General features: G+C 35.4%; 6 protein-coding genes across 8 annotated transcripts; 4 read left to right on the top strand and 2 right to left on the bottom strand.

Annotated features, from left to right (window-relative positions):
* The first annotated feature begins 5,250 nt into the window (after nt 1-5,250).
* On the top strand, nt 5,251-12,336 carry LOC133866120 (serine/threonine-protein kinase STY46-like). The gene is made up of 5 exons (XM_062302677.1): nt 5,251-5,463; nt 10,035-10,328; nt 10,416-10,926; nt 11,840-11,982; nt 12,154-12,336. The coding sequence occupies exons 1-5, from the start codon at nt 5,251-5,253 to the stop codon at nt 12,334-12,336; spliced, it is 1,344 nt and encodes a 447-aa protein (XP_062158661.1).
* A 2,056-nt stretch (nt 12,337-14,392) lies between these two features.
* LOC133866524 (mechanosensitive ion channel protein 10-like) lies at nt 14,393-23,734 on the top strand. The gene is made up of 7 exons (XM_062303080.1): nt 14,393-14,581; nt 14,747-16,327; nt 16,576-16,693; nt 16,789-17,082; nt 17,205-17,407; nt 22,574-23,412; nt 23,514-23,734. Exons 2-7 carry the CDS (start codon nt 14,946-14,948, stop codon nt 23,540-23,542), a joined length of 2,865 nt encoding a protein of 954 aa, XP_062159064.1. The 5' UTR covers nt 14,393-14,581; nt 14,747-14,945; the 3' UTR covers nt 23,543-23,734.
* Nucleotides 23,735-35,123: 11,389 nt separating this feature from the next.
* Nucleotides 35,124-46,835, top strand: LOC133866703 (mechanosensitive ion channel protein 10-like). The gene is made up of 6 exons (XM_062303319.1): nt 35,124-35,355; nt 35,520-37,126; nt 37,224-37,344; nt 37,892-38,185; nt 38,290-38,492; nt 46,134-46,835. Exons 2-6 carry the CDS (start codon nt 35,673-35,675, stop codon nt 46,369-46,371), a joined length of 2,310 nt encoding a protein of 769 aa, XP_062159303.1. The 5' UTR covers nt 35,124-35,355; nt 35,520-35,672; the 3' UTR covers nt 46,372-46,835.
* Nucleotides 46,836-49,853: 3,018 nt separating this feature from the next.
* Nucleotides 49,854-50,467, top strand: LOC133866673 (uncharacterized). The gene has a single exon (XM_062303280.1). The coding sequence runs from the start codon at nt 49,960-49,962 to the stop codon at nt 50,338-50,340; it is 381 nt and encodes a 126-aa protein (XP_062159264.1). The 5' UTR covers nt 49,854-49,959; the 3' UTR covers nt 50,341-50,467.
* Nucleotides 50,468-50,750: 283 nt separating this feature from the next.
* On the bottom strand, nt 50,751-55,669 carry LOC133867334 (thermospermine synthase ACAULIS5). Its single transcript, XM_062304062.1, has 10 exons — nt 55,380-55,669; nt 54,818-54,884; nt 53,770-53,864; nt 53,446-53,548; nt 52,145-52,233; nt 51,896-52,052; nt 51,720-51,795; nt 51,586-51,644; nt 51,277-51,413; nt 50,751-51,152 (listed from the first exon to the last, which is right to left on the bottom strand). Exons 1-10 carry the CDS (start codon nt 55,544-55,546, stop codon nt 51,074-51,076), a joined length of 1,029 nt encoding a protein of 342 aa, XP_062160046.1. The 5' UTR covers nt 55,547-55,669; the 3' UTR covers nt 50,751-51,073.
* An 11,325-nt stretch (nt 55,670-66,994) lies between these two features.
* On the bottom strand, nt 66,995-70,996 carry LOC133867406 (small ribosomal subunit protein uS3x-like). 3 transcript variants are annotated; one of them, XM_062304162.1, is made up of 7 exons: nt 70,840-70,996; nt 70,357-70,504; nt 69,733-69,904; nt 68,284-68,338; nt 68,051-68,182; nt 67,665-67,862; nt 66,995-67,284 (listed from the first exon to the last, which is right to left on the bottom strand). In XM_062304162.1, the coding sequence occupies exons 1-6, from the start codon at nt 70,867-70,869 to the stop codon at nt 67,695-67,697; spliced, it is 705 nt and encodes a 234-aa protein (XP_062160146.1). In that variant the 5' UTR covers nt 70,870-70,996; the 3' UTR covers nt 66,995-67,284; nt 67,665-67,694. The 3 variants fall into 3 exon arrangements, with proteins under 3 accessions (XP_062160146.1, XP_062160145.1, XP_062160144.1); XM_062304161.1 differs by having other exon boundaries at nt 66,995-67,278; XM_062304160.1 differs by lacking the exon at nt 66,995-67,284 and having other exon boundaries at nt 67,341-67,862.
* Between the last annotated feature and the right edge of the window lie 644 nt (nt 70,997-71,640).

The raw sequence follows: 71,640 nt of genomic DNA, 5'->3' as shown, positions 1-71,640 counted from the left end.
TTTATTTAATTTTTTAATTGTATTAAAAATATAATTAAATAATTAAATTTAAATTTGATTTAAATAAAAAACTGAATTTGGGTTTTTTTTTTTTTTAAAAAAACAATTTGACACGTGTATTGGAATACACATGTCAAATTTAACACGTGTATTCCAATACACGTGTCAAATTGTGCAGTTCGTGACATGCACATTTGACACGCGTATTACGCGTGTTAAAATGCACGTGTCTAACTGTTTGACACGTGTACGACACTGTACACGTGTCAAACTGCACGTGGCTATTTGCATGCATTTTTGTAGTGCGTACAACAAATTAATATGTTTGTGTGCATGTCCTCGATCTTACATTAACATGCAGTGAGGTACTTCACTACTAATTTCTAATTCAATCCTTTGGATCATTATTATGTAAGAAAGACCATCCTACCACGATTTATATGCAATGCAATTATCGCAATTTCAAAATAATAATAATAACAATAATAATAAAAACAATTTACTAGCCAACCTTTTCATATAATTATTTCAAGAGTGACAATAACTGCACGTACGTACACCGTTAGAAATTATTTTACTTCTTTAATAATAATTTGGAGTGCTACTATTATCCATTACCAACATGGTTACCTATTTGTACAACTCAATCCAGTAAGATTGAAGGTTCGGCATCTTGTACGCAGGACCTTTAGTACTACAATTCGATGATCACAAGGCATGCATGCTAGCGTTTACCTTAGTTGATCAACCAAGACTTGCCTTGAGTGGCTCATTCAACCTAGGACTAGGAGCGCACACTCGTGGCCAGTAGCCCCACACCATGCATGTGCGGTTGTGCTGGCTACAATATACATGACATTTGCATTCAAATTAAAACAGGTGATTTCAACAAAGCAATTTATAAACATATGCTTTCTATCAAGTATTTAGGGCTCAACTCATAGAGAAAACATAACATTTCATGCTTGCGCGCGTAATATTTACATTTTCTATTTGTAAATGTTCATGCAAATAACAAATTTTTCATTTTTACTTTCACAGGATCAAGTTTAATTACTTAATTATCTTGAGCATTAAACTACTCCTCATCAATAAATCCATCTTCATAAATATTCGTTCCTTCTACAAAATTATTCTGACGTTAGTTGGAGTACTCTTAATTATAAAACCCTAATCTACCCTCTACCTAAGTTGTACTAAAACCTAGCTTTAATTAGTTTATGCCTATGTCCTATCTAGGAGTCTCATTATTTTTGTTCTCATTCAAATTTGGGTTCGATTGGGACAGTGACCGAGGTACATATTTGGATCATTCCGTTCAAACAATTATAGATGGAGTCTTCAAATTGGGCTCTTGGATCCCAATTGCGTTTGAACGGTAGTTGCTCCCATTCGAATGCAGCTACTGTTCATCGTATTTCTTGATTTCTCTCAGCCCAAGTTTCGATTTTTATTCCATTTTTCACCTTCTCCACGCACTCAAACAACCTTGGCTTCGAACATAACAAACCCGGCCATGTTCTAGAAATCAACTTATCTTCAAGAAAGCTAAGAGAAAAGGTTTAGATTCTTACTTTTGAAGCTTGATCCACACCTTGCTTGCTCCAAAAACACTCAAAGCTCTCACATTTTCCTCTGTTTCTCTCTTTTTCCTCTCCTATTAGGTCGTTGGTCAAGTGGAAATGAGGGGAATTAAGGGATAGCTGCATGCTTTAAAACCCTAACTCTCCCCATTTTCATCTTTTGGACTTGAATGTTTCGCATGTCCGGATGCGCGCTCCAGTTCGAACGGGACTAGGCCCATTCGAATGCGCCCTTTTAAATTTATGCACATGTACATGGCGTCATTTATATCCGGCCCGTTCGAACATGCATGAGTACTTCTTAGTGTGAAATTCTTCTGCATGTTTGACACTTCCATTAATTACTCTAATAACCCTTTACCCAAATCTGCCCATTTATTTATTATTGATTTATTTTACTCACATCTTCTAAGTCTCCTATCTGTATCTACTCTATACTTCATATTTTAGTTGGGATTATTATGTTTTTAAAACGCAGTGTTACATCGAAGGTTTAACAAAAATCAGATGAGTTGCTGGAAATATATATCCTCACTTAATTAACCCAAGAATAACCAAAAAAAAAAAACCAGTTTTAAAACCTTCTCATTTTTCCTCCAACTCCCAGGTAGGTAAGTCTCTCAATTTTTTTTTTTTTATTCGATGAATAAGTAATCACTATTATTAACAACTAAGACCACCATACAAAGAAAGTTCCACCACTACAACCAAAACAAACAACAGCAGAAGCTGCTGTAGGTCAAAACCAAACAACTGCAGCAAAACAAACTGTTACAAAACAAAACAAAACAAGCTAACATAACCAGACTGGAATTAGACCAAAACAGAATCAGCTAAATTCTAACATTTTTCCTGGTCTTCTTGAACTTACCTTTACCAGTGATTCGGGTTCTAACTTTTCAAAAAATCAGTTTGAGAATCTGCTCCTCAAATTTTGGATGACCATGAAACCTAATTTCATTTCTAGCTCGCCATATACTATACACAGCAGAGCCAAAAACAAGTCTGTAGAGAACCCCCAACATGGTCTTCTTCTTTCAATTTCTGCAATCCTCATTCAGCACATTCTGCCAGACAAGAGAATAGACCATACTAGGACACCTTTGCATACATGAGTGCCAAATTCGAGAGTTAGAGCTACACTCGAAAAAAAAGGTGATCCCGTCTTTCAACACCGTGTCTACAGAAACCACATTGAGTATCATCTTTGAAACCCCACACCAGAAGGTGATCACCAGTAGTTGACTGATTCTGCACAGCCAGCCAATGAAAAAGGACTTGCTTCGGAATGGCATGAGGGCACCAGATTAAATACCACCAATCAACATCAGGTTTCTTATCCCTAAAGAAATCCCAAATATCTGAACTCACATAGGAGCCTTTTCAACCAATAGTTCATACTGGATTATCAACAGGACCAAGATGAATTTCAGGGAGACAACACTGGATATCAACCAAATCCCCCGACCTGGCAGGCTTCCAACACCAAATTTCATTACTCAAAACAGAAGAAAGTTTAGAATCCATATGACTATTGGCATTGTAGATGATCCGAAAATCATATCTCTCAAACAACACTCTCAAAGGATGCTAATTATCATGCCACATATGGATATTCGTTCCATCCCCAACTTCAAATTTAATAAAACTCTTAGCAAGACCTAGAGCTGTAGAACCTTCCTCCAGCACCAAGAACAATCCGAGGAATGTTCACACTCCAGAAACTCCTTCCTTTCAGCACTTCATTGGTAATTTGTCCTTCTAACAACATACGCGGTACATCTATAGACCAGTACGTATTAGCTAAACGCTCAACTAACCATTATAACATGCAACACTTTTTCACAAATATTATCAAACGCTTTGCATACTTTTCGGGTAGTATTTTTCAAACAGCATGTTTTTAGACGGTCATGCTCATGGACAGGATGAGAATATTTTATTTGGAGGGGTCAAATTTATTTTTAGTAGGAGTTGAACTTAATTTTTAAGCTTCAAAATACATATAATATATTTGTAACGACCTATAAAAAAACGCTAGCCACATCTGCGCTATCACCATAAAATGACTAGTCAATTTGAAGTTTTCCTAGAATTCCTTATAAAGCCCAGTTTCACCTAGTAACTAGGCAATGTAGGACTTAACACTCATTTATATCTTGTAAACTACTCACTCTATATGGGTTATTTATCTCTTCCCAATATAGAATCGGGGTGCTACAATATTTAATTAACTTTAATAAAAAAAAAATTAAAACCATGACTCCCTAGCTTGTCTATACATGGGTCTGCATCTTAACGTCTCTCGTGCCAAACAAAAAATCGTTGTTAATAAAAAGACTGTCGGTTGATACTTAGAACTTACAATGAAATTTGCTAATTAGTTTCTAACCCAAAAAGGGTTCAAAAATAATTTGCTTGAGAATGAACTGCAAAATCATTTACCGCGCGCTGATGTATGAAGTACGTTCTTGCGACTTGCATGCGATACCCCACCCTCCCCCCCCTTTTTTTTTAATATATATATATATATATATATATATATATATATATATATATATATTTTTTTTTTTTTACTGACAAAAAAGATATTAATTATGAAAATGTCATCAAATGAAAAGGAAAATAATATATGTCCAAATATATTTGCGATAAATGAAGTGGCCCGGCAGCTCCAAAGCCCAAGGTTTTCTCAAAAAAAAAATAAAAATAAAAAAAATAAAATAAAATTTACCCCGCATTTTTTTCAGATTTGCCACCCCATTTCCTCCCCCCCCCCCCCCCACCAAAAGTTCCGCCCCTGGATAAATGGATCATGTATTGAAAAGGGACGTGTGTTCATATGCTTCTTACATATTTTTTTAATAATTTAAAAGATATGTCGCTTTTAGATGCTAATTTGAATGGATTTTATTTAAACCAATTTGTAAGAAATTTCTGTCCTACGATGATTGTGCAATTTTTTTACGTGTTAAATTTTGACACGTCAAAAAATATTGACGTATCATCTTGACACATCAATTAATACTTATTAACGTGTCAAAATTTGCCATTAATCAATTTTATTTCAATATATTTTTTAAAATTAAATTGACTTCAAATTTAGCCACGTGACAATTTTGACACGTTGCTAAATTATTAACGTGTTGAATGTGTCACGTCACTAATTAGTAACGTGGTAAAAAGTGAATTATTATAGGCAGTTCAAAAAAGGCCCCATTTTTTTTTGTAGTGAAGCCCAAATGTTGTTTCCATTAGTTGTTCTCAGATAATTAAATGTGAAATGTCATAGAAAGTGTCGCCTGTTATTTAATAATGTACGCAAGGCACCTTCCTGGTTCTATATATAGCTTAACAAAATTACACCTTTGTAACAATCGCTCAAAATTAATTTAATTTTAATTTTCTTGGTTCTATGCTTCCTGCATATTTAATATAAGAACACATATTATATCGACTAACAAAGACGTTTGAGTTTAAAAGAAAAAAGAAAAAGAAAAAAGAAAAAATAACCACCTTCTGTTTGTCATATGAGACTTAAATATTGTAGAAGCTCATCACCATATCCGCCCTAAATGTCGTTTGCAGAAGTAAGCAACAAAATGTGAGATACTATAAGCACCATTAGACTTCATTTAAGATAAACCCTCTGATAAGGATTATAATCATGAACATCGTCGGGGGCACCTCTCAGCAGAAGAAGGGCGCCACCAGCTTATTCGGTCCTCGGCAGACCCCAGCAGCGAATTCCCCTTCAAAGCAAGGATCGGGTAGATTTTGTAGGGGACTTAACAGCTGCATGTGTATGGGCTCTATTGTCTCCACAAACAAATCTCCCCACCACGGCCACCACCAGTTAATTTCCAAATTGGTGCAGCAGGTAATTAATTTGGATCGAAATAGTGGCTAGCTTAGTTAGACGAATGAATCAATACTATAATTATTATTACTATTATGATTACATACAATTATACTCTATAAGATATGCTTCAAATTGCTCCCTCCGTATACCTGTCGTCAAGGTTTTTTACGAAAATTATGGCATGTAAGCGTTAGTAAGATCAAATCAGAAACAATAAAATAGCATATATAACAATATGATCTTTAATTAACACACGAAGAGAGAGAGAGAGAGAGAGAGAGAGGGGTGGGTGGTGGCCTCCCATCACCCCAAAGAGGGGTTGGGTTGGTTGGGCAACCCACCCAACCTACGCACGCTCTGGCCATGCATGTGGGCGTGCATGTGTGGGTTGTGCCACCCGCCAACAGAGGAGAGGGTGAGGCACTCTACTACCTCCTCCCGGCCTACGGGCAGAGAGTGGGTTGTAATTCATCTATGCACGCCGTCAATGAGTATGGGTGGGTTGTAACCCATGCCTTCTGCTAGCGGGCAAAGGGGTAGTGGAGCGAACCCACCTCCTTTATTTCAAATTGAGTCGTGACACGCGCATATTTAATGGGTGGTCACCCTGCTTACCTATGCCCACTAGCAGCATATGCGGGTGGTTTCTACTCACTCAATTAGTGGATGGAGCGGCGATGGGGTGACCCTACCCCCATCTATGGAGGGCGTGAGTGGACGTTCTACCCATGCATGCTGCTGGTGGGCGTAGGTGGTGGGTTGAACAACCCACCCATGCCCTTTGTGGGGTACAGTGGTGGCCACCTTGTCGGTGGGAGAGAGGTGGGTGGTCCTTATCCTCTTTTTGTTTTTTTTTTGGTAATACCTAGTTCAAACTCTAGTGACACATTTATATATGTGGAGCTATTTTATCGGGCCTAACATGATTAAACTAGGAATTTAATTTTAAGGGGGTGGGCCTAACATGATTAAACTAGGAATTTAATTTTAAGGGGGTCGATCGAATTGCATTGATTTTTTTTTTTTTTTTTAGGGGCCAAAGTTAAAAAGAAAAAGAAAAGACCTTAAATATTTTTTTAAAACAAATTTAAAGGCTAAAATAATCATTTTTACTGACATTGTCTTATATGTATGCGTCTTATAATTTTTTGTTAAAAACTCGAGCAACACTCTTCAAAAAAAAAAAAAAAAAAAAAAACTCGAGCAACAGAAATACAGAGGAGGCAAATTAGATAATGGAGCATGGCCTCAGTGATTTCTATTTTTTCTTTTCTTTTATGATAAATGAGCATCATTTCATTAACAACATGAAAAAACTATAACATGTGGTAAGTCTACTTGTGAGGTATTCTATATTATTAAGATATAAGAAGAGTGAGTAGTTTATATATATAGCATAATTGAACCCAAACCTACATGTTTAAGCTTTTGGGTTAAGTGTTAACTAAACATATTATATTATGGGCTTACTAAAAAGAACTTTCCTAAGTATTTCTCTAACAATTGATATTTAAGCCATGGTTAGTTTCTTAGGACGAGTGTCTAGACGCGTCTGTTTCTGCTCAATACGTATGACATTCTTGGAAATGTAAAAAGACTAACAAGCGAGAGGATCGGAAGTTGATTCAATGTGGAAGAGACTCATAAGTGAGAGTAGATTGTTGTGAGTGCACTTGTAAGGTGTCATACATTACTAAGGATGGTTTATATAGCACAGTTGAGCATCAACCCACATGCTTAAGCTTTTGGATTAAGTGATGTCTTAACATGCTATATTAATAATTGCAATATTATTTTTTTGTTTTTTTTTTTTTTAAGCATATCACCATTTTTTTTCCTTACTCAATAGGGTATAGGTAGGGGTGTACATGCGATCGATATATATAGACAATTTATGTTTTTCATGTTATAAGTTTGTACTATTATATTTTTATGTTGGATTTGTAATATCTGTTTGTTTTTTTTTTTTTTTTTAAAAAAAAAAATTTATAGTTTAATTGTTATGCTCGTTGAATCATGGATAAATAAAACATAAGGGTGTTTCTTGTGAGTATTGATTACCATAAATATTTGAAGGTTGTATCCATCTTCCCCTTTTTTCTCGGTTCTACATATTTTTGGTATTGCATTATATTTTCAAAACAAGTCCAAAAGATTAAAAATGGGTCAAAATTATTTTTAAAAGTCTTTAAAATAGGCTCATTAAAAAAATAATACATATATATAAAAATAATATCCACATTTTGCATATAAGATTATCACAAATAATTGCACAGATATCCACTATGTACAGGGAGAGTAGATCACCTAATTACCATTATGTGGAAGGTGGCTAAAACAGAGCGAAATTTACATTACTTTACAGACTTGTGAATTTCCTTGACCTTTATTTATGTCACTGGAATTACAGTCTTTTATAGATTAAACGACAAGAAGTTTCTTATCTTATTAAACTGCAAAAGTTTTATCGCCGTTCACATAGAAACGGTACAAGATTTAAGTGTGTTAGGCACTACAACTTTACACATCTAAAGTAAGATTTTAAATTAAATATTAAAAAAATATATAACATTTTAGAGTGTGTTTTAAAAAATTACGATTTGACAAATGTAGAAAAATCTGTATTTTTATAGAGTAATTCTATTCATTATCCTTCGGCCTCCATCCTCCATTCTCAAAATCTATGTGGCATCTTCCCCAATAAAAAAAAATAAAATAAAATAAAATAAAAAAAAATCAATCTCTTTACATAAAATGTTATGAAGGACCACACCACATAGGCTTTGAAGGATGAAAGTAGGGATATATAAGTGGTTGCAGTTGGCGATTATTGCCTCTAACAGCCAACTACTCTGCTCTAGGCGGTTAACGGTCTTAAAATAATCGACTGTTAGCGATTATTGGAACTCATAACTACACTTCATAACCGCTTTTTTGAAGTTAGCATTTTGGGCTTGTTTTGGGCCTTCATTATGAATAAAGATTAACTTCATTAAACTCAAAATGAAAATCCTAAATTAAACACACCAAAACGATGTCGTTTTGTGTATTAAAACAAAGCTCAAGTGGTTTTTTTTTTTTTTTTTTTTTTTTTTTTTAAGAAATGCTAAAAATTACATTTTTATTCCACTCTCATCATAGTAAAACAACATGACAGTGCGGTCTTTAATTTTTTTACCCTTAAAGAATAGGATCCTCTCCATTTCATTTAAAATAGAAAAAAGCCGATTAATTATATATAAAGAGTAAAATTGTCATTTTAATTTGTTGACAATTTCATTCCTTATTTTATAATTAGCCGCCTCCTCTCCTTTTCATTTGGAAGGGAGAGGATCCATTTCTGTAGTTCAATGAGTTGGGGTGAGAAAAAGAAGTGTGATTTTTTAGCATTAATTTATTATTATTATTATTATTATTATCATCATTGTTATCATTATTATTATTTTATTTTTGATACGTGGGGAGGGTCAGAACTAAGTCCATTATTGCGATTGAGATAGGACTGTCATTTTTTAGCATTATTTTTTTTTTCTATTATTTTTTTTGGTGCGCAGGGAGGGTCAGAACTAAGCCCAAGCTCAATCACAAGAATTAACATCATAGAGATTGGACTTTAGTGCATCTTGGGTTGGTGACTAGTCCCATCTGTGCTTCAGCCTTTAGATGAATAATAATAAAAAAAGGAAACATTAACAAAAACATTCCCAATAAATGGCATACCTTTAACAAAAAAATATTATTATTATTTTTCTATTATATTTTTTGGTGCGCGGGGAGGGTCAGAGCTAAGCCCAAGAATATCATAGAGATTGGACTTTAGTACATCTTACGTTGGTAACTAGTCCCATCTGTGCTTGAGCCATTAGATGAATAAAAAAAGAAGAAGGAAACATTAACAAAAACATACCCAATAAATGGCATACCTTTAAAGGATTCACCTATAGAATTCCATTTACATAGGAAACTAAAGTAACAAACATTACCAATAACAATTTAAAATTTCCTGAAATTTACCTTCCAATGCTTGACTTAATTAGAATACTCCTTAAACTATTCTTGACAATGAAGCCAGAAGAAGCTTTTCTCCTTTAATTTTTAATTTTTTAAATACTTGTGTACTTCATATTAAATAAAAAAAGATAGAGCTTGTTGCTCTAAAAGTACATCATAGATACAATAAAAAATCTCTTTTTTATTCAAATATTATTTATAACTTTTTTAACGGCTGTTCTGGCTAGCTCGCATGCAATTTTTTAGAATAATTGTGTACTTCATACGAAAACAAGAAGATAGGGCTTGTAGCTCTAAAAATACGTCATAGATACAATTATTATTATTATTTTTTATTCAAATATTATCTATGACTTGCTTAACTGTTGCTTTGATTAGACGGTGCGCCGCATGATTAACCTCTCTTTTAGTATGACAAACATGCCAGCATTGCAGCATACTAGTCTCCAGCTTTGTTCTCTGGCATTCACAGCATTCACTATTTGAATGGCATCGCCCTCTAAAATAATTCGCTATAATTCTCTCCTTCTTTTTTCCTCTTTTTACAAATGATGTGCTCTTATTTTTGGCATGAAAAGGTAGCCGATTTGGAAAAGGAGGTCGAAAATCAGAAAGAATATCGGCTCATGTACAGGAAAAGATTGGAAAGAACACAAGACTATCTAAGGTGCTGTCTCCAAATAGCACAAGAAAATGGATTCTTGGACCTCATCATTAACGAGAAAGATGATGGACAGCAAAGTTATCTTCTTCACTCCAACATTGTTAATGCTACCAGCCCTGTAGTGCCAACTCTGCTCCACCAACATTCTGACTTCGCAGCCATCGTTGATCAAGCCAAGCTCAATGGATGGCACATCCATCCACATCAGGTCAGTCGACTCTTCAACGAGTACTTTCCACAAACACCCACAAGACGTGTCAATGAGTACTTTCTTGATTGACCCTGTTTTGAACAGGTTGAATTGCAAGAAAAGCTAGGCCACGGAAGTACCGCAGATATATACAGAGGAACGTGGCGTGGCCTTGAAGTTGCGGTGAAATGCATTTACCCTGATTATTTTCACTCAAATGTGAATGGTGTCTCATTTTTCGCTCAAGAGGTGGATACCTTATCTCGGCAGCGACATCCGTTTGTGCTCCACCTACTGGGCGCGTGCCTTGAGCCGCCAAATAATGGGTGGGTGGTGACAGAGTTGTTGAGCACGACACTCAAGGACTGGCTTCATGGACCAGGAAAGAGACAGAAAGAGAGGACAGTGCCGTTTCCGCCAATCGAAGAGAGGCTAGGTGGGGCGGTGGAGATCGCTCAAGCAATGCAGTATCTGCATGAACAGAAGCCCAAGGTCATTCACCGCGACCTCAAGCCCAGTAACATTTTCTTGGATGATTGCAACCACGTGAGGGTGGCGGATTTTGGTAATGCCCGTTTCTTGCCTGATCAACGGATGGCGCTCACCGGTGAAACAGGCAAGATTTATGTCGCATTCAAACAATATCCGGCATCTTTAACAATATTATAAATGCAATAGTAGCGATCAACGGGCATATCTGATAATTTCTTTTTCATCGTCACATGACTCACATCGTCTTAATTGTATAATAATATATCAGTCTATTAAATAATATTATTCATATAAAATACATAAAACCTAATCACCTCTCATATTTGTTTTAATTTGTATAACAACTAGAATTTGTTAAAATATTAATTAAATGATTAAATCAATCATTTCCTATCAACTCAAGCTTTTGAAAGATGCGATGAATAATGCTTTATGGAAGACTAGAGTTCTCCCAAATGTCATGTGGCTTTTAAAATTACCATAAAATTTGAGATCGATGGTCATTATTGAATTTTGATTCAATGGTGATTTTAAAAGTCACATGACATTTTGGATGACTCCTCCTAAAATTGATGTGGCTACATCTATCACCATTAAATGTGTGATAGATCACTATTGGATTTTGATCCAATAGCGATCGATTTTAAAATACACATAAATTTTGGGAGGACTCAAGGAAGACATGAGTTATCTTTATAGCATTACTCATTGAAATAAGTTGTGATTTAACATGATATCTTGTTCCCCTCCCATTTCAATTAAATATTCTAGAGATGGGCCTCATTTATTAAGGAAAAATTTAAACTCATGTAAAGTAGATAAAACTTATTCACGTCTTATATTTGTTTTAATTTATCTAAAAACTAGAATTTATTTAAATATTAATTAAATGATTAAATCAATTATTTACTATCACCATAAACTTTTGCGTTAAATAATGATTTAACCGGATAAATCTAACCAAAGTTTGATAGTGACAAATTCATCCCTGTTTTTTACTTGACAAAAAACAAAAGTTATTCCCTTTATATTTTCAGGAACACTTGTGTACATGGCACCAGAAGTAATCAGATGTGAGCCCTATGATGAAAAATGCGACGTATACAGTTTTGGTGTTATACTTAATGAGATCATTACTGGGGAATATCCATATATTGAGACAGATTACAGTCCCATACAGGTAAATGTAAATTAAATCAACTTATATATATATCCATCTAAACTTCAAAATTTCTACCATAAATGAAGACAAATAGATAGAATGGCTGAAGTTGATACTATAATTATTATTCTCTTTTCATATATACAACGAGTAAATATTTACACTGTTTCCTGCTTGTTTCTACATTAGATTGCCATGGAAGTTGGAGAGGGTAACCTAAGGCCCAAGCTTCCTGAGGACGATGGTAAACTTGGAGGGCTCATTGACCTCATCTGCCTTTCATGGGATAAGGATGCTAATAATAGACCATCCTTCGCAACAATTACTTGTAATCTGAGGAAAATTCAAAAGAGTTTGGTAGAAACTGATTAGTTTTTTATTTTATTTTTTAAGTTTTCATGTGTTATTTTTAGAGTGCTAGCTAGTTGTTTGACCTAAATTGCAATCTTAGGCCGGGGATTGTGAAAGGAGTACTGGGAAACTCAAAGTACGAGGACTGAGTTGAACAAAGCAATTAAAGAAAAAAAAAAAAAAAAAAAAAAGTAAATAATATCAAATTAACATCCATCGATCTTGTTTTTCCTCAGTTTTATTTGAAGACCATAATTTTCTCTCTTTTTATTTATTTATTTATTTATTATTTAGCTTAATTATGTTGTTTAAATGACCCAAATAGCTTAACGTTTAAATAAGTGCTCTATATAATCCTTATATATATATCTCACTTTTATATTTAAATCTTTGTATTTGATTGTGTATAAATACCATGTCATTATGGTTTAATAAAGCTGATCGAGGGCCCAAAGCAACAAGAGTCTAAGAAATAACTTTTAAAATTGACTAATTAATTCGTTACCACGCGTAAATATGAAGCTAGTAATTATAATTACTTTTGAGACAAGATATATACTACTTACTGAATATGACATATTTACATTTTTATATACTTTTTAATGAGTTTTTATGACAAGAGATAAACTGCTTTACGAATAATATGGATGATTATGAGAACAAGAAGACAAGAATATTGGATATTGTCTTTAATTTGATTATTGTGTCGTTGCTCCAAAACAAATAATAAAAAACGTTAATATATTTGGACTCAAGTCCCCATACCGGTGGTTAAAGTCCCTACTGCTGAAAGGTAATAATAGGCTGGTAATTAAAGTCCCTAGTGTTGAAATGTAATTATAGGTGGGTTAAAAGCCCCCAGACTAGTAGTTAAAGTCTCGTGCTGTTAGTAAAGTGAGAACATTGGGTTGAAGTCTCTTAACAGCCGTAAACATGAGGTTAGAGTCTTCTGAAAGGCTGAGGGGTTTGAGCCATCATGACCCATCTCCCTCCAAGGGTTATTTTGGTTGAGGTTAACGTGTGTGCCATTTTTGTTACAGTCTTACCACGTTTAGCTTATTCCCTTTTGAAATATATATCTATTTCCTTTGATATGTATTTAATTGCTTATTTCCTTTGTAGTTATCTATTTTGAGTTGTATAAATAGTTTTGCTCATATTTAATAATGTGCCGCTTGGCACTTATGTTAATTAATATACCGGCGTGTATTTAATATATAAGAACATAATATTCATATTTATTCAATTGATCGAGGTCTATTCATTGATGTCTGATATAATACAATAAAAAAATATGAAAGTGGTTTTTTTTTTTTGGATGAGCAAGTTATCTATGCTTACATTATTTTTGGTGTCGCGTAGGATTAATTCACGTAAGATTAATAATTTTTGACACAATCTGCGAATTAACAGGTTTGGATTGAGGGATTCGACCCGTTAAAAAAGTTGAATTAGAGTTGACCTATATAATTTTATACACGTATATGTCTCGACACAATCCACGAATTCGATGTGAAATTAATGAATTAGAATTGATGAGTCTTGCTCATTTAATTAAATAGATTAAATTAAAATTAATTTATAAAATTTTATAATATATCTTGACATGATTCAAATTCGATATCAAAACATAAATTTTCACGTGAAATAAAAGCACGCCCATGTAATGATGGGGAAAGGACTGTAAGAGAAATTAGGTACCATAAATTCTGATAAATGATCCTTTGAACATGATTAGGCTGCTTAATGATATTTCAGTGAACTTTTTAGATATTCTATAGCTAGAGATTTTCCCGGAGAAAATCTTAAGGAAGTACAATTTCCATTTCGGTGGATTCGTCGTTGAAAGTATTCAATTCCCCTTTTAAAAGAAAAAAAATATTCCTATTATCTCTATGTAGTAGAAAATTGGATATTTTCATTTAAGATTTTATTATATACAGGCGTCTTCCTAATGATGAACGTAAGTGTCTAGCTCCAAATTAACCGTAAATTATTGTCTCTATTTTTTTATTTCTTCCGCTTTTCTATGTAATTTTTTATTTTATTATGACTATCTTCGTTTTGGCTGACTTAGTATAGTTGTTTTACTGTATTTTATTGAATCAACACTATACCTTCTCCCACTAAGAACAGTCACTACCACTCCCACCATATAAATAAGCTTCCTCTTTGTCCTACTTTCCCGTACTGGGCATCCCTGAGTTCACTTACCGAAAAAAGAGGTTTCTGACAAATATTTTCTGAGGCTCGGAGATATTTTCCGGTAAAGCACCCCATTTACAGATATTTTGTTCTATTTTAAGTAATAAAGTCACCCAGTGTACTCGCAAATTTTTGTTCGTAGCATTTTGGCGCGAAATTAAGTTCTCTTTTTGTTACCGAGGATTTGCTAATCTTCTTCCCTTTTCTTTTTTATTTTTCTGAGCAGCCAATTTGTTGAAGGTGAATCTTGTATGAGGAGTTTTATTCCCTCAAAACTGAAAAGAACAGTGCGTGTAGTTAAGTTTGATTCGGTTTGACTTTAAGTGCTTAAAAAAAACGACAGCCGTTGTTTTTAAACCATCAAGATTTGATTTGAGGCTAAATTACGGAAACTCGTGGTGCTTGATGTGCCACGGCTTTGACCGATGGATGGTAAGCAGAGAGCTCTAAGAGGCGGCGAAGTAAGGACGGTGGAAAACAAGGCCCCAAATGAGGATCAAGTGGTCGTTGAAATCAGAGGCGAAGAGACTTCAAAGAACAGTATAGAGTCTTCTCCCAGAGCCTCCGAATCCTGCAGGCAAAGCAAGGCGTGCTCCGAGTCCACTACTGGGTTCTCAAGACCGGCCAAAATTAGCTGCCCGTCGCCGGAGATCTCGAGGTTCAGTCGCAGCCACAGTAAGCCTCCTAAAATTCAGACCACCAATGAGAACCTTGCACAAAGACAGTCTCTGGCAAGGTCAGTATATTCCAAACCACCGAAATCAAGATTCGGGGAACAACCTCATTCTAGTTACGGCAATGTGTGTGATGAGAATGGTTCAAGTTTGCTTAATAACAAATTGTCAAGGAGCGCTATTAGAAGGGTCTCGTTGATGGCGTCTCCGGGGCGGGATGCGGAAGAAGAGATTTACAAGTTGGTCAAGTTGAGAAAAGAGAAGCATAGGAGAGTGAAGATTAAGGTTTTGGTAGAGCTAATTACGTTTGTGAGCATTTTGGCGTGCTTGGTGGCTAGCTTAACTGCCGAGAGATTGAAGATTTTGATGGTGTGGGGTTTGGAGTTTTGGAAATGGTGTGTGCTTGTGATGGTTATCTTCTCGGGAATGTTGGTTACCAATTGGTTTATGCATGTGGTTGTGTTCTTGATTGAAAGGAACTTTTTGCTAAGGAAGAAGGTGCTGTATTTTGTTCATGGGTTGAAGAAGAGTGTTCAGGTCTATATTTGGTTGAGTTTGGTTCTTCTTACATGTGTATTGCTTGTCAATCACGGGGTTAAGCGATCGAAGACCGCCACCAAGCTTTTGGGTTATGTTACCCGGACTCTTGTTTCGCTTCTAGTTGGAGCATTTTTGTGGTTAATGAAGACTTTGTTGCTAAAGATCTTGGCATCGAATTTCCATGTGAACACCTTCTTTGATAGAATTCAGGAATCAATCTTCCATCAGTATGTACTTCAGACCCTTTCGGGGCATCCCCTTATAGAGGAGGCAGAGAGCGTTGGGAAATCAGTGGGCACTGGTCGGTTGACCTTCACGAGTACGAAGAAGAAGATCAGTAAAGGAAACAAGGAGGTACAGGTAATTGATATTGGGAAACTTCATAAGATGAAACACGGCAAGGTTTCTGCTTGGACCATGAAGGTGTTGGTTGATGCAGTGATGAGTTCAGGGCTTTCCACAATCTCGCATGCACTAGATGAGAGTGTTGATGACGAAGGTGATGAGCAGACAGATAAGGAGATTACCAGTGAGATGGAAGCAACTGCCGCTGCCTATAACATTTTCATTAACGTCGCTCGGCCTGATTGCAAGTGAGAAAAATCTACCTTTTAGTCCTAGTCCTTTCCTCTGTATATTGGTCTTTTATCAGTTATGACATTTTCTTATTTGGTTGATTACATTTCCTTGTATGGGTTGATTTTATTATGTAATATTGTCCTGTATTTTCGATTTCAACTGGCATTGTTCAACTATTTCTGTACACAGTTAAATACAGTATTCAGTTCAAACTTCTATTCTGTAGTTATTTTAACAATCAACATCTTATATTTATGAGTAGGTACATTAATGAGGAGGACCTTCTGAGATTCATGGTTAAGGAAGAAGTGGATCTTGTGTTTCCACTGTTGGAAGGAGAGGCAGGAAGGATCGACAGAAAAGATCTTTCAGACTGGGTGGTAAGACAATTTCTTTTTGTACTTTTGAAGTTTCAGTTCGGTTTGCAGTTTTCTTTTTGTTGTCTTAATTAGTAAATGTGTGAGATTTTGTGCAGGTGAAGGTCTACAAGGGCCGCAAAGCACTGGCACATGCTTTAAACGACACAAAAACTGCTGTCAAGCAGTTAAACAAAATTGTGACGGTGATCCTGATTGTTGTGACCACTCTTGTGTGGCTTCTTTTGATGGAAATTGCAACAACAAAAGTTCTTCTCTTTCTCTCTTCACAGCTTGTGGTGGTGGCTTTCATCTTTGGAAATACCTGCAAGACTATATTTGAAGCTATTATATTTGTCTTTGTAATGCATCCATTTGATGTTGGCGATCGATGTGTCATTGATGATATTCCGGTAACCTACAAAAGAACCTGTTTTTTTCTTTTCTTTCCCCCCCACCCCCCTTGAATGTATTTGTTTCATCTTCAGGGGAATACTTCATTAACTAACCCTGTTTGGTATCCGGTCCTTGACAGATGATGGTTGAAGAGATGAACATTTTAACAACAGTCTTCCTGAAGCTCGATAATGAAAAGATATATTATCCAAATTCAGTTTTGGCCACGAAACCCATCAGCAATTACTACAGAAGCCCTGATATGACTAGTTCTGTTGAATTCTCGGTTGATTATATGACACCAGTAGACAGGATTGGGATGCTGAAAGATAAAATTACGCAGTAAGTTAACTAAACCATTGCTCTTCCTTTCATTATAAATAATGATATGCTATTATGTGAGACTATTATATATGGTTATTTGAAACTAATGTCTTTATGCTAATTGGCTTTTAAAAGGAAAATTGGGCATAATTTAGTGCAATTATGTTCTTCTAATGCAAGTTGTTAGAGCATCAAAAAGGTGTTGCCGATTTATTCCTACCAGCCAGTAGTAACTTCAACTTAGATGTATAAGCATTGTAGTCCTAATTCGGTAGAACATGTTGTGATAGTCCTCAAAATGATCATGGAGTAACTGTTGACTTCAACTTGTCTCTCTCTCCCTTTTTGTTTGTTATCGTTACTGAGGCATTAAGTAGAATGGGAACTTCGTTTAAGGCCAAATCTATATGGGATGGTATTATTGAGAAGATAGAGCGTCGTTTGACAGGATGGCAGATCCCAGATGATGAATTTTTCAAAGGTGGGAGGGTGACATTGAGCAAAAATATTTTGTCTAATCTGCCCACTTACTCCATGTCTCTTTTTCCCCTCCCAGATGATGAATTTTTCAAAGGTGGGAGGGTGACATTGAGCAAAAGTATTTTGTCTAATCTGCCCAATTACTTCATGTCTCTTTTTCCCCTCCCGATTGGTGCTGCCAACCGCATAGAGAAGTTGCAAAATACTTTTTTGTCAAGTGGTATTAGTGATGAGTTCAAATTTCATTTGGTTTTGGCATATATAAGGTGTGTTCTCCGATCTCTAAAGGAGTGTTGGGGTCCGTAACTCAAACCTTTTCATAAAACATGTACGTTGAAAATCACATTTTCTTGTTAACATACATGTAAAACATTTCAAAGTAACATTCATATTAGTTATAAAATAAATGAGTTCAATGTATCATATATCTCATACTTTCGAAAAATAATGCAGGGTCAATATATAAGTTTGTACTTACAACTTTGGCTTAAACTCTGATAATGAATCCTGATCAGAAACAGACTCCATACTTTCTCTGCATTTTATATTTGTATATATCTAACGTTTAGACTGACATTTTTATTTTAAAAATCCTAAACTTTAGCCAAAACCCTAAGGTCCTCAAATACCTCAAGTAATATCATTTCTTTTTGTTTCGACGGATTTCATTAAAAAATCAGGGATCAACAAAGGATCTACCAAAGGTCACTAAAACCATATCTAACTTTCTTTCAGATGCTCAGTTGATCAGACAACTCTTGCGAAACCTCAAAGTTTCTGTGACCATCTTGGTAGACCGAGGCACTGCAAACTGCAGTAATAATCTTGCAAACTATCCCAAATCTTGATCTTTCAACAATTTCTTACGTTAAAAATTCCTTAGTTTGATCTTTCAACAAAACTAGCCCATTTTAAGCTTTGTTTTATCTTGAAATCATTTGGGCAGCATTACGATGTGTTTACGTTTGTAAACCAATTGATTCAAAACCACTTTTACGTGACTTTCTAAAAATAACCTCAAAACTTTATTTTTATAAAACCATATAAAATAACATAACCATAAATCTAGCTATTGCGCATACTGAAACTCGAGCATTACATCTGTACTATAAATGCATTACTAATAATGAATTATTAATTCATGCATTATAACATCGTATTAAAAACTAAAACTAGCTAAATAATCAAAAGCTAGAGTTTTAGAAACTATACCCCAAAGACTATGCCTATGAATGCTTCAAACTTCTAGACCGACCGAGCAACCAGTTCCACAACACTCTGACCCTCAAAAGGTCTTCCTTATACACTTAAGGACCCTTAGAACATATTTAGAGAGAGAAAAAGAGAGCTGATTGTTGGTATGAGAAAAAAGTGAGGCAAACTCGGCCTATTTATAGACCTAGCCTCTCGGTCGACCGAGCCATCAAAATGTGCTAGCCATGTCCTTTTCTGCCATGTGTCACTGTTCATTCATTGACACATGGCAAATGTTAGACTTATCCAAAGACACTTGTTATGCCACGTGCCCAAAGCTTCAACTCCAAGTTTGCTGACACGTGTCCCAGCAGCCTCCCACATTTATGCCACATCATCATCAGCCGCCCACGTGCATTACTGTGCACCTCAGTTGACTGAGACACTATGCTCGGTCAACCAAACTTCTTCTGGCAAAAATACAAAATTCTGCACTCGGTCTGATTTCGACTCGCTTTCGTGTCCATTTGCTCTTACTTTTCTTAGATATTCTCGTATCTTATAATCAAGTATTATAGTGAGTTATTTCATACAATTTGACAACACTTTTTTATTTTTTATTTTATGTGACTTAATCTCGAGCATTACACTATTAGGTAATGATCAATCAACCCTAGGTGATCAATCACCCCAGTGTTGTGCTTGATCACTCCAATGTTGTGATTGATCACTAAGCCAAAAACCCCAGAGTGATCGATCACCCCTATTTTAGTGATCGATCGGTGCCAACCAATTTGCGATGTGAATGCTTCCCAGACTTGTAGATGCGGTAGATGGCTAATTAAGAACCCTTAGTCGAACCCTAACGACCATTTGGTCGACTAGGCCACCTAGGGCACACAGAGAGAGAGAGAGAGAGAAAGATAGGTGTTTTTCTTGTGGGATTTGGGAGATCAAGGCCCTACGAGATGAGCATCGTTTTCCTAGCTTGTATTTTTGTATTGTTTACTATATTTCTTGTAGTGGTGTTGTGTGTGGGATTTGGGAGATCAAGGTCCAACGAGGTGAGAATCACTACAAGGAGAGAATTGTTGTCCTAGCTTATATTTTCATGTTGTTTGATATCTTTCATGTAGTGGTGTGTGTGTGCGTGTGCGCACGCGCGCGCGCGCATTTTTAAGAAAAATTGTGTTCTAAGCATGGTTATGTGTTAAATGTTGAAGACTTTTTAAGAAAAATCCTATCTTTATGTTGTTTGTTGTTTTAATTGGGTTAAATAGGTTTAAGTATGAGCTTTTGGCTCTGTAAGGAGTGGATAAAGACTGTCCACTGAAGCTTTTGAGCAGTTGATAGTGGTTGGTTTGTAAAGTTGATACTTTGTTGCTTTAATGCGAAAAGGTTCAGACTTTAAGTGTTAAATGGTGTTGAGAGCGTTAAAAGGGAAATATTTTTAAGTTTTATGTCTTCTATAGGCCTCATCGGAGTTAAAAACATAAATTTTCGGAGGTTGAAAAATATGAACAGTATTTATGATCAATCACTGTTCATCAACAATCTACCAGTTGTCGTGCACTGTTATGAGTGAACAGTGTCGATCGATCATTGCCTGAGTAGTGATCGATCATTTCTTGGTGATTGACCAGCCCAACAGGGGTGATTGATTAGCCATAGACAAGAATGTAAAATTTGGCAATTTTAAGGACTTGGGTTAGGTTGTAGCTTAAGAGGCCCTTTTAAAGTCAGGATATTTCGCAAACGAATGAGTCAGAGTGCATGACAAAGAATTCCAAGAGGACATTTACAAAGAAGGTGAGTAAACACTCACGTGAAACTACTTATCGACATTTTTGGCATGTCTATTTTATACCAACATGAAATGCTTTGTTATTAATGCTATGAACTCTACATTTTGTGCAAAAAAGGAATATCTAAGGAAAAGAATGATTGTATGATTTTGTAAATTTATACATTGATATGAAAATAATAAACATCTCTATACGACATGGCTACAAATGAAAAAATAAGTGAAAAGTATAAAGCTTGTGCATATGATGTATATATGCTTGACCCTATGGCCCATGTTAATTTTTAATGTTTTCTACTATGGATTCGAGGGCTAAAGTGATCGACACAATCATGTACGGATGGCGATCATGCCTTGCGGCATCACTAATTGTGTAGATCATCCGAGGTTGGATTTAGTCGAGCAACTAAGAATGATTGGATAAGTGACCCTATGGCACTTGAAGTCCCACGGGACGTGCAAACCTCACCATAAAAGGGTTATAGGTACGGATAGATCATATGGAGGATGGTTGACTTGTGATACATGTGATATTGTATATTATTATTATAATGCATCAGCATGATTTTCTGCCTTATTTACCTGTCAAAAGCCTGATTAAATGATGATGCATGTGATTTATCATATTTTTTTTATAACAGATTGAGTTAACTTCACTTTGACATGTTTAACGTGTGCTTAACTCATTAAGTCATTGACTTACGATTTATCATATCCATCTGTAAATCATCTTTGTTTCTATCTTCGGTCAATCTTTAGAAGATGGTTCACGGAGCCTTGTGTAACACCTTGGTCCCATATTAGGAAGAGATGAATAACTCACATAGAGTGAGTGGTTTATAAAGATACTCATAGGCGCTAAGTCTCACATTGCCTAGTTACTAGGTGAAACTATGTTTTATAAAGGATTATAGGAAAACTCCAAATTGACTAGTCTTTTTGGAGTAATATCGCAGATCTAACTAGTGCTTTTCCCTAGGGCGTTATACCTTGTGTAGGAGGATTTCATTGGATGACTTGGCTAGGCTTTTCTTTGCGGCCAACCCTGAGATGGTGGCCTATACGGAAGCCCATCATTATAAGAAAGGCTTTTCTTTTCTAGCACTTGTGTGGTGGTGGTACATAAGCTTTGTTTGAGACTTGTGAGGATTATTTGATGGACTTAAGTTATTTCTTTTGTATTTGATGTTGCCTTTACTTCTAGACTTTGATATGTATTATTTTAGAAACCTAGATTTGATACCCAGTCTATGACCGAAATACTTTATGTTTGTTCTTTTTACGCTAAGTTATGTTATGTTGCTTTTAGTTATCTTGCTCTAGTTATTTATTCATGCGACTTAGTTCTATGACTATCTGGTTGGAAAAAAAGAAAAAAGAAAAAAAAAAAGACATGTATCATTCATTGCATTGTTCTCTGATTAAGGAATCTATGTAACTCTTCAGATTATTTACTTGTTAAATGAGCTCGAGGATGTTACAATGACACTTCTAGTTAATTAATTTTGGGGGCATCACAATAGCAATAATAATGAGAATAATTCTCGCCTAGTTCTAGTGGTTAATATTCACTTGTTGCCAAGGGATATTAATTGCGGGATTAGGTTGTCATTGCATTCTATATATTATGGTTTGTGGGTATCATATTATATTGCTTGTTTGCAAAATTTATATGTCCTAATCGTGTTCATGTTTATTTTTTTCAGATTGAAAATATCGTCATCTTTTAGCCCTCTTGCCACTATTCTGAATCAAAACAAATTGACTGGACCAAATTATGTGGATTGGAAGCGTAACTTGGATATTGTGTTGACTGCTGAAGGGCACAAGTTTGTGCTTACTCAACCATGTCCTGAGTTCCCAACTCTAGATGCCTCTCAGGAGGACAACCAACGATATGATCGTTGGAATAAGTCCAATGAGATGGCCAAGTGTTACATTTTGGCATCTTTGTCAAATGCACTCCAACATCAAATGCAAGCCATGTCACTCGCTTCAGACATCATGTTTAATCTAAAGGAGATGTTTGGTGACCAAGGTCGTGCTGCTAGGCAGGACACAATGAGGAGCCTTCTTAATGCCAAGATGACTGAAGGAACTCAAGTTCGGGATCATTGTCTAAAAATGATCGCGTGTTTGAATGAGTTGAAGGTTTTGGGTGCAGAGATTGATACAGAATCTCAAGTGGATATGATCCTCCAGTCCCTGCCAGAGTCGTTCAATCAATTGAAACTTAATGTTTCTATGAATAAAAAGGCGTATACATTATTTGAATTGATGAATGAGATTGTCGCAGGGGAAGGCATCCTAAAAGCCAAGGCGAGTGTGAATATGGCTCAGGCTTCCACTTCTAAGTCTCAGCCAAAAGGAGAAGGCGAGAAGAAGAGAAAGGGAACCAAGCAGGTAGGCAAGCAAGTTGCCCCAGAAGTAAACATGGTTGGAAACAAGGCAGCAAAGGCAAAAGCAAAGAAAAAATGTTTTCACTGCGATGAAACGGGGCACTTGAAGAGAAATTGCCCCAAGTATCTGGCCACTAAGCGCCAAGGTGGATATATTTCCTTACTTGAAACATTTTTTGTGGTGAATCCCACGGGTTCTTAGTGTGTGGATTTAGGGTTCGCTAATCATGTTTTTAATATGTTGCAGGGGTTCCAGGAGACCAGATGATTGGGTGATGGTGAGATGTACTTGACAATTGGAGATGAGACGCAAGTTCTATTGGATTTTTACATTTGTATTTTAGATCTAAAGTTTTAATTTTATCAAGTTGTCTTTATGTTTACTAATCCACGAGAGGTATCTGCCAAAGTGACTCGTTATCACCATATCTGTTCTTAATTTATGCGAAGGCCCTAAGCTCGTTATTACATTAGGCAAAACACACAAGGAGTATTAAAGGGGTTCCTACCTTTAAAAATGGGCCAAGGCTAAGCCACCTTTTCTTTGTAGATGATGGTATGCTTTTTTGCAAGCCCAATTATGGAGAAGTCTGTTGAGAATCCTAGGTATTTATGAAGCTGCGTCGGGGCAAAAGCTTAACCTACAAAAAACTTCAATCTTCTTTAGTTGTAACACGAGCCATGTTAAGAGACAGTAAATACTACGCATATCGGATTTGCAAGAGGCCCAACAGTATGATACTTATCTTGGCTTACCTTCTTTGGTTGGAAAATCTAGAGTTTAGTCTTTCCACAACATTAAGGATAAAGTATGGAAACGTTTGAATAATTGGAAGGTGAAATTTTTGTCCCAAGTTGGGAAAGAAGTCTTCTTGATAGCCGTAGTTCAAGCAATCCCCACTTATAGTATGTGTGTGTTTCAACTCCCGATATCTTTGTGCAAGAAGATAAATAGCATGATGCAGAAACTTTGGTGGGGGCACTTAAAAAATAATTCTAAGATCCACTCGATGAGTTGGGAGATGATGGGATGCTAAAAAACAGTATGAGGATTGGGTTTTAGAGATCTAGTTATTTTCAACAAAGCCTTCCTAGCTAAGCAATGTTGGAGGTTCTTCCAGAATCCATCATCCCTCACTGCGAAAATCATCCAAGCAAAGTATTACTCTCATTCCTCTGTTTTGGAAGCTCTTTAAGGAGTGACGTTCCTTTGCTTGGAGGAGTATCCTCTCTTATCGAGCTCTGAAGCAATAAGAGATGGTTTGGAGAGTGGGTAGTGGGCGAAGTATATGGGTGTGGGGGGGATAGATGGTTGCCCACACCTATTTCCTTCTATGTTCAATCTCCTAGACGAATTCTAGGTACGAACGCAAGGTCAGTAGATCTTATAGACCAAGACACAAAGGGGTGGAATGCTAACCTGCTTAATGACGTGTTTCATGCGGAAGAAGCTTAGGAAATTTCTAACATCCCTCTAAGCCCACTCCAACCACAAGACTAAATGATATGGAACAGAACTACCAGTGATGTTTTTCCTATTTGAAGTGCCTATCACCTGGGGGAGGAACTACAGGCACTAAGCAGAGGTGGGTGCTCACGAGTAGGTGACAGAATTGAGGTTTGGAAGGTACTGTGGAGCCTCAAATTTCAGAATGCAGTCAAACTTTTCATGTGGAGAGCTTGCAATAAACCAACGAAGGTGGATTTATTTCAAAAAGGTGTTGTGGACGATAAGTTGTGCCCACTTTGTGGAGTGGAGTGGATGATGAATCTGTCGTCCATATTTGATGGAGCTGTCCAACGACGCAGTATGTGTGGGGGTGAGGACCAATAATTTTCCAAAAGAGCTGTACTTCGGGAGAAAGCTTTGTGCAAGTGTTCGAAACTTTGATAGGACGCTGCAATAAGGAAGACTTGGATCTTATGGCAATCATAGCACGCCGGATCTAGTTTCGTAGGAATTCGGTTGTTCATGAAGGTGAGTTCACCCATCCTAACCAAGTCTTTCGTGAGGCGGCAGCATCTCATGAAGAGTACAAAAGATGTAATTTGAAGGAGACACAACTGTTTTGTTTGAGGGGCAAGAGGCCAATATACGACCAGCTTTAAGGTAGCCTCCACCTCCAGGTTTGATCAAGGTGAATTAGGATGCTGCGGTGAATAGAAAGAATGGTTGCATTGGTTTTTGGATTATTGCTCGTGATAGTCAGGGCTGTCTTCTGGCCGCCCAATGTACTACCCAAAAGCTTGCAGTGGATCCAAAGGTAACCGAAGTAATGGCAGGCTGGTAGCCCTCTCTGCGGTGATGTTTAGCAAGGAAGTGGGCTTCTTCGATGTTATTTTTGAAGGTGTTGCATTGCATATTGTTCAAGAGGTTAACTTGGAAACCCCATAAATGAATAGAATTGGTCACTTTGTGGAGGCCATCAAACAAGGATTGGACTTGTTCATATCTTCATGTGTTGACTATGTTAGAAGGGAAGCTAATTCAGCTACTTATACCCCTGCAAGGGAGGCAACTACTCATTTCATGGACTTTGTCTAGTTGGAGGAAATTCTAACTAGCACCTATGGTATTGTAAAGTAGGGAACACGTTGTCCCTAGGCCCTGATCTTGGATAATATTGATTTATTCTATAATAATGCATTTGTTGAAAAAAATAAAAGTATGTTTCTTCCAAAAATTAAAACTTAATAATCATTTTACAAGTTAGACACTGTTTTGAGTCACTTTTCCAATCTATTTTACCCAAATCGCTGCCTAATTACCATTATGGAAGAAGTGCGTCAACCTAATTACCATTATGTTTTTTTTTTTTTTTAAAGAAAAAGAAAAGATTGTTGAGGTCAATGTGGTTTAACATTTTATCAAATCACTCTATAAGGTATGCTCTGTTGTCAAATTGCTCTCTCCGTACACATGTTGTAAAGATTTTTAATGGAAATTATGACATGTAAGCGTAAGACCACACTGACACAATAAAATATAGCTCCAAGTATGTAGCAATGTCATCTCAACTTGAAACCTGGCAAAAAAAAAAAAAAAAAAAAACGAATGGGGAGGGAGATGGGTGGTGGCCTCCATTACCCTCCCACCAACACCCCATAGCACTCGCACACAACGTGCATGTGTGAGTTTTGCCCCCCACTAATAAAGGAGGGGGTGGGGATGCTCCACTGCAGGGCATGGGTCATAACCCTCCCATGCGTACCGCCAATGAGTGTGGATGAGTCGCAACACATTCCCTTTGGCAAAGGGGTAGCAGAGTGACCTCAACCCCCCACCCCTTATGGTGATTGGACTGTAACTCACCCACACGACTTTAGCCAATAGATGGGTTACCTCACTCACCCATGCCCAGTAGCAACATATATGGGTGGGTTGCGTCCCACGCCCTCCACTAACAGATGAAGCGAGCGATGGGCAACCCCACCCCCATCCAAAGAGGGTGTGGGTGGACCTATGGCCACTAGTGGAGGGCACGGGTCCCGACCTATCTGCGTGCCCTTCATCAATGAGGGCATGGGGGGGCAACTCACCCATGCCCTTTGTTCGGCGGTGACCACCTCACTACCCTTAGCTAGTGGGAGAGTGGTGGGTAGTTCATGTTTATATATATTATTATTACTAATTTTGCAACATGTCAAGCAAAGTAACACATCTGTACAAGCAAAGCTATTTTATTGGGTTTGACCAAGGACAAGATTTCAAATTTAACTTTGGGTTAAATACGTTTTTAGTACCTGAGTTTTGTGAACTTTATTTTTTGGTATCTGACTTTCAATTCGCATCATAGATAGTATCTCTGTTTTGGAAAAAGACCAAATTAGTACCTTAGTCAAGTTTTTCGTCCAAAAACTAACGATCCGCCAGGTGTCAACCCCTGAGGGTTGACACGTGTTTTAGTATAAAAAAATAAAAAATCTTTAAAAATTAATTAAAATATTAAAAACTTAAAAAAAAATTGAAAAAAGAAAAAGAAGAAGCCACCCCTTGGCCACCATGGGGATGGCCGGCCACCCCCATTTTGGCCAAAGGGGTGGCTCTTGACCGGTCTTGGGGGGGTTGGTTCGGCCACCACCAAGGCCCAAAACCCTTGGACAAATCTTATTTTATTTTATTTTATTTATTTTTTCTGCCATGAGCCACCGTCTTCTTTTTCTTTTTCTTTTTTCAATTTTTTTTTTAAGTTTTTAATATTTTTTTAATTAATTTTTTTAAGATTTTTATTTTTTATTTTTTTATATTAAAACACGTGTCAACCCTTAGGGGTTGACACCTAGCAAGCTGTTAGTTTTTTGACAGAAAACTTGATTGTGGTACTAATTTAGTCTTTTCCTAAAATAGAGGTACCATCTGTGATGCGAATTGAAACTCAAGTATCAAAAAATAAAGTTCCTAAAACTCAAGTACTAAAAACGTATTTAGCCCTTTAACTTTGAGGGTTGGACTTCATTGAAATTATTTTTGTGGGACCAAAGTATAGAAAAACAAAAATAAAAAAAAAAAAAAATACCTAAAATATTTCTTTAATAAATTTAAAGGCAAAAATATTTTTTTTGGTTGGACCCCCTTCGGTCCATCACTATGCCTAACATTTTCTTATGCCTACGTGTCACAATTTTTGTTAAAAACCCTAACAATAGATGTGCAGAATGAGCAATTTGATAACGGAGCATAACTTTAGGGATTTGATTAATTTTAAACCTTAAAGAACTAATTTGATAAAAAGGTTAACCTTTGTGAACTAATTTGATTTGCTTTTCTTTTTTCTACTCAACACAAAGCAAAGGGGCTACAGGGGGAGTAGATCGCCTAACAACCGTTGTAAACTCTGTGTCATTTAAGTGACTTGTGAATTTCCTTGACCTTTATTTATGTCATTGGAATGACAGACTTTTATGGATTAAACGACAACGAGTTTCTTATCTTATTAAACTGCAAAAGTTTTATTGCCGTTCACATAGAAACGGTACAAGATTTAATGGTGCAAAATTTATCGTGTATATTTTAGGTGTAGAGCTAATTTATTTTGCCCGCTTGCTTGTCAAAATTTGTTGTGTATATTCAACGACTTTTTTTCTTTTTTTTAAATGAACTTTTTGAATATTTTATTGATAAAAAATCACTAGTATAAAATTCTGTGAAATTATAGCCATATGCTATGAGGTTAAAAAGAAATAGATACAAACAAAATTTTAACAATAAAGTATTATCTATGATTTTCATTTTTCACAAACTCATGTACAAAAATAGTTAAATAACATATCAATTCCGAGCAGGCTAGATCTAAGACAAGGGTAGCCAAATATCATAGAAAACTTTATTTAAACCGGCTGTGAGAAATAACCCTTCACATCAAACTAACCTTTATCCCGTAGATTGTCCATGATGACAGATTCATAGAGAAAAAAAACTCTTATTCAAAACAAAAATACAATCAGCAAAAAGCAGAAGCGGCCATGGAGGATATGAACGGCACAACACGGAGGTAGATGGACGGATGCATAACGGTGATGCAGAAATTGCTGATCTGGTCGAAGAATACCTACAAACAAAAGAAAAAAAAACTAGAATGAAAGGGAGAATGTAGGAGTGGGGAGTTGAAAGGAAAAGTGAGAGGAGGGATTAAATCAGATCGATCTGTTTTATGAGAGTTGTGTATATTTTACAACTTAATTTATAAGAAATTTATGTTCATTTTTATATTTCTTTCTTTTTACAAAGGTTGTGCTTTTTTTTTTTTTTTTTGGCATGAAAAGGTAGCCGATTTGGAAAAGGAGGTAGAAAATCAGAAAGAACATCGGCTCATGTATAGGAGAAGATTGGAAAGAAGACAAGACTATCTAAGGCACTGTCTCCAAATAGCACAAGGAAATGGATTCTTGGACCTCATTCTTAACGAGAAAGATGATGGACAGTAAAGTCTTCTTCTTTCCTCCGCCGTTGTTAATGCTTCTAGCTCTCGATCTAGTGCCAATTACTCTGTTCCACCAACATTCTGACTTAGCAGCCATCGTTGATCAAGCCAAGCACAATGGATGGCACATCCATCCGCACCGGGTCACTCCACTCTTCAATGGGTGCTTTCCACAAACACCCACAACACATGTCAATGAGTGCTTTCTTGATTGACCCTGTTTGAACAGATTGAATTGCAAGAAAAGCTAGGGCACCGAAATTGATTATTTTCACTCAAATGGGAATGGTGGAAACTTTTATCTAGGCTGCGCCATCGGTTCTCCCATTTGGGAATGCTAGTGCCCGTTTCTTGATTGATTAGACAGATGGCGCTCACTGGTGAAATAGGCAAGAAATTTTGTTCTTGGAATAATATCAGGCATCTCTAAAATGTTTTCGACATTTTTTTTGTATTTGGTGGGGTGAAAATAATGGTCAACGAAAATCATTTTTAGTTTGACCGTAAAAACCTCTTTAATTTTTGAAAAATGATTTACGGTAAATCTTCTCTTTTTAATTCACTTCTTATTTCAATTGAATACTCTACTTGTTTTAAAATTTACCTTCTATTTGTTTTTGTGATTCATTTTTCATTTTGATCGAATATTTTACACGTTTGGTTTTACTTATTAAATGAAAGTTTAATGAAAACCCATTTAATTGATTTAAGAAATGAAAATAAGTTTAAATAAAATAGAAAACCATTGTCATGACTCACGAGGGGAGGTTGAATGGTGGCGAAACTACACAAATTTTTGCCAAGATGGGTCAATACTATTTATTCATACGAGGAATATTGATCTTAGGAGCCTTTCTTGATGATCCATGCTCCTCTAATAAAGTTAAAGGCAATGCATGCCAGCAAGTTGATTTAACCTTTTTTAAGTGAAATTAAACAGTATTATTATGCGGGCAAATATGGTCCACTAAGTAGTGGTTGACTATCAAGTCAGTCATCATATATATGAAAATATAAACAGTATCATTCTTAGAAGCATTCCATTCACACAGGAAAAACAAAATAAACCATTACATTATTTACGTTTACAAAATTTTGAAAAGTCGTAATTTTTTTTAAATATATATTAACAAACGTTACAAACCAACTAAAACTCTTAAAATTATTTTTATTTTTATGTCACATTATAATATTTTTTTTAAATAAAATACAAAAAATACCCTTTAAAAACAATTAACAAACGGATAATATCAATCTTCTTCAACCCTCTGATTGATTGTTCAAATTCAATACGATATTTGTAAATGGAGCTTATATATAAATTGAAAAATCATGTTAATGTTATAGTATACATTATACGAACATATAGTTGCTTATAACAACATTGTTACTTTTTTAAAGAAAACTTAAAAATTCAAAATATAATTAGAAATTAAATTCATTAAAGAATTATTATCTGTGAAATTACTAAATTGGGGTTTAAAAGTTGATGGTTTTGCAGGAGAGAATAACTTTTATAATGTCTTGGCTTGTTTGTGCCATCCAATGAGAAATAATTGACAATTCACCCTGGAATAAGAAAAACAAAGGGAAAAGTATACATAATCCCCTCAAACTACCACTCAATTGTCAATGTACCCCCTAAACTACTAATTGTGTCAATCTCCCCCCTTAAACTACCAAAAAATATCAATGTCCCTCTAAGACCAACAAAAAGATAAAAATGACTCTAATTTTTTTTGAATAAGACAAAAATGTCCTCGTGAATTCAAAAAAATTAAAACTAAAACTAAAAAACTTAAAAAAATTAAAAATTAAATTAAATTAAATTAAATAAAAAACGAAAAAAAAAATATTTTTAAAAAAAAAGAAAAAAAATTTTAATTTTTTTTTTTAAAAAGTAAATAAAAAATAACTGATTTTTTTTTTTTTAAAAAAAAACAAATGAAAAAAAGAAAAAAGAAAAACCAGTTTTTATTAAATTAAAAAACGAAAAATAACAAATTTTTTTAAACAAAAAAACAAAAAATAACTGAAATTTATTTATTTAAAAAAAATAAAACAAATGAAAAAAAAACCAGTTTTTATTAAATTAAAAAACGAAAAAGAACAATTTTTTTTAAAGAAAAAAAAACGAAAAAGCAAAAAATAACTGAAATTTATTTATTTATTTTAAAAAAAAACAAATGAAAAAAAAACCCAGTTTTTATTTAATTAAAAAAACGGAAAAGAACAATTTCTTTTTTTTAAAAAAAAAAAAAGAAAAAAAAAACTGAAAATTATTATTTAAAAAAAATAATAAAAAACAGTTTTAATTTTTAATTTTTTTGTTGGAATAATTTTTTGTTATTTTATATTTTTTTAATAATTTTTTTTAGTTTTTATTTTATTTTAATAATTTTATGAAGGGCATTTTTGTCATTAGGAGGACATTAATATTTTCTGGTAGTTTAAGGGGGGAGATTGACACAATTGGTAGTTTGGGGGGTACATTGACAATGATGTGGTAGTTTGAAGGAGTTATGTGTACTTTTTCCAAAAACAAATGTTAGCAAAACACATCTAACCCTTCTTTCACTCTTTCAATCCCAAAAAAAAAAAAAAAAAAAAAGAAAAAAAAGAAAGAAAAGAAAAAAGAAAAAGTTGGCCCTCTCAGCACAATCACCGCCGCTAGTTCTATTGCTGCTCCTCCATCGATAGTTTCAATCTCTCTCTCTCTCTTTAGTTTTAGTTGATTTGTTCAAGAATGGAACTGGTGGTGGTGATTTTCAAAGATCCCAGCTTGGGCAACTACGTCTGGCTTGGGCGGTGGCTATGGATGTGCGTGCGTTTTTTGGTGGTCGTGTTGGAAGGACTTTTTCTCAGGCTGAATAAGTAAAAGAAGGATTAAATCTGATGTTTTGCTAATATTTACTTTTCTTGTCGCAGGTTGATGTGTCAAACTCTCATTAGGCGGTACAAAGTTCTTGGTTTATGCCAAGACCTTATGGAAGTTATTCTCTTTATAAGAATTAGATCAAATGGGCTTGTGGCCACTAGTGTGAAAGTTCTGGCTGTATGTGGAGGAAGTTGATTTTGGACCGGGCTTGCTGGTTCATACTGTGATCATTACGGGACAATTGGTGGCTGGGGATCAAAATCTACCATGTTTTCTTATGTCTGCTTTCATAAATTTGTTGAATTTGTAATTTTTTTGTTACTAATTTTAATTTATATGGTTGCTATGGTGGTGGGGGTAGTGGTGAGGAAATAGAAAAAGAGAAATAATATTTACAATGAATTATATAAGAGAATAGAAAACCTGTTAAGAGTTTATATAGAAAAAAAAAAAGAGAATAATTTCTAAAAGGACCTGCCACAAATCAGGTTCTTTGTGCTTTCTAATAAAATAATGACACATCAACGTGAAAATAAAATAAAATAATAATAATAAAATGAAGAAAACATCATATTATTTGCTATTATCCTCCACAAGACAGTTCTTTGACGTCTTTGATGGAGTTGGAGCAGATGAAGAAGGTGAATTTACTCAATGCAGAATAGAGTACAGAATAGAGCAACGAGGGCTGTTAGATGTGGATCCTCCTTTAGAAGATCGAGGAAGCTCATCAAATGTCTAACCGCCATTGTGAGGACTGGAGATGGAGAATAAAAGAGCTATTTTGTTCTAAAATAGTGAAACAAAAGACAAAGCTCCGAGAAATCTCGCGAAGAACGCTTAGTCAAAAAGATTAAAGGAGTTTTCTTCATCTTCAGCTGATCTTTTCTCTCTTTCCCAAAATCTAGTCTATTTTTCATTACTCAGAAAACCCAATGCAAGCTAGTCTCCGCCATCAAATCCCTACATCCGAGCGTTTGCAATTTTTTTTTCTCTTTATGCTCCGTTTGTTTCGACGTAAAATAATTTCTTCGAAAAATACTTTTCGAAAAAAAATATTTTCAGAAAAAATAATTTTTTAGAAAAATATTTTTCAGTGTTTAGTTCTCACGAAAAAATTACAAAATGCAAAAATCAGAATTTGGCAAATGTCGCCGGAATCCGGCAACGACCAGATCTCGGCTATTTTGGCCGGATCTTGGACGTTTTGGAACAAACGGAGCATTAATCTCATATTCCAACCCTTCTTTTCGCCAAAAAAAAGATTTAAAATAAAGAATTCTAGTTGTTTGACGAAATATGTTAGATTAATGTTGCTGGACGTGCTACATGCTACCGATGTGTTTCAAATTATAAAACCTGTCTCTTCTAGAAGTGGCACGACATACGAACTGTACAACGAGAACGTGTCAGAAAAAGCACGACGACAGTGCTGGCGGTCCTCCCATCTGCGCGCTGGTTGAGCTGGTAGCGACGACCAGTCCTTTCCTATTCTTTCTGCATTCGAAATTTCGAGTAGCTCTATCTCTATATGTCGTACACGTAGTCATCCATCTCATCTTAGCCCGTGCCTTCATCTTCATTTTTTTGGAAGAGAAATGATAATTTTATATTTTCTATACATTTTTTTTTTTATATCTTATTTTTAAATTTATGATATTCACATTAAGTCTCATAAATTCACTAATAGATTTAAAATTTGATTATATAAAGATGTACAAAAAAAACATATAAGAAATGTAGATGTATTATTTCTCTTTTTGAAAAGGTTGTAGGAAACCTTCTTGGTCCGCGTTAATTAATTTTTTATTAATTTGGGCTCAATTAATATTACACTTGTTTAGTTTTGCAAATCAACTGGTAACAAAACGCAAGAAAGGATATATCGGTTACTTCAAAGAGTCGTGATTTTCATTGACTACTTCGATGAAATTTTAACCTCTAAAACACTGTAAGCTATATTCTAAAATAATAATCAACTCGTATTTTTGTTATTGATAATTTCCCTTTAAATAAAGAATTTAAAATAAATGGAGATTTACTCCTTATTAGTCTCTAACTTAACTCAAAAGAAAATTACAGCATTGCCCTTCCTTAACAATTTTGTTGTCCCCAATAAAAAATTCTCAAACTAAACTACTAGAGAATGAAAACCGATTAACAATAATAAATGAATAAATAAAAAACAATGCTATTATCAAGGACCAAATCTTGACTTTACCCGGCTGTCGAAGCCATGATTTTCATCATCATCTTCTTCTTCTCCTTCATCTTTTATTTATTTATTATTATGTAGATATGTTTATCAACTTTAGTTTGCTTTGTTTAGAACATTCCATCCGTTATATATTTCAATCTAAAATAGTTAACAAAAATTCACTGTATCTAGTTTAGCTAATGAGTTTTAAATGGCACCATACATCCAATTATCTATTCTTAACTCTATATTATTTCTTTATTACTTTTTTCACTATATAATTTTTTTGTTGTCTTTTTTTTTTTTATTTTTTTTTTATTTTTATTTTTAAAGAGACAGAAGATGTGGGGTTGGTTTGCCTATCTGGTCTGATTTCATTAACGTCAATAAATTTTCTCTGCAACAACATTTCAACGGCTCTTAAGAATATTTATTATATTTCAACAACATTTAATTTCATGTAAATTACATCTATATAATAACATCAATATTTATTGCATAAGAAAGAAAGAAAAAGAAAGCCGAAAGAATGAAGAAGAAAACTTAAAGAACGAAAAAGGAGGTGAAAGAAAGAATAAAATAAAGAGAGATCTTTGAGTGGAGTTGTACTATTTACATATGTAAGGAAAATATATTTTAGATTTGGTTTATATAATCGGTTGGAACAGCATTTTAGTGTTTTTGTTAATTTTTCTAGAAGCCTGTGTTTAAATCGATCCATTTTCCTACTCTTCCGACTTCCTCGGCATGTGTATTCTCTTTTACTCTGTCCCTCTCTTCACACTGTTTGGTCATCGTAATGCATTTATTTCGAAATAATGGGGACTGAACCCAAAACCAAACCGAACGTCCTAAATTTCTAATATATCATCGTCACAATTCACATACATTATTAAACAACCTCTGCCTGATGTCGGATTTTTGTCAGCTTCTTCATTGAATCAACGTCACTACCTTCTCCCACTAAGAAAAAAACACAAACGATCCCTACCACCGATAACCTTCCTTTTGTTCCCCGTACTGGGCATCCCTGAATCGTACTTACCGAAAATGGTTTTCGGACAAATATTTCTTAAGACTCGGAAATTTTCCGGTAATGTCACCCATATACATATATTTTGGTTTTTTTTTGAAGTAAAGTCACCCGCGAGTAGTCGCAAATTTTTGTTCACAGTATTTTGGCGCGGAATTAAGTACAGTTTTGTTACCAAGGATTTGCTAATCTTTTTCGTTTTTTGTTTTTGTTTTTCTGAGCAGGCATTTATTGAAGCTCAAACAGCGAAAGGAGATCCCAGGAATGAGTCTTCAAGGAGGAGTTTTATTATTCCCTCAAACAACCGAAAAGTGCGTATATTTAAGTTTAATTCTGATACGGTGACTCTCAGTCTCACTAGCTGTCTGCTTTGATCGATGGATGCTAAGCAGACAGCTCTGAGAGGCGGGGAAGTAGGCATGGTGGAAAACAAGGCCCCAAATGATGACCAAGTGGTTGTTGAAATCCCAGAGACCAAAGACGCAAAAGGGTCTTCTCCCAAAGCCTCTGAATCCTGCAAGCAAAGCTGGGTGGATTCGCCTCGCAAACCGTCCGCCGAGTCCACTACTGGGTTCTCAAAATCGGTCCCAATTAGCTGCCCCTCGCCGGAGATCTCGAGGTTCAGTCCCAGCCCCAATAAGCCTCCTAAAGTTCCCACCGTCAATGAGAACCTTACACGAAGACGGTCTCTGGCAAGGTCAGTGTATTCCAAACCGAAATCAAGATTTGGGGAACAGCCTTATTCTACTTACGGCAATATGTTTGATGAGAATGATTCAGCTTTGCAAGAACAAATTGGCGCCGGCTCGCCTTATAGGAATTCTTTTAATGTGGCGTCGCCTAATAACAAAATGTCAAGGAGCACTACTAGAACGGTGTCGAATACTCCGAAAACGCCGTTGATGGCGTCTCCAGGGCACGATGAGGATGAAGAGATTTACAAGAAGGTCAAATTGAATAAAGAGAAGCATAGGAGACTGAAGACTAAGGTTTTGGTTGAGCTAATTGCGTTTGGGTGCATTTTGGGGTGCTTAGTGGCTAGCTCAACTGCAGAGAGATTGAAGACTTTAATGGTGTGGGGTTTGGAGTTTTGGAAATGGTGGGTGCTTGTGATGGTGATCTTTTCGGGAATGTTGGTTACCAATTGGTTTATGCGTGTGGTTGTATTCTTGATTGAAAGGAACTTTTTGCTAAGGAAGAAGGTGCTGTATTTTGTTCATGGGTTGAAGAAGAGTGTTCAGGTCTTTATTTGGTTGAGTTTGGTTCTTCTTACATGGGAATTGCTTTTCAATCACGGGATCACGCGATCGAAGAACGCCACCAAGATTTTGAGTTATATTACCTGGACTCTTGTTTCGCTTCTAGTTGGAGCATTTTTGTGGTTATTGAAGACTTTGTTGCTAAAAATCTTGGCATCGAATTTCCATGTGAACACCTTCTTTGATAGAATCCAGGAATCAATCTTCCATCAGTATGTACTTCAGACCCTTTCGGGGCCTGCTGTTATAGAGGAGGCTGAGCGGGTTGGGAGATCAGTGAGCACTGGTCAGTTGAGCTTCCGGAGTACGAAGAAGAGTAAAGGAAAGAAGGAGAAAGAGGTAATCGATATGGGGAAACTTCATAAGATGAAACAAGAAAAGGTTTCTGCTTGGACCATGAAGGTGTTGGTTGATGCAGTGATGAGTACAGGGCTGTCCACAATCTCGAATGTACTAGATGAGAGTGTTAATGACGAAGGTGGTGAGCAGACAGATAAGGAGATTACCAATGAGATGGAAGCAACTGCCGCTGCCTATCACATTTTCAGGAATGTCGCTCAGCCTGGTTGCAAGTGAGAAAATCTACCTTTTAGACAAGTTTCTTGATGTCCTAGCTAGTCCTTTTCTCTCTATATTGGTCTTTTATCAACATCTTATATTTATGAGTAGGTACATTGATGAGGACGACCTTCTGAGATTCATGATTAAGGAAGAAGTGGATCTTGTGTTTCCACTGTTGGGAGGAGGAGAGACAGGAAGGATCGACAGAAAAGATCTTACAGACTGGGTGGTAAGACAATTTCTTTTTGTACTTTGAAGTTTCAGTTCGGTTTGCAGTTTTTCTGTTGTCTCGTGAATCTCTTCGCTCATAGCATGCTTTTAGTACCTGAGTTCTTTTTCTTGGTCATTAGAATATGCAACACTGAAACTGCAAAAGTTTTTCACCTTGTATACTTTGAGAAAGAATATACGAAGCATATTGTAACAAGGGAAGTCAAAAAGAGAGTTTGATAACCTATGCTTGTTTTCCAAATTTACCTTTTGTTTTCTTCTTCTTTTAGGTGACAATACAAAGAAAACCAAACTTTTAAAGTTTCTGATGTGTCTAGTTGATTATTTTCGTTTTCTCAAATCTTTCATGTAACTGCAAGACAGTGGAAGCACCATTTCATAATTATGCATCGGTTTCAGTTGTCACAACATGGAGTTTCTGAAGGTTAACCCGTATGGATTTCTACCAAAATGAATCTTGAAATATAGTAAAAAGAGTTGCTGAACTTAATTATGATGTGTTCAATGTAGAGAGTGCTTTTTCATTCATGTCTGTGATTGTGCAGGTGAAGGTCTACAAGGGCCGCAAAGCACTAGCACATGCTTTAAACGACACCAAAACTGCTGTCAAGCAGTTGAACAAACTTGTGACAGTGATCCTGATTGTTGTGACCATTCTTGTGTGGCTTCTTTTGATGGAAATTGCAACTACAAAAGTTCTTGTCTTTCTCTCGTCACAGCTTGTCGTGGCGGCTTTTATGTTTGGAAATACCTGCAAGACTATATTTGAAGCTATTATTTTTGTCTTTGTAATGCATCCATTTGATGTTGGCGATCGATGTGTCATTGATGGTGTTACGGTAACCTAAAAATAACCTTTTTTCTTTTCTTTTTTCCCCCTTCAATGTATTTCGTCTTGAGGGGAATACTTCATTAACTCTGTTTGATATCTGGTCCTTGACAGTTGATGGTTGAAGAGATGAACATTTTAACAACAATCTTCCTGAAGCTTGATTTTGAAAAGGTATACTATCCAAATTCAGTTTTGGCCACGAAACCCATCAGCAATTACTACAGGAGCCCTGATATGGGTGATTCTGTTGAATTCTCGATTGATTTTATGACACCAGTAGAGAGGATTGGGATGCTGAAAGATACAATTAAAAAGTAAGTTAACAAAACCCTCGCTCTTCCTTTCATTATAAATAATGATGCAATTTATGTGAGACTAATATGATAATTTGAAACTAATGTCTTTATGCTAATTTGCTTTTAAAAGGATAAATTGGGCATAATCTAGTGCAATTATGTTCTTGTAATGCAAGTTGTTAGAACATCAAAAAGGTGTTGCAGATTTATTCCTACCAGAAGTAACTTCGACTTGGATGTATAAGCACTGTACTCTTAAATCGCAAGGACATGTTGTGATAGTTTTCAAAATGGTCATGAAGTGTTGAGTTTTAATGTATATAAACTAAATATCTCCCCATTTATTGAGGCTCTTTAATTTGGCATATGCTAGATAATGCGAGGCCTACTTGGGAGCTTGCATAACTTAATTTAAGTTTAGTTGGGTTTTATATTTAATATTTTGACTTATTATTGGTATTGGGTTTTATTTATGGGGTTTCACTAGTTATTTGGTTTGGGCTTAGTAGTTAAAGCTGAGTCTAAGTCCATTATGGTTGAGCATTAGATGTCTAGAAATAAGAATGTAAGGGTTTTCTTCTATGATGATGATTGAAAAGTATTTTGTCAAGACCACTTGGAGTGCTTGCTCCATGCTATATACTGGCTGCCGAAGCAATTCTCATCTTATCAACCTTCATACCAGTTTTGGACCGAGCTAGCGATGGTGGGGTCTTCCACAACTTGACTTCAAGTCTTAAGCTCATCAAATTTCTGCATATATTTCTCCCCCGACATGTTGCCCAGTTTTAAATTGACTAATTGCTCACCCAATTTATCATATGATAATCAGCAGGCATATACTTCTCTTGAAGCTTTACTTTCATTTCTTGCCATGTGCCTATAGACGGTAATTCCATTTTTTATTTTTATTTTTATATCTCCTTCAACACTTGTCCACCGTATTTTTGCATGCCTACAAGCTTCATCTTGGCGAATCTCACTCTCCAAACATTCTTCATATCATACCAATCAAAGTATTATTCAGTAGAAGAAAGCCAATCACTAAATAGCGTAGGATTTACCTTTCTCTCAAAATCGGGAACTTCCATCTTGACTGTTTTGCGAGATCTCCAGCGGTACCATGTGATTCGTATTGTACCCGCTCAAATAAACCGCTAGTCTAATCAAACATGGGATTTTAGGGTCCGATCAAACATGGTATTGTGAGATCCCCTGACGTCCTAGAGCCCTAAAGATGCTTCCTTTTCTCCCCCTAACACTGTTTTAAGCTTAAAATACAATCTCTTTCAAAAGATCACAACTTTCATCCTCCTCCATGTTCTTCTTCAACTAGCTCTTTAAATGTGACCTAGACTTGCCCATCAACACTCATCAACCCTAAAAACTTCTCCTCTACAATACCTAAACTCATTTGGGGACACAAGCCCCTTCAAAACACTTCTCCTTTGAAAAACCCTTGCTTTCTCTCATTAATCACTTCTCCAACACACACTCACACAACATACATCACCACATAACTTGAATACACCTTTCAAACGAAAGAAACTAGAGAAAAGGTTGTGGTTTTAACTCTTGGAGCTTGAACCTCAAGCCTTTTGCAAGAAAACTCCTCTTCTCTCTCTCTCTCTCTCTCTCTCTCTCTCTATCTGGTGGCTTTGGACGAATTAAATGAGCATTAGGTTCATGGATTCAAGAACCTTTACTACCTTGTGAGCCGTTTCTAGATTAGCTCATTGAGGGCGTCAACTTCTCTTCCTGTCTTTTTGCTGCTTTGGGTTCCATCTATTCTCCCTCTCGTTGGCGTGTGTCGAAACCCTTCTATTGTGTGTTTCCGTTGTGCTTCTTCTTGGGACTTGAGCTAACGGATGATGGGATACATGAGTTTGTTTTACATAGAGTCTAAAGTGTTTGAGTTGTTGGTGCTTGAAGGAGTGTCATTCCTGCGTTTGGTTGAGAGAAGACATGGATTGTCCTGCGTTATGTTGCTTGGAAAATTTAGCATTCCTTGGCTAAAAAATTGACAAAGACAATGGTTCGTTTGCCAAAGGACACAACGTTTATCAACTCATCTAGGGAGGGGAACAAGGCCTTCATTGCACAAAAAGGTTCTTACATATCATACCGGTTTTTGGTGGTGGGGGAGTACACTTTGGGTGGTCATTGTGGCCTCATTGTAGTCCCATAGGGGCAAGATGAGTGGGGATGAAAGATTTTCGCCTCTGAGTTGGGGAAGGTGGTGGCCTTCTTCGGCTCAACGTGGCTTGATTTCTACTCCAAGAACCTTCGCTTCAAAGCATGGAAAGATTCTTGGCACACAACCCAAAGCACCCATGTTATGAAAACAATGATAATGATGCTTGGTACCAAAAGGCTTTCTAAACCCCTATGAGTTTTCTTGAAAATCGTGTAGGAGAGAGCTACTCAAAAATTAACGGAACCAGCCTTTAAAAGAAAAGTCTGATTCAATTCTGCATGGCAGCATCCGGACATGAGTTGAGCATGTCCGTAGATGATTAGGGTTTCATGTGTAATCAAGCCACCATGTCCAGACAACAGCAAATATGTACTCTCGGACCTCTATCAGACACATGTCCGAACACCATCTTCAGTGATGTACAAATAAGAACTTTTGTATTGTAAACATATCAAATTAAATAAGAGCAAAATGTAGCCATTAGGAAAATTCCAGTGGTAGATGCAAGCCTATAATGTTGAACCACTTCAAATCTCATCTCTCTTTCCTTTTGGCTATCTTCTGCAACATTCTCATTAATTTTACATTTTATTACAAAACTTTACATGGTATCAGAGTGAAATTTTGAGTTTGAACCTTCTATATATTATTTGCATCCCATTTCAATTAATATTTCACATGTTGGGCTCATTTGTTAAGGAGGAGTTTAAGTCTGCATATGAAGAGTGTTAGAATATTAATTAAATGATTAAATTCCCTAATTCCAATTAGCTTAAGCTTTTGGGATAAGTTGCCTATCTTTTGGCCCATTCTTGGCCACTGTCTGATCACCACCTCTGGCCACTGTTTGGCTGCCACCTCCGGTCACCGTTCGACTCCCGTCTCCAACAGCCACCTCCTGGTCTCACGCCTAGATTTGGCTTTGTGTCGCACTTAATTCAAGACTTGGCCAAGCTCACATCCAAGCTTTTGTTCCTACAACATAGGATTGTCATCAGCTTCATCAAAGGATCAAAAGGCTGAGCTCACTTTTGACATTGGTCCTTGCTGCACCAGATCCATTTCAGCAAAATAAATAAATAAAAAAGCTGAAAAAAAAAATGTCATAAAAGAAAAAATCAATTATTTCCTTTCCAAACTCAAGCTTCCACCTTGAGTTTGAGTGGGGATGTTAGAATATAGAAATTTTCCATATTGGGTTTGGTTCAAATTCCTTATTGACCTATTTACCATAGTTGTGTATAGTAATCAAACCTCTAGGAGTTCTTTACCTTTTCTTGTATTCTCTCTACCTACCACAATTTTCCTATAAATAGGGACTTATGTATTGTAAACATATCAAGTTAAATAAAAGCAAAATGTAGCCCTTAGGAAAATTCCAGTGGCGGATGTAGGCCTTTAAGGTCGAATCACCCCAAATCTCTTGTCTCTTTTTCCTTCCGCTATCTTCCGTAATATTCTCGTCAATTTTACATTTTATTACAAAACTTTACAGAGACCATGTTGATTGGCATCAAATACTTCCTGTGGTTGAATTTTGGTCTACAGGTCGTATTCCCTTTGAGAGTGTAATGGGTTTACTTCCTAGGAAGTCAATTTATTTGGTTCCTTCACTTATTCAAGCACACCCTAGTGTTGAAGTTGATGCTTTTGCCAAACATATGCGTGAGATACATAATGATGTGCAATAAAAGATTGCAATCAGCAACGAGAGCTACAAAGCACATTTTGGTTTGGAGAACGTTTGTTGAATTCAAGGAATGAAACATGGTGACAGTTCGAACTAACAATGAAAGATATCTGAAAGGCGTGTATAAGAAGTTTCATTCAAAGAGTGCTGGCCCTTACAAAATTTTCAAGAGGATTAGTTCTAATGCCTTTGTTCTTGCCTTGCAAGAGGATATGGGTATAAGTAATCTCTTCAATATTGAAGATCTCGCTTTATGCCAAGGGCATGATGAAGATGAACCTAATGATGCTATTGTTTGTAAACTCCTACCAGCCCCCTGTGTGCAGTAAGAGATCGAAGATGTTATTGATCATCAACTCATGTCTACTAATGGAAGTGGCCATCAAACGTATCTCATCAAATGGAATGGGTGTCTACTTTTTTATTGTACTTGGATCACTGATTCTAAGTTCCAACGCCTCAACCCCAACTTCATGCCCTTAACTCGTTAAGGACAAGTTTTCTGAAACCGGGGAGAGATGATGGAGACAAATGGAAGCACCCTTATAAAGTTTATAAAAGGCATAGAAAAGATGCTTTCAAGGCCCAACTTTAATTTGGCATATGCTAGATGATGTGGAGCCTACTTGGGAGCTTGCATAATTTAGTTCAAGTCTAAGTAGGTTTTATTTTTGTATTTTGACTTATTATTGGTATTGGGTTGAATTTATTAGGTTTCACTAGCTATTTGGTTTAGGCTTAGTAGTTGAAGCCAAGGAGTCCAAGTCCATTAGGGTTAGGCATTAGACGCCTATAAATAAAGATGTAAGGATTTTCTTCTATGATGATGATTGAAGAGTAAAAATTCCAGCAACTATTGCCTTTAGGATTGTGTGATGCAACCTTATCGGAGGTGTGATGCTTAGGTTTGTCTTTGTCATTTATGTTTTCCTTTGAAATTTCCAACAATTTTCTAGGAAACCTTCGAAATTTAGACCAATGCTTTCTTTAAAACCCTAATTTTAAAATCCTAAACCACCTAATACTCATATGATTCACAAACGGAAAATATTCGTCATGGGTACTGTTTATGTGCACTGTTCACGAGGTACTCGACTCAGTTTTGGTCTGCATCAAATTTTGGTTCAGAACTTTTGTTCTACTTCAATTTTGGTATCATAGTTTTAGTTCTACATCAGTTTCATAATCCAGTACGTCAAATCTCCATACTCTAGGAGAAATCACAGTGATCTAACAGGATTGTCTTAACAGTGAAAAATCAATTATTTATAGTTCTGATTTTGATTTGCATAGTCTCTTTCTACTCTACCATTATCTGAGATTTGATTACACTCTAATAGAGGAGCCTGATGATCCAGACTTGGTTTATCAGTTCTCTTAGAAAATTGGGACTTTTTCTGACGCCCCCAAAATTAGATAATGGTTCTATTTAACTTAGAGAGTTACTAGCAGTGCCTCTAGAACAATTAACTAGTAATTGCCTAATGGAACCACCCTTATTATCTTATCAGAGTTGAAGATTATGAAATCTGAAAATCTAAAATAATTTAACCTCAAATAATGATATCATCAATCATAGACCAAGAGTTATTCAAAATTGAATCCAATCTAAACAAACCTGCTACCAAGGGACCATTCGCTTGACGTCTTCATCCTAGCAAATTTATCGGTCCAACATTGGAACCTGCTAAATCCCAAACACTGTGGTGTTTAACGAGGAGGGGGGAAACGGATACTATGTAAGTTTAAGACTTGGTAAATAAATCATTACAAGACTGGTTATGTAATTAGCCTCAAGTACTCATTTAGTTATGGAATCATAAACGTGAATTTTCAGAAAGATTGCTTGTGTTGCTCTCGTTACTATGCATATAAAAAAAATTCTTGTTTTTTGTCAGTTCCGAAGGCATAGTTCTAGTAACAAGCACTTATATTTTCATGCAAAGAAAAACATGCTATAATTATATGTCATAGTTCAATCCCTCATGGTCTATCCAAGATATTTACCCATTCCTAGTAGGGTTGGTATTGTCCCGAGAAACTTGTAATATCACACAGGTGTCCCAAATATGTACGCACACCTTCATATACTAACAGCCCGACTGAGTCCGATTTCAAGTGGCCCACCCTACAACAAAGCCGTAACTGTGACCCACATTCAAGCATGATGTGCTGGTCACAAAATAACCATTGGATCCAAGACCCATCATAACATATCATAAACATTTAACCATAAAGAACAACCCATATAATAGTAAGCCCATAACCGTTATTCCACACTAAACAGTGTACCATGTCATACAATACAATAGTATGGTTCATTTATTGTTATTACAAAATAGTAATAGTTGTCTTGAAATAGTTATCAATGCTATGGAAATTTAACAGGCTTATAACATATCATTAAGAAAAGTAAATCATGCTTAGTCAGCTGACATATCACATCTATTGTGAAATTAGTTTTGTAAGTATTTACTTACCTCGTCCGTTCATCCATAAACTAGGACATCCTAGGTTCTTGCTACTGCAAAACATATCCTAAGATTAATAACACTCCTTAATCTATAAATAAAACCATATTTTCAGAATTTCTGGTACACTTCGAATGTTCGGCAATAAGAATGATTGTTCGGCTCACGGGTAACGAACGTTCGTGCAAGGCTCAGAGAAAATTTGGCGTTACCAGAATGCCTAAAAATCTAAAGACAATCTATTTTAACGTGCTAACTCTTAATTTAAGGCTTCTAATAGCATAATAAGAGCATTTTAAAACATGTCACTGTAACTATTTATGAAATCAAGAGTGAGCTTATACTTTTGTTGAGAAAAAACATTTTCTTTCAAAGGATAATTTTTAGAGCTTGCGTGCTTGAAATTTGTAAAAACACAGAACGTAATAAGGATAAAATATTAACAGTATGAAAAGAGAAGTTGGACAACAAGGGTTACCTCTGGTGGATTATCTACCAAACTCATCCCTTTATCTCTAGAACTTTCCTTTAATCAAAAGTGAGATAAAATAAGTGTATGAGGAGAAATGGTGCACGGAAAACGTATGGAAAGAGGTATTTATAGGGAAAATAATGTAAAGGATAAGAATCAACTAATCTATCATTTGGCGCACATTCTTCAAGTGAGGCTCGAACGTTCGTGTACTATTTAGAGTTAGCAAATGTCCGTTGTACGATCTTACACATATGCTGAATGCGTGAGATGTACCCTTTGACACATAGTACAACACGTTATCAAACGTTTGCTACAGGGGCTTCAAACATTCGTGGTGGGAACTTCGAACATTCGGAAAGGGATAAAGGATGGTTGGCTGCATCAACTAGGGCTTCCATCGATCGTTCATGAAAGAATAACGATCGGGGGAAAAACATTCAAAATTTAACAAAGGCATTTTCGTAAAAACTGTTTGTGGGGGTGTGTTATAGGAATTAATCGCTTTTAAAAACATTGATTTTTATACGAGACATCACACGTGGGATTCCTTTGTGATGCCAGACTTGACAGTGTTAAGCTATAGTAGATCAGGAAAAAAAAAAAAAAACTATAAAGAATTGATAGAGGTTTCAAACTAAACAGGCAAGTCAAAGTTAAAATCAGTTTTTCTAATATAACCTGACTTGATTGGTAAAGATAGTGACATAACAACACCCAATCTTTATTTAAGATCCTGAATTCGTCTTGATACTACTTATAAGTTGTTCCATAAGTACGTACTACTCTTTTGCCTTAACCTTTTCCCTGTTCGCTTTTGTTTGGTCAGGTTTTTGGAGAAAAATCCACAACACTGGCATGCTAACCACAATTTGGTGGTGAAGGAGATCGAAAATGTAAATAAGATAAAGATGGTTCTGATTGTATTTCACACAATTAACTTTCAAGACATTGGAGAGAAGACCAGGCGAAGAACAGAATTAGTTATGGAGATAAAAAAGATTTTTGAGGAGCTTAATATCAGATACAATCTCCCGCCCCAAGCAGTTCATCTTGGCCATACATGATCTGAAACAACAAATGCAACCAACAGATGATTTTTGCTCATCGCTTCAGATGGCTTTTGTAATCTCCAAGTACGTTCCTTTTCTTCTTCTTCTGAGGATATGAACTTGTATAATTGATATCACATTTCAGTTTGCCATTCAGCCAATGTTATGTAAAAGTGCCTCTGCAATTTGGATTTGTGTTAGAATGTGGGACTTAAGTTACTAGTTTTCTAGTGGCATTCCATTACCACTGCTTCATGTTATACCAAATCCATGAATCTGTGGATTTCAACTCCGTTAATGAGCTTGTCTTCACTATCAAATCAACTGAGATAAGCAAAAGTCGTGCCCCCAATTGACCAGAGCTACAGTAGCTGGCCAGCGGCTTAGCTCATCCGAGGCCGTGCTAATCCGCATTGTTTAAGGCCCTCGCTCACTATGGATCTTCAATTAAATGTGAAATTTCAGATATTTTTATTTAATGATATCAGGATATGGGGGGCCTCCTCAAAGAAGGGTGTAGTTGAACTGTTTAGAGTTAAAATTATTTAAACCAGAAGTTTTTAATATTTGTTTAGCCTGAAGGCAATGCAGCTAGAAAGTTGAATGTACAGGATATGTGTTTGTGTTTGTGTGTGTGTGTGTGTTGGATTATGTTATCTTAAATTCGTGACTTGTAGTAATGTGTGTTGAGTTTCGAGGGTTAGGGAGCTTCATACTCTCAAAAAGGCATTGAATCAGTGATGAAGCTCAGCAGACTGGACATCCTAACAAGGCTGATTTGCTTGGCCATATATTTAAGGAGAGTGGAGGCGGGTCAATGGAAAAAACATATACAATTTTCTTTTTCTTTGTTATTTCGTTTTTTCTTATTTCGGAGGATATTAGGGCCGTAGTTTTTATTGTACCTCTCAAATGTCATGTGACTTCTAAAATCATAATTGAATTATTGGATTTTGATCCGGTGGTGATTTTAAAAATCACATGACATTTAGGAGGACAAGAGTCCTTATAGTATTACTCGTAGGGTAATATGTTAATCTCCTAGATGATTTTGAACTGGGAAAGACTTATGACGTGGATTGTATGGAAGTGCTAGTATTGATTTAAAGAGATCAATTTAGCTTTAAGTAATTTGGCTTTAAGTGCTGTAGCTTTTTTAACGGTTCAGATCTAATTTTAAGTTTCATAACGAGTTCTTAAATATATATATTTTTATATTGAAAAAATTATGCAGCGATTTCAAAATATAAAAACTCGTCAACGACAACTGAATAAATTAACACTGAAGCGTGACAAAATCAATTGTAAGTTACATTTATATGTTTTAAAAAATAATTAAATTTTTTTAAATTGTTTATTTATTTCTTTAGTTATATTCTTTAATATATTTAATCAATTTTTGTTCAAACTCTAATTTTAAATTTTGCTCCTTATAAACCAAAATTTTGGCTCTCCACTCCTACGAGATGAGTTAAATGGATTTGGGATTAAGTGCAACAAGTGCACGGGAGAATTTATGTTTCATTTTATCGAAATATTTAAGATATATTATTTTGGAATATCTTAACAAAAAGGGTTTAAATTTATTTTATAAATATAATTGCTCTGGTTATATTTATATGATTTTTAGCAGAGATAAAGAGAGAATAACTAAGGCTACATCTTGAATATATTGAAGTATGATTTAACTGTATTGCAATGAGTGATACATATAGAGGGATAATGTTACAATCCTCTTGATTTGGGAAAATAAATATGTGCTAAGACTAGTAACTATTTCACTTCTTTTCATGTAATCGTTATTCTCTTTATTTTCTTGTTAGTCGTTGTTTTCACGTTAAGTAGTAAAGTCAATTCTAGTCATATTAGGTACATAATATTGTGCATGTATTTTTATAAGAGTATTTTCATAAGAGTCGCTTAATTGATGACTCAGTCATAATTTTTTTTAGGGACATAATAATTTCTCTATTTAAAGGTTGATATGTTATAAATAAAGGAATAGAATAATTAATCAAAATCAGCGCTTAAGTTGTGAGGTTCAAGTTCCTTCTAATAACCTAAATTATCCCATTATGAACTTAGGTTCGTAACAGATTATGAATGTCGAAAAAAAATAAAAATCAAGAGGATAGACTTATAAAACAAAAATAGAATAAATGCATAAAATAGAGAATATTTGAATATTCAAACACCTGATAACATTGTAGTTATTAGATTAAAATATTTAAAACCTTCATATGATGCGTGAATCACATCAAATCTTTTAGTGGAGACATGTCTCACACACTTTCACCCACTTTCATGTTTCATGGTCTTATCCCATCTTCCTCGATCCATTATATAGACGACAACGAGAAGATTCACCTTATATGTTTTTTTAAAAAATAAAAAATAATAAATTGTACTCACTAATTGCCTAATTGGGTTTTAAAATTGTGTTTGAAATTTGAAGCAAGTTATCTTTTGATTTTTTGATTTAATTATTATTTTAGAATAATGCTATATGCAAGAAATTCCCTTTTATCTTTAATGTGACATGGCTTTTAAAATCACAATTATATCAAAATTTAATAGTAATCCATCATAAATGCAATGTTAATTTTATCAATTTACTCTCTAAGGTTCTAATCTATTTGATAAAGAACATTAAGGAGTAAATCGATAAAATTTAAATTTTAGGGACCAACTTGATAAAAAGTGATACTTCATGACTTCATGACCTTTGAAGCATTTTACCCTTATTTTTAAGTTAACTAATGCTAGATGTTATATTTTCATCCTACAAATGTCCAACAAGATTGTCGAGGCACTTCAAATCAACTCTTGGATTTTTTTCATTATTATTTATTTAACAATGATTAATCTAGTAGTTAGTTGGAAGTGTCATGTCCGTCTTGCTGGATAAATGATAGATAGAATTATAGCATTTAAAATTTACAATCAAAGCATGGCTTGTGATACTCATAAGTAGGAGTACGGTGTACAAGCAGGTTATATGGTGCGATTATGAGTTTCAATAATCGTTAACAGATGGTTATTTGAAAACTATTAACCGCCTAATTAAGATAGAACGGTTATGGTTACAAAAATTCAATAATCGACTAAGGCAGTTGTGGTTGGCGGTTAAAAGCAATAACTACTAACCGCAACCGCTTGTACGTCCCTACTAATCAGTTGTGCATTTTGCATATCTAATTCACAGGTGACGATAAATTTATATGATATGCATGGTTAGACAACTTAATTGCTAACTTTATGTAATAAATTTCATAGTGCCTTAAATAATTGTTTTAGTAAAAACAATAGGCATCAATTGATGAGAATTCCACCTGGCCAACCATCTCTAAGCCATCAAGTGAAATCTAATTCTAGTGGATTCAATCTAGAAGGATAACCTTATCCTCCAAACCCATGTGGAGAATCCGCCACGTAGGACAACTTCCAAGCGACACGTAAGCTACAAATCTCTAATTTCCACCTTCCATCCTCGTCCCTTCATTTGTCTATCTACCAGAATCTAAACCAACACAACCTGCTGCATACCACAAGCAAATAACACGTCCCAAAGGAAAAAGGGAAAAAGTTGAACTGATCAGAAAAATGGCTGCTTCTGTTTCAATGGCTATGCCAATAACTTTTGCCGCCCGGAACAAGCTAAACCAGCCAAGCTCCGAGTCCTCCTTTAAGCCTTTACCTGCAATAATATTGCCATCAAAGAAGGCCGTGTCCGTGAAGCCAAAGGCCAAAGCAGGCAAGCTTGGAGCGCAGGCCTCTCTTAAGGAAAAGGCAGTGACCGGCCTAACAGCGATTGCGTTGACAGCCGCGATGGTGATACCGGAGGTGGCTGAGGCGGCCGATCCAGGCCTCACCCCATCTCTCAAGAACTTCTTGCTCAGCATTGTTTCCGGTGGAGTCGTGCTCTCTGCGATTTTTGGAGCTGTTATTGGTGTTTCCAACTTCGACCCCGTTAAGCGAACCTGAGTATGGAAGCTTTAATTTCTTCGCTACTCTTGACTTTGTTGTTTTTCGTTTTTATGGGGTTTATGTTAGCGTTATGCAGATCTTCTACTTATTAATATTATTGCCATGAAACATTTATATTTGGAAATTTAATGTCTTTCACTTTGGCACATACCATACATACTTTTTTTTCTTTCAAACACATACGTCTCGATCCGCCGGATATATAGGAGGCGTCGGGTGCAACGGTATCGCTCTGCTCAGGATGACGGCTCTTAAATGATAATTCATAGAATGCGATTTTGAATACCATACATCAATGAATTTTAGATGAGATGGATGTCATCAAAGGCTCAATCCAATAGATGGAAGGAATTTCAATTCATTCACATCATGAAAACCAAGAACTACTTCCATCATAACAATCTGAATGGAGGAATGCCTCGTATTTATTCATAACAGCTAAAGAAAAATGTTTGGTTCATTACAAATTTTACTATAACTTCTTACAAACTCGTTTAACAGTCTACGTGTTATGAAAATGAGTATAATCGATCTAATCTGTTGCGGTGATAGTACGTTCACGTTTGTAAATATTATCACATGGATTGACACTTCAATTTGTAAGAAACATATAATAAAAGCCATAATTCCCTAACATCCATCGGTTAGAACCAATGCGTCAATGATTTTCCTCTGCACAGCAATAACCCCCACTAAAAAGAAAAAAAACCCTGGCCTTTTGCTTGTGACTTCAATGGCGGTAAGCCACCCCATGTCCATGAATGAATCTTGCACTTTCTTCTGTATAGATATGGGTTTCATTCAACAACCTGAAATCAGACATATATAATATTTAATTGAAACGGAAAATGAGTTGGTAGAGATATACAAGATTTGAAATCAAAATTTTTGACTCTAATATCACGTCAAATTAAGAAAGATGTGATCACTTACGATAACGCAACCGTCTTATTCATGGTGGCAGAGGAGAGGAACGAAGCACCATTCAAATAGAGTAATTCGCCATCAATTCTTGCCTCAATCCTTTGGTCCATATCCTCAGCATTAACAGGAAAAGGTTGGTCTGAGGCCTGGATTAATTGAAACACACATAAATATATATATATATATATATATATATATATATATATATATATATATATATATATATATATATATTAACGTAAACAACGATCGACCAAGCAAGCTCGAATTAATCCATGCATTAATTCTATCCAAACAAGCCTCTGTTAATTAACATACCATAACCCATCCCCATGTATCCGCAAAAGATGGCACGTGAGCTGTATATACCATCACATCTGCAAACATGCGGAGGAGATCGATGTTATAAATCTTTGACCAAGTGCACTAGTGTTTCGGGAGAGACGACTTACACTTGAAGACCTGCTTGATTGTGTTGTATATGGAGGTGAAAACCTCCTTGTGGGTGAAAATGCCTGCCGGTCCAGCCTATAAAAATTAAAGCAGGATCGATGTTTCCGGTCAGTTTTATTTACCGGGCCAAGCAAAAAGAAGAAGATCGATGACCTTTTTTGGAGTGACGACCGACCTGGGTCACAAAGACGCCATTGTCATTGAGCTTGGGTTTGAGAATGTTGTCGTAGAAGGATTTTGTGTAGAGTTGATAGCAAGGCCCTCCTTCAACTGGGTCTGCTAAATCTCCGACTATGATATCGAATTTCTCATTCCTCTTCTCTAGTTCAGCCCTTTAACAACAACATTTAATTTGCTCAAATACAGTTAGCTTTATATCATAACAAGTGACAATGGGATGCTGAACAAAGAGCAAACTACTTACTTGGCATCGTTAATAACAAGATTAAGCTTCTTGTGGGAAAAAGTCTCCTGATTTACAGTCAAATATCTACGACAGAAATTTACAACTTCCTGCAACAAGCGGTACAAACGAATATGAAAATTACTGTATATAACGAATTAAAAATAGAGATAATATTTGAGTAATTCTACCTACTGCATAAATATCTCACAAAACTGAGTAGCCCTTAATCGGCCATTGTTATAATATACATATATATATATATATATATATATGACACCACTCATTCTGAGACTCGAAAAATTACTGAACAAAACAATTTTGTTAATCAATCTTTTCATATCATTGGTCAACAACTTGATCGAACAGAAGAAAAGGTTGATCATACAAAATCTGTTGAAAAATCTATTCCTCTGGCTATTAAGGTTGATCATAAAATCCACTCACTTTGTTCACAAAAATTATCTATTTCATACTTAGCTTTCTTAGCATTGTTAATTTGTTCTCTTATTTTATCATTACTTGCATTCCTGCAAGGTTGGTTTTACCGCCTGATTACGTATCCTCTCCCCTCATACCATAATTATTTTAATGTTCTTCAAGTTGTTGGCCAGTTGCTGGTGCAACAAATAATTCCGCATTAGATGATATCCTATTTTCAATAAAAAAGACCTTGTTAACCGTCTTAGTAAAGCCTTTGTCTTTTTTAAGTTTGATATGAAGTCAGGATTTTGGCAAATCCAAATTGCTAATAGGGATAGTATATATATATATATGAGGAATGCTAGGCATCCAAACACTTGTTTCCAGAATTTGGTTCCAAACTGATGTGTCGCAATCCTATAAGATTGTGACACACTTCCCAAAATGATAAATCTTATGGGATTGTGACACATCAGTTTGGAACTAAATTCTGAAAACAAGTGTTTGAATGCTTAGCATTCCTCATTAAATATTGTTCTTTGAAATTATTACATTAAACAAATTAATTAATAAGTGGCCCAAACCCACCGTATAATTATCATTTCAAATCCACGTTTAAATAAGGTTGCCATTACATTAAGCAGCCAAATGCAGCCAAATGCAGTTGACTGTAAAATTAAATAGATTTTTTCTCAACAAACCTTCAAAAATTTTATTTAAAATATTTTATATACTATTTTAACTACCACCACCCCTCTCCCTGTGTTGGCAAAATTTTATAAAACGACACCCTACCAGAGATGGTGTTATATATAAATTTCCAAGTGAATCTGATTCGAAGCCGGCCTGGAACAACTACAATATAATAATAATAATTATTATTATTATTATTTAATTACCTGGTCAATATCGCACATAACTACTTTCTCCATTGATTTGTGCTTGAGTGCTTCCCTGGCTGCGGACCCCTCGCCACCACCCATTATAAACACAGTTCTGGGACTGCACATAATAATTAAAAATTAAAGAATTTAGGCCATTTAATCCAAGACAAAGTCCGGATTAAGAGTTAATAACTCTATTAGGGTGTTTGTTGGGATTCCCATCCCTTCCTTTTATAATTTTTAAAATTATTATTTTGTTCAGAAATATAAAAGTATCGGGACTATTTAAATATTAAACAATAAATAAAGTGCAGTATACAATAATGGGATTAGGCTCACTCTGGGTGACATAAGAGAGCGGGATGAATCAAGCATTCATGATAAATAAACTCGTCCACCTCGGCACTCTGCATCTTCCCATCAATCACCAAAACCTATATCCGATCAACCGCCAAAAGGTTAGGCCTGCAGGATGATGATAGTACTACACTGGGCCCGGTATTAGAGGATCAAATATCAATCTCAAATAAATGCAGATTAAAATTACGAAAATCCACTTCACATGTTTTATTTACACGTCGTTTTAGTGCATATCAAAATATATTAGGTGTGAAATTCATGCATGAGGTATTACACCTAATGTGTCTTGATATACACTAAGATAATGTACAAAAATCATTAGCTAATCCACTTAGCACTCTCAAATGACAACTCTTTTTTAATTTTCAGACCACCAAATTTTAGATAAAATATTTATCATTTTCTAACTATTACCTAATTATAAATTATATAACCTCCATTAATATTTGGCGTTAAAATAAATAAAAAAATGTGCATTTGTGTCGTATTAATTTTTTTGACTTTAAGTTTTCAAAATGCTCTTAAAATTGTTAAAAGATTTAAAAAAAAAAAAAAAAGAAAAAAAAAGAAGGAAGAGGTAGCGGAACCACCCGTGTTTCATTTTTAGGGGTGGCACGCAGAACCACCTTTACAGAGTCTTACATGCTATGCGGGCGATTCTGACAACCCTTTCATTTTTTTTTTTAATTAATAGTTTTTAAGGACAATTTAAATAGTTCAAGATGCGACATTTTTCAATATGTTTTAATGTCCTATGCTCACAAAGGCATAATTTATAACCGTCTAGTAGTTAAATGGAGTCAAGTTGCACATTTTAAAATTTGGTGATGAAAATAACTAAGGTCGGTAGTTTAGAACTAAGAGTAAAGATTATTTTACAATATATATATATATATATATATATATATATATATATATATATATATATATATATATATATATATTGGAAAAAAAAAAAGAAAAAAAAAAGAAAAGGAAAATGAGAACTAGCTTGAGGTACAAACTTATAAAAGGAAACTGCAGATACCTTCCCAAAACGCTTGGTATCTAAGAGAGCTATGTCCTGATACTCGCTAGTTCCTTTATGGAGTACCCTGCACATACACAAAATTAATTAGAGATATGATACGTTATCACCCCATAATACAATTATTAACTTTTTTAATTTTTTTTATTAAACAAAAAATCACAAAATCAAGAAAATTAAATGAGTTGGGGTCTGGTTTTGTATTTTTTTTTTTTTTTAAAAAAAAAAAGAATCAAAAATAAAAAATAATAATAATAAAAAGGCAAATAATTGTGTCAATAATTGTCTTTAAGTTGCAAAATATCATTTCTCGATTAATTAACAAAGAAAACGAACAATTAGTGTAGTGGCCGGAAAAGGCAAAAATGCCATATATAAACAAACAAAGGGCAAGGATTTATGTAAATTATATAATTAAGAAAGAATAATGTTATGTAAATCACGATATTGAAATATTGGTCAATCTCTAGCATATCTGGCCTCAGAAATTATTTTCTCGACGGTTTGACAATCACATTCTTATTTGGAGAGATTTGTTGATGGACGAAGATTTTGTACGAACCTCTTCAAAGCAAAAGACCATTTGAGATCATCATCAATCTGTTCTTCATACCAACTACAGGCGATAATATTGTCGAGCTGATTGGTTTCTTCACAACTCTTTGAGAACCCATTGGAATACCCATTGGCATACCCATTGGCGTGGAAGAACTCAACAGCCTCACCCATTCTTGAAAGACGAAAGGAGAACCCAAAACATACGAACACACAAACAAACACACAGACACGTTGAGAGAGAGAGACAGACAGAGAGAGAGACAGAGAAGGGAACAAGAGTGGACAGTAGGAAGAGGGTCACAAACGAGGCTTTTATAGCACTACTAAAATAAAAAAAAAAAAAAATAATAATAATGTTAAAAGCCACTCCTAATATATAGTCGATCGGCTAGGCTAATGATTCTGTCGAAGGCAGGCTGCAGGAATTTCTTGGAAATTCTTGAAATTGTAGGGTTGCAAATCCAAAAACCTTTCAAATGGATGGTCTAAATTGGGTATAGTAAGCATTTTTTTTTTAAAATAATAATAATAATTAAAAGTAAGTAAAAGGATAGCTAAACTATCACTTCAAATGGTCAGCCACCCCATGGGAAGTAGTACGTGTTCAACAACTATTTTATCCTTTAAAACGATTATTGGAGTGATTAGACCACTCCAATCACTCATAGGATAGCTGGCCACCTCCTTGGAAGTGAGGGGATGGTTGACTATCCCTGAACCTGAGCCATTAGGAATGGTCACACCACCTTGTTTAACTCTCAAGTGTGGTCATACTACTCCGAGACATCGGGGTTAATCGCACCACCCTATCAAGGCCTCTAAGTATAACACACTCTAAAATATATATACCATATCGTAATAATTAAAAATAAAAGGAAAATTATATAGTATTAGTGAGCAATGGAAACAAACAAATAGTGAGAAAATGGACATGTAGGCATTTGATCATTAGGAGTAGGTGATGCTTTGGTGTTAGTTTTAAATAATGTGTTTTGGGAGAGACTTTGATCTATCAAAGCTTGGGTTCGATGGATCATATCGGGATCGAGAAGGGCACGTGTGCAAAATGTGAGAAATGACATGCATTAAAGTATTTAACAGACTTCGATTGATCAAAGTGCACTCCAATTGATTGATCAATCAGAAAATGGGGCATGCAAGTAGGTGAGAAATACTGGACGTAAAATTAGACTGACAAACTTCAATCGATTGAAGCACGTTAGATCAATCCGATTGAGATAAAAGCCAGTGAGCATGTGAGAAACAACATGCATTAAGTGGGGCTAACACATTTCCATTGATCGAAGTAGGACACAATCCATCCAAATCAGTTTTAGGCATTCAAAGGAAGATGTTTAAAATATATAAATGAGGAGAAAAAAAAAATAGTATGACGTTTGAAGATGGGAATAAAGAACAATAGAAGGGAATGAGATTTAACTTGATTTTAACCTTGTGTACATTTGAATGTCATTGGTGTTTTAATGTTTGGATTGATTAAAGAATGGAAGATAGTTGAGTGTGTTGGATTTGAGATGAATGTAAAGCTATATGTGTACAGCATCATCTTAACCGAGATAAGGATATAGGATAAAAATGAAAACAGGAAAAGGGACGTCCGCGTGTGATAGTGGTGGGTGCGCACTGACACGTGGATCACATTAGTACATGTGGCGGTTTCCGAGTGCAGCAACGAGGGACGTAGGGGCACCAAAAAAAAAAAAGAAAAAAAAAAAAAAAAGGTGGATTTTCAATTAGAAAAATATGTTTTTGCTTTGTATTCTGTACCTTTTCAGGCCCAGCCATGGACAATTAATGGTTCCCACAAACACAAACTCGTGCGCTGGGTGGGTGGGCCTTACCGTATCCCAACACATGTCTGATGTCTACGGCCCACGGGTCCCACAAATGTTGATCGGAGTGTGCGCGGCCGTGGGGGTCATTCCCCACTCACAATTTTTGTGGAGCGGCCACTCTTCTCCATCATATGCCCACGTTTGTCTTTGCGTGCTCATAACTTTGACCACACCTCTACCAAATGACCATACTGCCTTTATATATTCCTCTCTTAAACTGAACATAAAACGAAGATATTTGATATTTCTTTCTAAACAATTAGGTCCGTTTATTATCAATCTTATACAAACAATTTGTTCTCCCTAATAAAGCATACAAGTTATTCGATCTTCGACTAGTCCGGCCAAAACAAAAGCAAGAGACATGTCGGCTCTGTCGTTATCAAAGTCTTTTGCAGTCCTCGGATTTTCCTCGTAAACAACTTCCCCATGTTCAATCAATATTCATTATTGAATCTGCCCAGAAAAAAGGGAAAAAAAATTCGACAAAAATCCGCATTGAAAGCAACGGTAAGAATACATCATTTATAGAAAAAGAAAGAACATTTTGTAACTTTTGTCTTGATAGCAACTACTAAAATTAAAGAACATTGAACGCTTACAAACTTCCCCAGATGGGGAAACGGGAAACCACTCCAATGGACTGCATATATAAAATCCGACGACAGATATTAGGTGAGAGCATTTCGCAAAGAGTTAAACAGACGCAACAAAAGTTTGGAGGGGAATCATCGTGAGAGTATCTCTGAATTAGTTGGGAATATTATTTCAGAAATGGCAGGTTATTTTTTTAATTAGCTTGAAAGGGCATAATAGTCACTACCCTGATAAAATTAAGTGCTCCTTGGGACGTTGCAACCTTTTCCCACTCCTGTAATGGGGAGACAAGAGTGCAAGCATTTTTTTTTTTTTTTTTTTTTTTTTTATTATTATTATTATTATTTTGGATGTATTTAGTCTTTATTCATTGCTAGGGCGGTTTCACAATCATCAGTGGACTGGAGCCTTTGTGACGTCGTTTAAACAAATTAAACTTAATTAATATCCAACCTTGGCAAATGGCCTTATTGTAAAGTCAATTGCTTTAATAATCAGAGGAACTGATCAGGAAGTGGGTTCACTAGGGAAGTCAAAATCCTTTCTTGATTTCACTTTCCAGGAGCAGCTTAACACTACTTAACATCAATATATTGTAGATCATTGGGAAATCTATTCACGATTCTTCACTTGCAACCAAAAAACCAATAAGCTGTACTATTGATCCAAAAAATAATTTTTTTTAAAAAAAAAAATCTACAAACTTAACTATTGAAGATCCCAGCTTTCAATTTGATAAATTCGAGACTCGAATTTAGGTTTATTTTAAATTAATTTGAGACCTATGTCAGCATTTTTCATCAAATTCCACTTCTAAAAATAAAGCCCTTATAGGTGTTAATTAAGTTGGCATTATAACGTTTTGTTGGTGTATCTCTAGCATATATACCACTACAAAACAATTGCTCATTAGCGTCGACAAATTCGACACTTGGTAGACGCTAAAAATCCTTAAGTCGACGCTATTGAGTATTAGTGTCGACACAAATGCTCCGACGCTGACAATCATCAGTTGATCATCAGCATCAACTTAAAGGTCAACGCTAATGATACCCACTAGCATCGACATATGTCGATGCTGATGATATATGTGGTCAACACTAAAGATTGTAACATAGATACCATAAGTCGATACTGATAGGTCTAACTTTACCGTCGACATCTAAGTCAACGCTAATAGTCTATCATCAGTGTCGAATCTTGTGAATGCTAATGACTTAAACATAAAAAATTAAAATTTATTTTGAACAGTCCATTAGCGTCGCTAATACCATAAAGATTAAAAAAAATTAATCGACCATTAGCATTGAGAGTGTCCATTAGGATCATGACCTGATATTTTTCCTATATATGTTTTATATATATATATATATATATATATATATATATAAACAACTAACTAAACTTTGCCCATTTTCAGTCCATAACATTCTAAACTTAGGTTAAATAAAATTTGGGAAATTGTACAAAAATCCTAAGTTTTCAGCTTTTGTCAAATAAAAAAGTGTTTTTTTTTTTTTTTTTCTCACCAAATAAGGACTTAGGATAATTGATATTATTTGCCAAGTAGTCTTTTCGTCCAATTTTTAGTGGAAGACAATTCAGGTGCCTATTTTACACGTCAAACCCAATAGAAATGTGTTCTGTGTATTAACTAATATGTTAGTTTAATTTATAAAATCTCAATCATATCCTTACAAATATTATTCAAACAAAAACAAAAGATCGACACGTAGAGAGTGCATGTTTAGGGGATGGCCGGGATTCTTTTGGGGGGGGGGCTCAATATGTCGTTAAAAGGATAACATAAATTGGATGAATCCCAAAGCATTGTTCGAATTAGGCCTATAATTAACATTCATAGTTCAAACAAAATTAAATAGAATGCTTTGACTGCTCCCTATATATATATATGGTTAATATATTATTGGGTACGAGCCAAAAATAAATCATATGGTAGTTGTTTCCATGACGGAAACAATTAATGAGTTAGCCATATTATAAACAATGGCAACCGAAATTTCTCAATTATTATCGACCAATCCATAGAAAAAAACCAAATCTCATAAAACCCATACAATTATAGATGAGTGGCTGTTTACCATTCAAACTAGCAGACACCCTTTTTTTTTCTTTTTTTTCTTTTTTTTCTTTTTTCTTTTTTCTTTTTGAATGGATATATATAAAGAAAACTAGGGTTTCCAAATATATATATATATATATTGGCGTTTAGTGGTGATTAAAATAATTCCATTTTGTAGTTATTTAATTATTTAAGGGATAATGGGGGTGAGACGTCGGTCCTGGAGGAGTTAACAAACATCAGGCGTGCTTGGTGGGCGTGTCCACTACCGCCAGTTGCATGTATACAAAAGATTTCCAAAAGATTTCAACAACCAAAGAAAGGCGGCTGGGGATCGACATGATGCACTTCTGTTCTTCAACCTCTCTTTTTATCCCACTGTCCTAAAAAGAGTGGGTTATGCCGTCAATTTGTCCTGCACACGTGCTCTTAGTGCTTCAAAGTGATAAGATTTTCAAGGGATTTATCGGACACCAACTAGGCATTGTTTTGTAGATGTGCGTGGGATCATTATTCACAAGATCAGGTAATTAAGTGAGAGCATGCCCGCCCAAATGACCCAAATCCATTGCATTCCAATGGTTTCCTAGCTAGTGCCATTATATATAATTAGGTGCACTTAATTCACACCTCTTGAGTACGATGTTGGGTTAGGAATTTTTTATATGATCTATAAATTTGATATCATCTTAATACTAAATTAGTGAGTTATGATTGATGGTTTGGGTCTAATTTGTTTAATTAAATAGGTCAAGTTAAGGTTGATTTATATAGTCTTATATCTATTCCTCGACACAACCTAAACCCAACATACGATATAAGAGCTGTCAATTTTTTACACGAATCTAACACAAAATTAGTGAGTTGTGATTGATTTAGCCCTTTGATGTAGGCATAATACATGTATGAAACATAACCTTGAGCATGTGAACGCCAAAATATAAAAGATGTTGATATCAATTTTGCTATTGAAAGGACGCCGCTGGGTCAAAACCACATTCTAGGCGAAAAGGTAGTGCATCATGGGTGAAGTAGACTAAACCCAATATCACATCAACCCTAAGTAAGAGATAAGGCATAAGATTAAATATTATTTTGGTATGTTGAACATCTTATTGGAAAAATAACAAAAACAAAAAAATAAATTCAAAATGGACAATTTCAACCTCACAAACCGTCAAACTCTTCAAACCCTCAATTTAGGGGTGTTGTAACACTTGGAAACATAACTTTTTGGCATGCTCCTAGTTCGATTTTAATCTAATCAGTCGACTTTCGATCGGGTCAGATTAGTAGTTGGAAGGGGCTTATGAATTCAAACAAAAGTAAGGTTGGAAAAGGGTTGAAAATTCGACTAAGTTCCAACCCGATCCAGCCTCCCTAACCTTTGGTTTTTAATCCTAAACCAATTGAGCAGTCACATCTTTGGCTTTTCTCTTCAAACCAGTGTCACAATCATTTTTTCCTACCTAGGGATATAAATAAACTAGTCTGTCCGACAACTCGCTCAATACCCGCTCGGTTAAACTCGACCAGAACTCGAGCTCGGCACTGTACAAACCCACTCGTTACTGTAGAAACTCGCTCGATTAATAAGTGATACATACCCAACTCGCTTAACAAAACTCGATAGGAGTTCGCGAGCCTAGCTCGTTTAAAGCTCGACTCAACCCGACTCGTTTAAGGGCTCGCGAGCCTAACTAGCTCGTTTAATATATTTGAATATGTTAATCAAAATGAGTTATGTACATTTAAGTATGTATATTAGTAATTGAGTAATATATGTTATATAGGTAACTTTAGCATAACATACTAACTAGTTAGTTAATAAACTAACATTATTTATTTAATTAATATATCTATATATATGTGTGTGTATTATCTAGTAGCATTAAGTATTAACATACTAACTAGTAACGAGTTAGTTAATATGTTTGTAGTTAACTATAAGTTATATATATATATATATATATATATATATAGGTTACTTAATATTTGTATGTGTATTATATATGTATATGTTAGTATTAACGTGCTAACTAGTTAGTTAATAAACTAACATATTAAATAGTTAATATATACTAACTTAATATTACTAAGTAACTAATTAAGTTAATTAACATAAGTTATAAGTTATAACTATATTAGTAGTTAGAAAGTTAGTTAATAGGTAATATGTTAATATGTTACTATGTTTGTGCATATCAAATTAGTAGTTAGAAAATTCCTCTCATTTTGTCTGTGCCATTCCTATTCTTTACGACCGGCCAACATTTTCCATCTTTCAAAGACAACCTAAAAACCAAACTCATTTCATCATATCGATCTCCTCGATCACCGGTGAATCACGGAGACTCATGACACACTCCCACGGCTAGTGGTGGGGCTCGTGTTGTGTGTGCAACACCGTTAGCAAGATGATGCAGTTTTTTGAAGGAAATTCATTGGTCTAGTTCTCCGAGGCTGCGTATGGATCGTGGCTCCCACAGCATACCGGAGATGTGCGGCTGTTGCAGTTGACAGCGTGAGCGTAGGGATGTAAACTATGCTTTCAAGCTGACTTCTGCCCCATCATTGTCAAGGTTGGTTTGACTTGGAAAGTTGGGGTTACATAATACATGTCAGTATCAAAAGCCAAAATCGACCTTTGACCATCGTCAAGCCAGAACTCAAAACTAGGCATTCTGACCTCAATTGGGTATGCAACGCCTTCAAAATCTAGTCCTTATATTAGTACGTAGCTGAATGCGCTACTAACTACACATAACCTTAATTAACGAAGCGAAAAATAAAATAAATAAATAAATATTATACAAAAGTCTGAGCAATGAAAAATTCAAATTTAAAACTTTTCTCATTACTTCTATACACCAGAGCTTCTAATTTCCCATAAAACCATAAATCATTACATAGGCTTGTCAAATCCTTGAATATTGCATTAATTTGAACTTTTATTCTTTTACCTTGTCTTTCCTGCTGTTGATTATATATGTTCTTGTTCTTCTATGTAAATAACATTTATAGGTGAAAAAATAGTCTATGACATAGTAAATAAACACCAATCAAAAGAATGTGTGATGTGAGCCCTCTCTATTGATCTTATTAAAACCTCTCTTAATCTTTTTCTTGAAAGGAAGGAGACAGTAGGGTTCTGAATTTATCTAAAACCTCTTACTAAGAGAAATCTTTCTGAATAAAACCACTTTTACTTTTATTCAAATAGAAAACAAATAACATTTTCTTTTCTTGTAACGTAAGAGAGTTTTTTTTCTTCTTCTTTTCTAACTTTCAGCATGCATAGAAATGCTGAAAAGATTCTAACATAAATATTACTTTCTGTTCATAAATTTGCTTGTTCTAAATTTTCTATCATAAAATACTTTCTTGTTCTAAATTTTTCTGGCTAATTAATTTTGTAACTTTCGCCCTTGGACTAACGTACATGAAGTACAAACTAAAAGTAGGGAGATGCTTCTTAATTGAACATGACTATATTCACGCCATCATGCGTAGGGGTGTAAATGAGCCGATCTCGAGCGAGCCAGTGCCGAGCTCGTGCTCATTCATTACAAGCTCGAGTTCATTCATCACGAGCCCGAGCCGATCTCGAGCTCATTCATCACAAACTCGAGCCGAGTTCAAGCAGTAACAATTAAGCTCAAGTCAGCTAAATGAACTCGATCAAGCCGAGCTCGAGCTCATGACGAGTTCTAAATATTAAGTTCGATTCGGCTGAGTTTGTTGTAAGTTATATAGTTTAAAAAAAAAAATGATGTAATAATTGTTAAATATCTAATGATAATACTTATAACATATAATAAAATGATTACATATCATATGACACAATGTTATATTATTATATGATCATATATTCCTTTAATCCTATCATATTACATAAATAATATGATTAAGTATTTGGATTGTCATCATATCATATATATGACTAACAATTAAATATTGATACTATTCATTTTTACTATTTTTTATTCATATAACCAATAAATTATAACCAATTAATATATACTGACTAATGACCACTGTTATTTGTTATTTAATTTATACTTACATTAGTATATTGTTTATTAATATACTATATTATAAAAATAAGTTATATATTAACAAATTAATATATATATATATATATATACTTGCGAGTCGAGTTTTAATAAGCGAGTCGATCCTTATACGAGCGGGTTCACGAGCTTTAACTAAGTCGAGCCGAGTTTGTACGAGTTTGTATCGTTTAATAATCGATCATATTTTCGTGTTCACGAACAGTTCATTTAATAATCGATTCGAACACAAGTCGAGTTTAAATCGAGCCGATCTCGAGTAAACTCGCGAGTGGCTCAGCTCGTTTACACCCCTAACGTCATGAGTGGCACACGAACATGACTATGCTGACACCATGAGTGGCACCTGATGATGACTGTGTTGATGCCATAGGTGCACTAAACTAATTGGGAAAACACATCATTGCCTGACCACGACTATGCTAACGCCCATGGGTGCACTAAACTAACTAAGGAAACATATCATTGCTTGGCCATGACTATATATGTTGACACTATGAATGGAATAACACCATGGGTGCACTAAACTAATTACCAGACAAACACATACTTGTTCAACCATGTCTATGTTGATGCCATGAATAGCACACTATATACCATGACAATGATAACTTCATGGGTGACATGCGATCATGACTATACGTATTGACACAATGGGTGACAAACGATCATGACTATATTAAAGCTATGGGTGACACACACAAGAAAGGAATTTCAAGTAATATCTCACGAATTAAGATCCCCTCAAATTTTTTGCCCGAATTTGATAGAATTCGGGCAGGTAGTTGTGAGTGAGCATTTATGAGACCCACCTGACCAAATAAAAGTTGGGCTGCCCAACTGCTTATCCGGTCAGGTAAATCTCATAAATGCTTACTCACAACAACCTGCCCGAATTGTATCAAATTCGGGCAAAGAATTTGAGGGAATCCTGATCCATATCCCACATCCTTATGTAATTGCGTTGTGCTATCGGGTTGTACTGATTTTTTACGGTTCCGATGAATGTTATGCTAATCTATGTGTGTGTGTGTGTGTATATATATATATAGAGGCACATGTTCGTCCTCTCCCTATTCTTTAACATAACATATTCACGCTTTCATACCTAAATATACATGTGTATTTTTCTTCTTTCATACTAATAAACCTTCTCATAAAAATTTTCCTTTTTCCTTTATGAATAGTCATAATAATTTTACTAAATATTTCATGTCATGAATAACTACATCAAATTGTGCTCATTCCAATTAACAAATCATAAAATATTATTTTATCTATTTCAAAAGGGAGTTAAATTACTTTGTGCGCTTAACTTTCATTTTCCCTTTTCCAACGTTGCGTGTTGCACTACTCCTCTATACACGAACCTATAATCATATCCACATAATTCCTTAATTTTCTAAACGTTTCCGACAAGACCCTAACTAATCATCGAATAGCGGAAATTGAACCTGCACTATAATCCATCATTCCTACCCATCCAAGATTGACTAGAAGCCTACTTATAACTTTATTGTTTTGGGTCGATTGATCCGACTGCGATCGAACGTTCCCTCATTTGATTGATTAAACTCCCACTTCGACCGATCAAACCCACGTACAACACATTGTTTTACTCACATGCATAACACACTTTCAAACTACAATTGGTTTGATTACAACTTATCGTCTTTTTCCGAACTAAAAAACTCCAAAACCCGTTCAATAAACGATTAAGCATTCTCAACAGCTTTCTTAAAGTTAATTTTCTTCCCTAAAGAAAAATCTAAAAACAATCGCACAAAAAAAAACACATAAGATACACATAAAATATATATATATATATTAAAGAAAATTAATGAAAGTACTCCAATGGGTTAGAGAGATGAATTTAGATCCTCTCTATTTGAAATGGAGAGAATCCTCTCCATTTATGCTCCGTTTATTTCGGTGTAAAATAATTTCTGAAAAATGATTTCGACATTCTACAGTGTTTGATAGGGGCGAAAATAATAGTCAACGAAAATTATCTTCAGTTTGACCGTAAAAGCTTCTTTAATTTTTGGAAAACGATTTAAGGTTTTAAAAACTATAAATCGTTTTCCGAAATTAAACGTTTTATTCTTGCACGCACGTTTGATATCCAATTGCCGAAATTCGGCAATAGTCGGTCGTCGGAATCTAGCCGGCACCGAAATTTGGCAACATCCAGCCACCGAGAACCTGCTGGCGCCAAAATTCGGCGACATCCAGTCGTCATCGCCTGAGCTATGGTCAGAAGTCGACCAAATCTGGACAAATCCAGCCATTTATCTGGCCGAATCTAACCGGATCCGGATGAGTCCGGCCAGAATTCGGCCATTTTGGCCGAATCCAACCAAACTTGCTCGCTAGAATCCGGCAACGGCGACTGGAAGTTGTCCGATTCTGGCGACAGTTGCCTGACTTTGATTTTCGCCTTTCGTAATTTTTTCGTACAAACCGAACGCCGAAAAATATTTTCAAGAAAATCATTTTTTATTTTCGACGAAAATCATTTTACGTCGAAACAAACGGAGCATTAGTGTAAAAGTGAGGGTGTAGTTGTCTTTTAATATTTCAAGAAAATGTGAAAAGATAACTATGCTCTCACTATTACACTAAATAGAAAGAATCATCTCCATTTGAAATGGAGAGGATCCTTGTCTAGAGAGATACGGCTGCCTATTTTTACAGTACCTACTAATCCGACACGAAATTAAAAGATTAGAGTTTTACCACTTTTTTTCCCCTATTCTTTTACCACTTACGCATGTCTTGGTCTTTCATTTTTGTTCTTCGAAAACTAGCTCCCCCTTCTGTCACACTCTTTAGTTCCATATTTGAAACCTAAATTCATTTCCCCTTAATTTTCTCATCTTCTCTCTTACATACATCACCCCCTTGTATGCAGCTCCTTGCCCCTTCCACAAGGGCAACTCCAAGTTGGAGTCTCCAACCTCTTCTGGGCCTACGTCCATCAAACCGTTCATAAGCACGAACAACCAACTTATTCAAGATAATATATATCTCAAACGACCATGTCATGTGAACCAGTTATTTAAATGTTATTAGATTTAAAAGTTTGACACAATTAGCTAAAAAAGACATGTTAAGGTTGACCTTTAATGCCCTTTACAGACTCCATAAGGGTAGCAGGCTAGCAGCCGATGAGAAAGGTGACTACGGTATCCTACCACCACCTCGGTCACCGTTAGGCAGTAGAGAGCTACGCTACAGGTAAAGCTCCACGTCATAGTAAAGAGATTAGGACAGCAAGACACGAAGATCCCTCTGCAGCTTTAGACATTGAACATCAGCAAAGAGACGAGGATTTAAGAGTTGCAGAATGAACAAACCCCAGAAGTTCAAATGTGATAAAAGTATGAGATATGAACCATTGCTCCTGAAGACAATTTTCATCTTCGGATAAAACTTTTTAGTTCCAACAACATAACATCATGCAATAGTAACTTAGTAAGCACACCTAGCAAAGCAGCAAGGCATCAAAACCCCATTCCCCACTTAACGTCTTCCCCCTCTTTCCTACCCCACGCCCAAGAAAAAGAATTAACTTCCAAAAAAAAAAAAAGCCTAACAGGACTAAGATATGAGAACCCTGACAAAAACGCTTTTTCTAAGTATTCTCAAGCTCTGAAAATAGAACAAAAATGTATTACATGATTCTGCAGAAACATCCATCTCTGGTTTTATGCTGCTACTGGAATCTCCAAGGGTGTTATCACCTCCACTGTGGGAGCGTACTCTTCTTCCTTGGGAGTATGTATGGAGACCAGATCAGGCATTGGTGTGGTTGGGCCCACCTTGCCCTTCGGATCCCAGTCAAGCATGATCTTGACCTTTATACCAAGTACACCCTGCTCCCATCAAAAAAGAGTGGGGAAAAAGAAAACACATTGTGTAATCAGCATGAATCTTGAAACAAAAAATAACAATGTGATCCAATAAAATAAGTAAACCAAATGACGGTAAACCTTCACCTACTACCAAGCACCACAATTGGAATACAGAACCTAGCCAGAAAAGAAGAGGGGCCAAGACTGACCTGTCTAAGAAGAACGTGCCTCACGGCTGAGTCAATGTATTCATTGACAGGTTGACCAGAGGATATCATATAACCATCCTTAAACTTCATTGACTTGGCACGCTGAGCCCGCAGCTTTCCACTGACAATGACCTGAATGAAGATTGAAGAAATCAAACATTTAAATAACCAAAAAACACATACACATAAGCATCCACATATAAGGAAAAAACAGTCCATAGTTTTAGACATACCTCACATCCCTTTGCCCCATTCTCCATGACAAATCTCAGGACACCATAGCAAGCCCTACAAACATGACAGACCTTATCACGCAATTAAAATGCAAAGGAACAAACATATGTTTTAGAAGAAAGACCATAAATAACCATCTCCAATTACTTTCATTACTTAAAAGAACCACATGAAACCATCAAAAAGGATAATACAAAAGCATTTAATATGGAGCGCTAGAAAGTGACGATGTCAAACAGGAAAATGTACTCAGCGATTCGAGAAACACATTGAAAACAGGGGTAAAATATGGGCAAAACTAGCAACTAAACTACATATTAATAAAGGTACATGTGCAACTGCACAATAGGGATAAAAGATGTGGGATGTAGGAGGACATTCCAAACTCCAAGCACATTAATAGCAGCACAAGAAGCCTGACTGACTCCGAGAAATCTTTACTGTGAGCATTGATAAGGAACCCCCAGAGCGCACGTAGCAAGGCAGAGAGGAGAAAACAATGCTCATATGTAAGGGCCCATATCGTGAAACCCACAAAAGACAGTTTTGTATGAAAATAAAAGGCTTCGATAATTAAAAAAAAAAAAAAAAAGACAGGAGAAGAGCAGGGGGGGTTCTGTATAGAAGTGGACTCTATCTGTATATAGATATTAAATGCATCCAAGGAATATCTTTTATTTATTGATTTTTTCAATTCAATTCATTGTGTAAGCAAATCAGCTTTGACCAACTTCAAATTTTGATCCTAACCTAATCAAGAATTCCAAATTTATGAATTTCGATATAGCTAACAGGGGGAGAATGATGGCGATGCAGTAAGAATTATTAAATGAGGAAATCTAAAGTAAATAGTATACGCAAGGGACAGAAAGATGAAAGTAAAAATTCAGATAGATTTTTTTTTATAAGTACAGTCTGTATTATAAAATGAAAATAGCCCCAACATTGATGTCCCACATTACCATAACTCAGTTCCACAAAATTCTCTCATCAAGCATACAGTTAAGAAGATTAAATTCCACAATCTAAATACCCGAAATGATTGGCAAAGGAAAAGTTCATTGAATATATATATATATATAATCTGAATTTCAAGATAAAAAGCATTATAATCAACATTTTCCATCAAAACTTAGTCCCAAGGAATGTGAACTCATTCCTTGGCTAAACAGAATGATGGAACCATCAATATAGTCATCCTCAGACACAAGATAGGCATTTGTTAGTAACCTACTCGCTGTAAAGATGACCTGAACAAGTAAATGTGAGAAGGAAATAGAACTGTGTGATCAAACATGGTCAAATGCACAAAAAATGGACAAAAGAAGTATAAAGCATCAACTGCTTAAACATAAATAACATATATGAAGGACCAACATGATAACTTCATAAAATGTGAAGACATAATTCACTCAATCAACAACTCATAAAAAAGACATTAAACATACCTTCGAACAGCGAGGCCGCCAAGGAGCTTGTAGCGGAGAGACTCGGCCTGAGCAACGGCACAGAGACCCCTGTTGTGGACTTTCTCGGCATAGAGCTCCACAGTGTTCTCTGGGAACTTGAACCGTTTCTGAACAACAGAAGTTAGTTCCCTTATCCTTCTTCCCTTTTCACCTGATATTGAAAATAATAAAAAAGAAAAGAAGTTAGTATTGACAAAGCACTCGAAAAAATACCTTAACAATTGTGCTCTTGGCTAATGAGAAGTTGATTTCCTAGATGAAAGCGTAACTCAACTAAGCCAGATAATTGTGCCAAAGCTCAAATTCCAGATGATATAAACACCACAATATTGAGCTTTGTCGTCCCTTCTTTTCCTACCTTTCTCAAACAACCAAATGTACTAACGTTTTTGTTGATTGCTTTTCCTTAGTCTCAATAAATTACATCTGCGTGTAAAACTGAAAACTAAATCATTGAAACCCATTGACTGAGTGGACAACTTGTTTAAAGAGAACGTATTTTTCCTTTACATCTCTTTTCTATACTTAAAAAATAAAAAATAAAAAACAACAACAACAACAACAAAAAATTAAACAGCAAACACACCAGAACACGAGATGTACCAAGAACATTCTGAGTACGAGTGGCCCTGATGATAATCTCGGTGCGCATCGGTGTGACCCTAACTTCCACGCCGGAGTAGCCGTCCTCCGCAAGCTCTCTGGTAAGAACCTCATTAAGCTCCGCGAAGAAGACTCCATCAGCCACGAACTGTTCACAAATGCACAACATCAATCATCAAGCACACGCACACAGACAGAGACAGAAAAAATAAATAAATACTCCTAAACAAACAGAAAAAGACCTACAGTGGATTAGCAATATAAAACGGAAAAAAAAAACACGCAGCTACATTCGAAAATCTCTTTCCATTTCTTTTCTACACTTTTAACAGCAAAAGCACCAACCAAACGAAGTTTCACCAACAGGCCCGCCCAAATAATACAACAACTAGCCAGATCGATCCACATTATCATATATCATAAGATCGAAATCGAATGCTTTGGTTTTCTCAGAAACCCGACAGAAAAGGTAGAGGGACTGACCTTCCGCTTCTTGCTCATCTGGGTCGCCATGTTTCGGGGAGTCCAAAGAAATGAAAATCGAACGCCGGATTTGATGAGTTTCGGCGCTCAGAGTTCAGTTCGCGAAACCCTAGCTTTCATGAGAGTGGTACAAGAGTATGGTTTCCTATATATAGGATTGCTAAACAAGGGATCAAGATCCACGGAAATTCCCGGACCCTCAATTTTGCCATCTAGGCCGTTGGTAATAACGAACGGCCTAAAAGATGCCGCGTGTAAAAAGTTTTAAATTCAAAATTTAAACATTCCTTTTTCAGGGCTCGTTTCAGTCGTTTGAGTGTCCGATTTTTTTGTATTATATTTTATTATTTTATATTATATTCAAAATTATGAATACCGTGAAAACTTGTTTTTTGAATTATGTTTGAATAATTTAGAAAATTTGAGACAAAATTAAAAAAAAATTGGATAAAATCTGAGTAAAATTTGAATTCTAAAAAACAAACCAAACATGTTTTGAAAAATAATAAAATATAATATAGAAATAATAATTATTACCCAAATATGCCCTAGTTTCAGACAAAACTCACTCATTCATCTATTGAGTAATTCTATCAAGTGCCCATAAAAAAATGAGATGGCTTTTAAAATCACCATTTGATTAAAATCATCATTTGGAGTAATTCTAATAGTACATTAAGTGTCCATAAAAAAATGAGGTGCCTTTTAAAATCACCATTTGACCAAAATCATCATTTGATCAATCACATGCTCAATGGTGATTTTAAAACGAAGAAGAGGAAGGGGTACAAGTGTAGAGAA

The sequence above is a fragment of the Alnus glutinosa genome, chromosome 4, assembly GCF_958979055.1.
Source record: "Alnus glutinosa chromosome 4, dhAlnGlut1.1, whole genome shotgun sequence".
Classification (NCBI taxonomy): Eukaryota; Viridiplantae; Streptophyta; class Magnoliopsida; order Fagales; family Betulaceae; genus Alnus; species Alnus glutinosa.
This window is presented reverse-complemented; position numbering and strand designations above follow the sequence as displayed.

Coding starts and splice junctions, on each gene's coding strand:
- LOC133866120 (XM_062302677.1), top strand. CDS start 5,251: ATGAACATCGTCGGGGGCACCTCTCAGCAGAAGAAGGGCGCCACCAGC. Junction 10,329..10,415: donor GGCACATCCATCCACATCAG/GTCAGTCGACTC, acceptor TGTTTTGAACAG/GTTGAATTGCAAGAAAAGCT. Junction 11,983..12,153: donor CAGATTACAGTCCCATACAG/GTAAATGTAAAT, acceptor TTTCTACATTAG/ATTGCCATGGAAGTTGGAGA.
- LOC133866524 (XM_062303080.1), top strand. CDS start 14,946: ATGGATGGTAAGCAGAGAGCTCTAAGAGGCGGCGAAGTAAGGACGGTG. Junction 16,328..16,575: donor GTCGCTCGGCCTGATTGCAA/GTGAGAAAAATC, acceptor ATTTATGAGTAG/GTACATTAATGAGGAGGACC. Junction 23,413..23,513: donor TCTGGCCACTAAGCGCCAAG/GTGGATATATTT, acceptor AATATGTTGCAG/GGGTTCCAGGAGACCAGATG.
- LOC133866703 (XM_062303319.1), top strand. CDS start 35,673: ATGGATGCTAAGCAGACAGCTCTGAGAGGCGGGGAAGTAGGCATGGTG. Junction 37,127..37,223: donor GTCGCTCAGCCTGGTTGCAA/GTGAGAAAATCT, acceptor ATTTATGAGTAG/GTACATTGATGAGGACGACC. Junction 38,493..46,133: donor CTGAAAGATACAATTAAAAA/GTAAGTTAACAA, acceptor TTGTTTGGTCAG/GTTTTTGGAGAAAAATCCAC.
- LOC133866673 (XM_062303280.1), top strand. CDS start 49,960: ATGGCTGCTTCTGTTTCAATGGCTATGCCAATAACTTTTGCCGCCCGG.
- LOC133867334 (XM_062304062.1), bottom strand. CDS start 55,546: ATGGGTGAGGCTGTTGAGTTCTTCCACGCCAATGGGTATGCCAATGGG. Junction 53,865..54,817: donor ATACCAAGCGTTTTGGGAAG/GTATCTGCAGTT, acceptor GATCGGATATAG/GTTTTGGTGATTGATGGGAA. Junction 51,796..51,895: donor ATGGCGTCTTTGTGACCCAG/GTCGGTCGTCAC, acceptor TAATTTTTATAG/GCTGGACCGGCAGGCATTTT.
- LOC133867406 (XM_062304162.1), bottom strand. CDS start 70,869: ATGGCGACCCAGATGAGCAAGAAGCGGAAG. Junction 70,505..70,839: donor AGATGAGCAAGAAGCGGAAG/GTCAGTCCCTCT, acceptor ATTTGTGAACAG/TTCGTGGCTGATGGAGTCTT. Junction 67,863..68,050: donor GGCACGTTCTTCTTAGACAG/GTCAGTCTTGGC, acceptor TGATGGGAGCAG/GGTGTACTTGGTATAAAGGT.